The sequence below is a fragment of the Haliotis asinina genome, chromosome 8, assembly GCF_037392515.1.
Source record: "Haliotis asinina isolate JCU_RB_2024 chromosome 8, JCU_Hal_asi_v2, whole genome shotgun sequence".
Classification (NCBI taxonomy): domain Eukaryota; kingdom Metazoa; phylum Mollusca; class Gastropoda; order Lepetellida; family Haliotidae; genus Haliotis; species Haliotis asinina.
This window is the reverse complement of record NC_090287.1, coordinates 32,095,880-32,163,150: the sequence shown is the minus strand read 5'-3', so window position 1 is coordinate 32,163,150 and position 67,271 is coordinate 32,095,880. Positions and strand designations below refer to the sequence as shown.

The 67,271-nt window shown below is 41.4% G+C and overlaps 3 protein-coding genes across 3 annotated transcripts; 2 read left to right on the top strand and 1 right to left on the bottom strand.

The window, feature by feature from the left end:
- Window positions 1-19,581: 19,581 nt before the first annotated feature.
- Window positions 19,582-24,075, bottom strand: LOC137294189 (mu-type opioid receptor-like). The gene is made up of 2 exons (XM_067825187.1): window positions 23,746-24,075; window positions 19,582-23,412 (listed from the first exon to the last, which is right to left on the bottom strand). The coding sequence occupies exon 2, from the start codon at window positions 22,598-22,600 to the stop codon at window positions 21,515-21,517; it is 1,086 nt and encodes a 361-aa protein (XP_067681288.1). The 5' UTR covers window positions 22,601-23,412; window positions 23,746-24,075; the 3' UTR covers window positions 19,582-21,514.
- Window positions 24,076-26,524: 2,449 nt separating this feature from the next.
- On the top strand, window positions 26,525-27,772 carry LOC137295218 (loricrin-like; the record flags this gene model as incomplete). Its single annotated transcript, XM_067826538.1, has 1 exon — window positions 26,525-27,772. A coding segment is annotated over one exon (1,248 nt), but the record flags the coding sequence as incomplete, so codon positions are not given.
- Window positions 27,773-53,927: 26,155 nt separating this feature from the next.
- Window positions 53,928-63,628, top strand: LOC137294255 (cell division control protein 42 homolog). Its single transcript, XM_067825258.1, has 3 exons — window positions 53,928-54,161; window positions 59,089-59,147; window positions 60,785-63,628. The coding sequence occupies exons 1-3, from the start codon at window positions 54,023-54,025 to the stop codon at window positions 61,175-61,177; spliced, it is 591 nt and encodes a 196-aa protein (XP_067681359.1). The 5' UTR covers window positions 53,928-54,022; the 3' UTR covers window positions 61,178-63,628.
- Window positions 63,629-67,271: the final 3,643 nt, after the last annotated feature.

Genomic DNA, 67,271 nt, shown 5'->3' with positions numbered 1-67,271 from the left:
GTCTGATTTAACTATTCCAATTTCTTACATCTTTGTGATGATGATAGACTTTTACTTTTTAACGATACATTGTGTCATAATATATCATCGTCTCTCGTAACTCTTAACGGGTGACTGGCGCTTTATGATATATTTTATAAGTATCTGTAACCATGTGTAGCCTGTCTGCGTTAACGGGTACATACGAACGAGAACATTGTATGCTTGGGGAAACGTACGTTAACGCTACAGCCCAATGCTCAGCGCGTACAGTGACCTTCATAGGCTGTACTTGAATGAGGAAATCGCACTGGTTTCTACACTGCCTCCTCTTTAATCGTTATGTAAAGCAAGATTTCTGTTTGTCACGTAAACAATTACAGAAGAACCACCATGACCTTGCCGGTATTGTCTTACAATTCAGAGAGGCGATCAGCGAGGTGTCATAGTGACAAGAACGTTAAATTTCTATTACTCATTTATCCTTGGCAATACATCTCTCAAGGCTGACAATTAGGTCACAGAGAAAGGAGGGAATCCTTCACCGGCCGTTCAGGAGTGTTAAAACTACCGTTTTTATACGGAGAGAGAAAACGCATATTTGCAATGACCTACAAAAACTAGGTCACAAGCATCCACAGTACAATCAATTCCGGGTGTAGATGTTGAACAAAGAGTGCATGCTAATTAAGGTGCGTGATGAGCGAGTTCAGTAAGATAAAAGGATTTACCTTACTGTTTACCTTTCTAGTATTATCTGTCTTGAGTTTAGTTGATTAATCATGTGACACTGCATGATTATTGTCGATATCAACCAGATGATTAATTCTGGGAGATTACAGTTGGTAATTCCTGTCAGAATCAACCATTTGATTAATCCTGGGAGACTGCAGTTGATCATTCTGTCAGAATCAACCGGTTTATCAACCTTGTGAGACTGCAGCTGATGATTCCTATCAAAATCAACCAGCTGATTAATCCTGGGAGATTGCAGTTGATGACGTCAGATTCATACAGCTGATTCATGTCAGATTCATACAGTTGATTCATCCAGTGAGATCACGGTTGATTTATTTCTTGTGATTATGGTTGATAAAGCAAGTGAGAATAATATTCATCAAATAACTGTTGTTTAACCGGTTGATCAACTCTGTGTGCATACATTTTAAGATTTACTATGTGAAGCCCCATGCATGAGACAGGATCCTAGACTTGCAAACGTCTCTAAGTTATATTTGATAGTTTATATTAATAACCCTCAAACAGACTGGCGTCCTTATAGACTTGCCTCTTTAAAGGATAGATCGAATTACTATACATCCATGGACTTGGCATTAAGTACAGCTTTAGAGTATAGCTAGCACAACCCAGGGGTCCTGCATGGCTGCGATACAGACTCTGCATCGTTTCCTTGCAGTTGATGTTTGGAGACTTATCTTGACGGATCTTGGTCTGCAGCCAGCATAAGGAGGGGTTCCAGTTTCCGATAACGTTTTCTGACAGTGCTAATTGTCAGTGGAACTTTGTGTTTTTGATGCAAGGTTTGGAACTCCGATGCATCGTCCCTTCAATCATGCGTTGGTTGACGCACGTACCCTCCTTCCGTACTTTATATTCCGTACTCTGTTGTATATTAAGGTTGCGATGCCGCTTTAAAAAGATAAGGTAATCTTCCCTAATTATTCGCCTTATTAAACAATTAGCTATCTATAGCATCGCACTATGAGAAGGTCACTAGTTTGTGTCACCGAGTGGTCATGGGTGTGATTCGCTTCGCGGGTAGCTTGCCTTAGCCATGCCAGGACACTATGGTTGTTGGTTTGAATCTCAGAACTCATCAGAATCTTAACTGATTTATCAAGGTGTTTGTCACACCAAGCGGAGAAATGTTGCGGGTCTTAATCCCACAATAAACACGGATGCTGCTATATGAGATATGGCCGCTAAGACTGGTTTTCAAAGGGGTATCTGGACCCCACTGAGACACCCCCACCCCAACCCGTGTCCTAACACACGCAAGTACAAGCCTTGGGAAGATCCAGGTTAGAACTGGTTTTCAGCATCCCATTCAATTCGCAAGGGCCGGCGATCGGGATAGGGTGGCCATGCTCTCTGATTTCACAATTTCAGAATCTCGCAATTTCGTCGATTGATGATCATGAAGACTAAAATTCGATTTTTTGGAGACCACCTCCCGCTATGATGTAGATTTATACAACATATAAAACAACATTACTTCGATATTTCGATAGCCGTCAAAACGAATTTATGCTGGATATACCTTAACCAGCAGTTGAAACCAAACCGATCGAAACGTAGTCCTGTTCAACATGTTCAGCCATGCCACCACAATACATGAGTTCTATTTTCCGATATATACAGGTGTCGTTTAAGAACAGATCCTATTTTATTCCGTATTTTCCCTCGGGATAACCTCGTTTTCATTTAGACAGCTGTGCGGGGAACGGCCTCCCGGCATTCTTTACGGGTCACGTGACTGCCGGAATGAATTTGTTTCATGGATGTAGTTCCGGTTTCAGCGGTCGCACACCTAGAAAGTTCAAGTTTGTTTTGCAGGTTAGTTCTGAAAGGGCAAAGATATTTCAGTCAGGGAGGGGTCCCAGACCCTATTAAAGTCACGACAACTCAGACAGTGATGGGTGACCTATGTTTCCGGTCTAATTAATAGTCTGGCTTAGAGACTTTTTCCTTTCTTTGATATAAAATTAACATGTTACAGAATTATAATGCTAATAATAATTGGCTTGTATAGCAGTTTTTTCATCAGAGATGCTCAACGGGGCTGCATACACATCTGATCTCGTATTTCTCAGAGTCGAATTTCTAAACTAAAATCCTTGGTATGTTCTGTAATTTGCTGTCTACAATCCCTCACTTGTTGCACTTGTGATGATTTTATTCAGAATGACCTATTATTTTGCAGTTTTGTTACCCAAAAAAACCCCAACTAAACAATGATTGTCTAGTGGTTAAAACGGTCCGAGGCGCTCGTCGGCCATGTTCGATTGTCCACATGGATACAGTTTGTGAAGATCATGTTTGGAGTCCCCGCCGCGATATTGCTGGAATATTACTCAGAGCGGCGTAAAATATATTCATTCACACGTATGCGTATGTTCATTTCATTTGATTATAAGGCTATCATGATACTATATTTTATATCTGAAACATTTTTGACAATGTACACCCGTGAAGATCCGGCTTAAACGTGATCTTCAGTAACCCATGCATACTTGGCGTAAGAGGCGACTAACGAATCGGGTGGTCAGGCTCGCTGACTTCGCTGACACATGTCATTGGATCCCCATTGCGCAGATCGATTTTCATGCTGTTGATCACTGGATTGTCTTGTCCAGACTCGATTATTTACGAAAACTCACTCACTCTTATTACTGAGTGACAGTGATGATGATGATGATGATGATGATGAGTTGGCGATATTTTATTCAAAAATGCATTCAGTGAATACTTCTACATGAATTTACTTTTCTGGACATAATTCGATAAAAAAACTACAAAATGGCATAATGCACAATTGCTAATTAGTCTATTAGACGTATTGTCTATGCCAAACCTATACATTTAGGTGTTTTTACGCCACCACTATTCATTGCCACCATGAGATAGCTCGTTTTGCAAAATTAATTCATTCCTTGCGACAGTGTTCATTTTCCACAAAGTTTTCGCGCCACAGATACTTAACACGAACTGTTGCAGTAATGAGTGAACGTTGTACAAACATGATCAACTTCAAATTTCAATTACATAAACAACTAACACGGTATACTCCCATTCAATATATATGAACAGCATTAAACAAAATTAAAGAAGAGACTCATAGGAACTAAACTAGCGTCCAAAAGCAACGCCACCAAATATTTTTCTGGTCTGAAACAATAAAAAAAACCCAAACAATTTATGGCAACAGTAATATTTTACCGTAAAAAGCAATAATTTAAAAACAGTATTGAATGGATGACAAGAAGAAAAACAACGCAGTTCCTGATCTAATGGCTCATGAATGACATTGGGATGCATTACCCAGTATTCGATCACCAAAGCAGAATCGACTGGGAGCTTTTACAACTTTCTGGGCAGCACATTTTGTTCAATACCGGGTGTGGCTGACATTAGCAGTGATGCAGGCCTGAACCCGACGTAGGTGAGATTATGCATCCGACGCCATTCCTCTTACAGGGCAGCTGCCAAAGAGTTCCTCGACTGTGATTGATTTTGGCGTTTCCGAGTACGACGTCCGAGTTGGTCCCAAAGGTACTCAATTGGGGACAGAACTTGAAGAGCTGGAACCTACCTTAGACACTAAAGAGCACTCTTCGCCAGTTTTGCTGTTGCCAGTGAGGCGCAGTCCTGGCCCATCTCGATCTGGCACGTCGGTTTTGGCACGTCAACGTCACGTCCTCGAAAGGTCAGTCTGCTGACTGGGTGTCCAAGGCTGCTAGCGCTTGATGAAGTCACCGTGATGTATCGGTTTCGTAGGTGAAACACCCGTAAATACCGGCCATCTTGTTGGGTAGTGACCATTGGTCTACCACTCTTGGGCCTGTCTGTCGTACTGTCATACACGCGTGACGCCTCTGGCGATGATGGATTTGCAGCATCTTATGGTCCCAGCCACATGCGCTAGTGCTGCATACCGTCTGTAGCATACCGACGGCTCTTTCCCTCAGTTCTGCTGTTAAACAAGGTATGTTCCTGGTTGTCAATCGATTAATATGAGAATAAACCTGATCAGCTTTTATGCCCTAGTTATGCCCTACAGGAAAGTTTGTGACAATTTCCATTTTATGCATGTAAAGTCGTGGTTGAAAAAAATGTTCATTGAAAACAGACATGTTGTGTTCGAGTGATGTGTTTCTAGTAATTTTCGAACAGACTGACAATTATTTTGAAAATTTACAATAGTTTTGGTGGCGTTTCTTTTTGACGCTAGTTTCCCTTACCGGCCAACGCCGATCTAACGGGATCGGGTGGTCAGGCTGGCTGACTTGGTTGGCACATATTAGTGTCCATACGCATCATACTGATCAGTGGATTGTCTGGTCCAGATTCGATCACTTACAGGCCGCTTTCATACAGCTGGCATATAGGCGAATGCGTCGTTAAACAAGCCAATTAACCAACTAACTCCGGTACGATAAAAGGTAGTGTCGATACCTCGAGTATACAGAGTAAAAGTGAAAGCCACGTGTGTTCTCTGTCAATGAGGTATTGAAGTTTACTAGACATTTCAATTACCGAGACGTCAGAAGGGCGAGGCCCAGTCTCGTGTAACCAAGGTCAGTGTCATCTATCTCTGTATCTCAGGGAGGACATGATGGGAGCTGATGGATGTAAATAGATCTACTGACGGACGTGCAGAGTAGAAGCCGTCCAGACTCAGTATCTATCGTCTTGTCAAAAGCATGTATGTGTCTTGTACACCCGTTGTTGACATCATTTCTGTTAGTCAATAATAATGGTTGTTGTTGCTGCTGCTGCCGCCGCTCATGATAGTGATGTTGTTGACGAAGACGTTTAGGACGATGACGATGATGATGATCTTCAGTTAATTGAATTGGCTTGGCTCGGCGATTTTATTACCTTCTTCGTTACTCACTCACTCACTCACGCACTCTTTTTTTGATAGGTCCGTTTACACTCAGTCGTATTCAAGCCAACAAACCCGACCTTGTCGTTTATAATAAGCCACAGAATCTTTTCTTACGAAATATCTCACTTGCGTCCCAAGTATCAAGATGTCCGTCTATCCATTGTTGGTGGTTTACTACCTCCAAATCACGTGACTGACATTGGAAGAGATCGGGATTTGCAACACCGCCCTTCTGATACTGTGGGTTGTCCATACATCTACAGTGTAGGTGAGTCTTGAGGGTTTGACCGGACGGCGCTTATTGGAAGAAGTGCAACTGCGCATGTAAACAGGGGCAAGAGTACCTCAGATGGCGATCTTAACCAAATATAACTGAGCCATAATTATCCGAATCTTCTTTGCTGCCTTCATAATCCGTAAATACAGTAACTAAAATGATCAATTAATATTTATGTCCTGACCACCATCCATCCTTTCCTCCGCGTATAAGCGTTAACTTTGTACGAGTTCAAGACTGACTGATGCCCTTGGTTCTTTTGTTGACATCGATCGAGTGGTTGACATCATGACCACCAATCCTGCAAGAAACCCCCATCCCACTGTTCGCCTTTCACGACACGTTCTTGCTAAAGATCAATCCTCTGAGCGTCATGACGCTGTACACACTGTGCAGGATACAGTTTGTATCAGAACAACCAATACTGGATCATACGAGATAAAATGACCAGACCTTAATGAGCGTTGCAACAAATGACAGAAGAGAGAAAACAAATTACACTGAAATGAAATGAAACTGTATCTCCAGGATTTTACAACCGAAATAGATCGGAATCACACAAGCAAAACTGCCATAAACATATATTAGATATCGACGCACCGGTGCAACTTTTATGAGGTCTCGAAATTCGATAACCTAAATGAAAATATCAGCAGCCCGGCATTGCCCAAACAGTCGTGGGGTAATGATCCGGTGTCTGAACTGCGAGTCAAACACTATAAGTGTACGTCTTGTCTGAAACCGGAACTGGATTCACGAGAACGCATTCCGGCAGTCACGTGACCTCAAAAGAACGAAGACGAGGCAAATCATCCTACAGCTGTCAAAATGTGTTTGAGGGCATCATGAGACCAATATCCTGCTGAAAACAGAGAATAGAACAGGATCTGGGCTGAATGACGAGTAGAAATATCGGAAGATAATTTATTAAAAACTCACTGACTGTGGCGGAACGATACACGAGTTGCACATGACTCCATTAGGGTCAGAATGACCTTGGACATCCGGGACCATCCGCGGTGATCATCCGATATCTTTGACTGTAAACTATATGACATACAATGGAGAACTGTTTACCGTAATTTGGTAAGGGTTGCTTCAGACAGAGAACGTCAGTCACAACGATTTTTGAACAGTGATTGTCGTTTGCAGTATTCCATATATATGGCAGTGGTCTTGTAAATAATCGAGTATGAGCCAGACAATCCTGTGATCAACATCATGAGGACCAACCTACCTACGCAGTAGGGATACGATGGCATGTGTCATCCATCTCAGCCTGACCAAACTGACCACCCCATCCCATTAATCAACTTTTTACTCTAAGCATGGGTTGCTGAAACCGGGCCATTAAAGACTGTGCGGCCGACAATTACATGTAGGGTGAAAAAGCAATAAATCTACGCACAAGGTTAACCTTGACCTTGACCATTCATAGATAACGTAGGAGGGTTACCTTGACATTTTTATTCACAGACAACGTACGGGGGTAACGACTTTGTTTATTTACAGACAACGTACGGGGGTAACGACTTTGTTTATTGACAACGTACGAGGGTAACGACTTTGTTTATTGACAGGCAACGTACGAGGGTAACGACTTTGTTTACTGACAGACAACGTACGAGGGTAACGACTTTGTTTATTGACAGAAAACGTACGAGGGTAACGACTTTGTTTATTGACAGACAACGTACGAGGGTAACGACTTTGTTTATTGACAGAAAACGTACGAGGGTAACGACTTTGTTTACTGACAGACAACGTACGAGGGTAACGACTTTGTTTATTGACAGACAACGTACGAGGGTAACGACTTTGTTTATTGACAGACAACGTATTAGTATCCCAATACTGAGGATCGATAGTCATGATATCAATCCCTTGATTGTCCCCCGTGAATATTTACAGACTACAGTCATATTGCTGGACTATTGCTGCATATGCAAATGAAGAATTAAGCCTCGTCTCTATTGTTTGCTCGCCACGTCGTTTGCGGTGTCACCTCAATGCATCTGGGCCCACGCCTTTAAAAAAAGAGGAGTATTTTTGTCCTTAGCAAACGTTGAGTTTTATGTGCATGACGTATACCAAGAAAGAGTACTTCGTGAGGCCTGACGAGTACATGCTTGTTGTATTCACGAATCTGTTAGGGTTAAATTGGTGTATCTGACTGGTTTATCTGTTCGTCAACAACCGTGCTTGGCTATCTCGTGTAGGAAGTGATCCGCTGAACCACAGAGGACTTACTTTCCTGATTAAAGCGGACTTGGTTTGCGCAGTGCAAATGCATTTGTGGCACTACATGCTTGGACGATTGCATGTCATCGTGCCCCTGACTTCATGTACCGTTGCCGACATTAATCAAATGAATTAGGATGGCTGGGTGGCCTAATGGTCACAGCGTCCGCTTGTCATGCTGAAGATCCGGGTTCGGTTCCTCACGTGGGGAAAATGTGCGGAGCCCATTTCTGGTGTCATCCGCGGTGATATTGCTGGAATAGTGCTAAAAGCGGCGTAAACCCATATTCACTCACAAGGTCGCCGTCACGCGTGGCGATCCAGGTTAGAATTGATCTTTACAGCCTATGCTTGTCGTTTGATGCGACTGACGGGGTCGATGGTCAGATTTCAGACTTGGTTGACGCATGCCATCTTATCCCAACTATAAAGACTGATACTAATGTTGCTAATCACTGGATTGTCCGACCCAGACTCGACCATTTACAGGCCGCTGCCATATAGCTGTTAAGTAGAGTGCGGTTTCAAACAACGAACAACAATATGTGAGACAACGCACTCACTTGTGGTTGTTTTATCTGCAGGGGTACCGTGCTACACCTAAATATGGATACCCCTACCAAATAGAGTACACTGACTCTGAGCTATCAAGTCCTTGTTTTGTGCTGTTATATTTAATGCTTAACTTCAGATATTGAAATTAAGACCATCTTGTTAAGTCACTGTTCGTTGTACATTACTCATTTGTAACTTATCCTTTCACTCGGGGAAGGTGGGGTAGTACTGTTGTTTAAGTGTTCGCTCGTGGAGCCTAAGAAACGGGATCGAATTTCCATATGGTTACATTGCGTTGAGTTCATTTCTGGGGTCCTGCGCAGGGGCATTGATGGATTATTGCCGAAAACTAAACTCACTCACTCGGAATTGACGCCTATGCAGTGTTGAAGCATTTCGTCACATCGATGACGCGTCGATTTAACAAATAAGCATTCACTCATGACGCGGATCCAGAGTTTAGAGGGGATCGAATTTTGAAATCTTAATTTAAACTTTAAACATTGGATCCATCCCTGCACTTGATGAATATCTATTCGTTTAGTAAACCAAGGTGAACAAAGTTAATCGTCTTAAACAAAATTAGACTAAGCTTAACAATTCGATTCAACCTAAATACTCCTCCTGCGAACAATATTTGTTCTGTATTTTTCAATAAAGATCAACATCCCCCACATTGACCTGCCGGCTTTGTAGCCACCGGCATGATTTGCACTGAAGTGATAACCCAGCAATGGAACAATTGGGTTGAGATAATAAAAGAAAAAAGTCCGTGTTTGCTAAAGAAGCTATGTTGAGCATGTTGAGGGTCTCCACGGGGTCTCCTGTTACGTGTCATAAGGCGCGTCTCTCACCTTTGAGGCATGTTGATGTTACAACCCGATGTCAGTTTCACAGGTGCTATCGCTTCAACATGTACATTTCACGTGATAAACGTGCGTCCCGTGACTGAACCACTTGTCAGGTGTCAGAGATGTCTCGGCGTGCATATTTCATGGAATCTATCAGGAATGATATTCCAGGAGCATGCTATTAAACATACATCAGAAGCAGGCGCTATTCTTATAGATATTCGATCGTGAGTTATGTGCTGTTCCATGTTTGTAGGCGCTATGCGGCGGGGTAGCCTCGTAGTCAAAGCGTTCGTTCGTCACGCCGACTAACCAGGTTCGATTCCCCACACGGATACAATGTGCGAAGCTCATTTCTGGTTTCCCCCGCTGTGATATTGCAGGAATATGTCTGAAAATGGCGTAAAACTAAACTGTATTTCTTGTATTAGGCTACTAGAGGGAGTGGGGTAGCTTTGTGACTAAAGCTTTCGCAGGTCACGCCGAAAACCCGGGTTCGATTCCATTTTCAGGTGAACCTACCGCGATATTGCTGGGGTATTTCTCAAAAAGGCGGATTACCTTCCTCACTCATTCACACGCACATTCCTTCACAACTGTGTCAAATTTCTGTAGTATTGTTAATGTTACCACTCAGTTAGATGGAAAAGTGTATTTGTGAGCATATTAATTTTAACATGGGCCTGTGGCGTCATACCAGATAAACATACTGCATAAAATACACGTGAGTCCCATAAATAACCATCTGTCTCTGGCAAAGGTGACAGATGTTTCCAACATCATCATTTTTATCAGTGAGATAAAACGTAATTTTCTACTGTACGGAAACAATTTTTATTGACTAAAAGTGGGTCCCGTGAATATAAATGGATATTTCAGCTAACCTGCAGCTGTTTATACAATGATAAAATACCACTTGTTTATTTGAAGGAAATACACGTGTTTAAACGATTCTTCTCAATAGGTGACTTAATAAGGTGCAACGGAGTAGCCTAATTGACTAAAGCACCCGCTCGTCACACTGTAAAAATTGTAATATTCACTCACCCACTCACTCGTGATATTGCTAGAATATTCCTACATGCGGCGTAAAACCTTAATCAGTCTAAAAAGTGTTAACACTGACAGTAACGCAACTTACTATTTCGTGTTTTTCACCCTCCCTCTAGGGCTGGGCACATAGCACGAATTACACAAGAACAAAACATTTAAAGGAAAGACGTGGTTTGCCATCCACATCCTGCATAACTCAATCGTTAAAAAAATAATCTCAAGCGTCGAGTTGCAAACAGCGGTGGCGGAAACGAGAAACAAGTTTTCTCCTCAACCTTGAAATTACGTGGTTAGTGATAAATTAACACACTAACCCAAAAACGAAACCGTGCAAATCCCACAATACCTAAATAGAAACAGCACACACAGAACGCCCATATAAACAATTAGCGCTGGTTTACGCACTTATGTACCTGCCATGCTATTTCCAACTTTTTAATTGTCTCACATTTTGCAGTGACCTTCAGCATTCCTGCAACATCGGTTTGGACTTTTAATTTAAACTGACTTAATTCAGAATGACAACACACACACACACACACACACACACACACACACACACACACACAGACACAGACACACACACACACACACACACACACACACACAGTCACACACACACAGTCACACACATCACACACATATCACATCTCACACACATCACATCTTTCTCACACACACACATCTCTCTCTCTCTCACACACACACACTGATGCAAAGAAATAAGTGGAAGTGGTGTGAGAGGATGTGTTGGCATGGTTTGGGGGATAAGATTGGTGGGTGTTATGACTTGTTAGTATCGTGTGAGTGAATATTACTTTACGTCTTTTTCAACAATCTTCCCGTCATCTTACGATAGGATACAATCTGCCCTGATGATTGAGTGAATGAATATGGTTTTACACCTCTTTCAGCAATGTGCCAGCAATATTACGGTGGGGTACACTAGAAACGGGCTGCATACATCTTACCCACGTGGGAATCGAACCCTCGTCTTCGGTTAGACGAATAAACGCTTAAACCACGAGGCTACTCTCTGCCCTGGTGAAGAATCCACAGAAACTAGATGCTATACCCGACACCTCAGATGTTTAATGCGCTAATATCTGTGAGTGAGGTTTTAGAAATATTCTAGCGATATTACAACGAAATGGTCTTTCGAAAAAATATAGTGACGTTCGGAATCGGACTTGACCTTCGTCGTGATTAGCTACAGCCTTATACTCCAGGCTGCCCGTTTTTATCAAAACACGAAACGAAAGCAAAAAAGTTTATTTTGTTTTAAAAAATACAGATGCATGAATGAAAACATATTTTATTTTAAGATACATATAGTCGACAGATGATTGTTTTTCCAACGAACTGACAATGGGCGTGTCATCCAAGTGCCTTAGTAACAGACTTTAATTTTCATTTCCTTCCCGTAATGAGTCATTTTCGCAGAAATATTCAGAAATGGTTATCCCACACTCTTTGAGTTTCACTCATTCAGTCATACAGTGACGGCGGTGAGAACCAGGAAGTTTTTATGCATGATTGTTGCACATCCATTTCTGATATTTGTTCCTCGAGTGATCACGGAAACGCTGCACCCACTACCACCGATCTTTTTTCCCAGATGCAGCTTAAGTATTTACAATCACTTTGTTCCACAGAAATCTATGTTCTTCATTTTCAGAAGCTAAGGAAATCTAGACTTGCCGCATTTTCTAGACTTGCGTGGGCTTTCTTGGATATATTTGCTCCAGGATATGTACGACAGAGTAATACAGTCCCATATGAGGTACTGTCGTGATGTGCAGTCACCACATTGTACCGCTATTGAACGTTTAAAAATATTGTGGAAAATGGACCAAAGCGTGACATCGTGACAGTGATCCACTCATGATTTTGTTTGTTTAAAATATTCTGCTTTTCCTAAGCATTTATTAACGGGATCAGGTGGTCAGACTCGCTGACTTGGTTGACGCATGTCATCGTATAGCAACTGCGTAGATCGCGTGTTCATGTTGTTGATCACTGGATTCTCGGTTGACACAATGACAAGGTCACCCGAACGATCTGGTTAGAACATGTCTTCATCAACCGACACGTGTCTTAAAAGGATCGCTGACTTGGTGGACGCATCATTGTATCCAAGTTGTGTTGATAGATCTTCATAATATCGATCACTGGATTGTCTGGTCATATATGGCACTATGGCAAAGTCAATTGAAAGATCCGAGTAAGTCACATAGATACAAGCTCATGATGTCTATCAGTGGATTGTCTGGTCCAGACTCGAATATTTACACACTGCCGCCATGTGGCTGGCATATTGCTGAGTGTGGCGTTAAACAACAAACCAACCGACAACCATTTCATACTGATATCGTGGTCTGCATACAATAGTTCTCATAACAATGACACTTGCAGTTTCAACACCAGCATTCTGATATGTTGATATGTCGCCATGACTTCTAAATACAACACAACATTAGCCGATGAACGATAAGGGCTTATAAAGAGAACAATACGGTGCTGTACAAAGGTATCTAGTCTGATCTAGTCAACCTGTCCTGTTGTAGACATGCTATAGGGATCAGGGTCAGCTTATATACAGAATAACCCTTCCCTGAACAAAAGTATCCGATCTAGTCAATCTTTCCCAGATCCTGTTGTAGAGATGCTAAATGGTGTTGGAGTTAGTTTATGTATAGAACAGTACAGAACTGTACAAAGGTATCTAGTCTGATCTAGACAGCGTGTCTTGGCTCCTTTTGTAGAGATGTTTTAGGGGTTAGGGTCACCTCATGCAGCCTGATACTGGACCCCAGATACCCGTTTTCCTGAGCTGTACAGTTGGGCATGTTCAGCGAGTGAGTGGTTGAGTGAGTATTGGAATTTTACAGTTATTCGCGGCGAATTTATCTTATTTAGACTTGCCGTGATGTTTATGTTAATGTACACCTGGAAACATATAAAACCCGTGAAGACCCCGGGGTAGAATAGGCCTTCAGAAACCCATGTTTGTCATAAAAGGCGACTATGCTTGTCGGAAGAGGCGACTAACGGGATCGGGTGGTCAGGCTCGCTGACTTGGTTGACACACGTCATCGGTTGCCAGTTACGCAGATCGATGCTCATGTTGTTGATCACTGGATTGATTGGTCCAGACATGATTAGTTATTGCACTCACGCACTCACTGGAAACATATAAGCATGCTCCTTCATGATTGTACACGTGAAGATCCGAGTTATAATAGGTCTTCAGCATCCCATGCTTGTCGTAAGAGGCGACTAACGGGATCGTGTTGTCAGGCTCGCTGATTTGGTTATCCCAGTTGCGTAGGTCGATGCTCATGCTGTTGATCACTGGGTTGTCTGGTCCAGACACGATAATTTATTAAGTGAGTGAGTGTGTCTAATCGAATATGGTTTTACGCCGCATTTAGTAATATTCCAGCAATATCACGGCTCGGGACACCAGAAATTGGATTCACTCATAGTACTCATATAGGGAATAGAACCTTGGTATTAGGCGTGACGAGCCAGCCACTAGGCTACCCTACCGCCTCTGATTGATAGAGACGTGATGAGTGATACAGGAAAGGATCACCTTTAGAATAACTCACATAGAACAGTTGCGAGTGCCAGCTGATATAAATTACTAGTTTTATTTTTTCCCTTTGTGTTAATTTTTCTTTTGTTCAAAAACAATACGTATTGTAGGACTAATTATACAGAATAGATTTTGTTAGAAATGGAAATTTATGGTGACCGATCTGTAACGGTTTTTTTCAGATGTAAATTTTGATGTTTGATGTAAATGAAGCAGGTGTTCATGAAAATCGTATATTATCATCGTATATTTTTTAGTGAAATGCGAACATTTGATCAACATCCTCGTCGTCGTCTTTGTCGTCAACTTCGACATCATCATCCTCAGCATCGCCAACATCATGGCCATCGTTTTCAGCAATATGGTTAGCAAGTGAAAAACAATACCGCCCGTTCCATCAAAGAGATCAGACTTCGTATGTTTGTACTAGTGAGTGAGTGAGTTTAGCTTTACGCCGCACTCAGCAATATTCCAGCTATATGGCGGCGGTCTGTGAATAATCGAGTCTGAACCAAACAATCCAGTGATCAACACCATGAGCATTGATCTGCACAATTGGAAACCCATGACCTGTTCAACCAAGTCAACGAGTGACCACCCGATCCCGTTAGTTGCCTCTTGCGACAAGCATAGTCGCCTTTTATGGCAAGCATGGGCTGTTGAAGACGCCTGGCACTAGTAGTTTATTTTGCATTTGAATATATCTCATGGCTTCGCGTTGATCTGCTTGGCTTTGAAATCGAAAGCCATATTTTACGCCCGCTTCAACATACTGATCGACACTACTCTCAAAACGATGTACAATTCAACGCAGTACTAAAGAGAGAGTGCTTGGTTGATGGAGAGGGTGGGGTGCTTCGTAAATACAATTACTGAGCCCCTTGGGGTGGTACTCTGATTAAAACATCCTTTAGTCATGTCTGGGTGAAAATGAAAATAATGCGGTTCAGGGTAAACGAGACAGGTTATGGGTAGAGCCCCACCTCTGTAGGGCAAAACGTTCACTTATCCGTGCAATAATCTGGCGGAACATTTCGCAGCAGGAAACAGATACATTCTCAATCCTCTATTAAATCTAAACTGACGTACTGAAAAAAAAGTATTTAAAATCTTTTGATTGTGACCTTTATGACGCCTACCTGTTGCAATATATCAAAACAATATCATGATTTTGCTGAATCTCGTGTTGATGTTATGCGCAAACAGTATAAAACAAATCGATTGTGATTTTTGTGTAAACCTGCTGGCATTAAAAGACCAAGACTAGTAGGAGAGGAGCGAGAACGAGGCTTGATTTCATTTATTGAAAGAATCTTTGACAAAGCATGTCGATAGATATTTTTGTAGTAACCATTAATGGTATTTGTCTTCTGATATGCGTCAGCAAACTTCGATTGTTGATGTGAATAGTATAATATCAACAATGCAATTCTGATTACACTGACACACAAAAGAAAGCACCAACCTGGAATTTAGAATTACTTAAAAAAAACCCAGAAAATAACATGAACAATTAAAAAAAATATAAAGACGGTCGAAAATACTCTGAAACGTGTCTTGATTGACACTTACAAGTCATAAACACTGTGTACGATGTTTCTCGATCAATGAGCAAAGACGACATAGGTTGAGACAGGTTGAATCTACAGGTAGGTTCACACGGCGCGACTTATCGTAACAACTTGTAGCATGCGACACAGTTACAGCATAAAACATCCAAATCGCATTGATTTTAAATCGCATACAACTAGTTGCAGCAGACCCATAAGACATAGCACTTTTGATAATTCCTGCTACAAGGTACATGAGCTCAATCAGTCAAATCGCTTTGATCTATGTCCATCTTAGAGTAAAGTCCCTTTGTCTGATTTGACTCCGCGTTTTTTCCTCTTTTTAGTGACTGCGATATCTATACCGGCATTAGCGCTACTGTCTCTTCTTCAAGTGACGAACCAATCGTAATAGGCGAGAATATCGCGAGATTCGTGTTGTACCCGACTTAAAAACTGCCGCCAAACCTAATAGAAAATAATATAAGCCGTTACCTGAGGAAGTGTGACTGAGCGAGTATGGTTTTACGCCTCTTTTAGCAATATTCCAGCAATACCACTGCGGGGAACACGAGAAACTGGCTTCGTACATCGCACCCATGTTGGGACTCGAACCCGGATCTTCGAGATGACGCATTAACCTCAAAGCTATGTCATGACTCTGTGTTTTGTTACAGCATGTCTCACAGACAGCCAACCTAAACCGACCATGGTTGCTAGAAATATTTATGTATATTAATCAAACGCACGTTGTGTAATCGGAACACAAAGAACCATTACTGTAGTCGGAAGCACTTTGGAGTGATCCACTCGATGCTTGGTTTCCGTGATGCGCATTGATTTTTCATCATATCAAATACTTCATTATTGTTGCATTCTCAAAATACCTGTTTGTTTGCTCAAATCAGTCATTGAATGTCCCGTCACAAATTTCAACACTCCACGATTCTGTTGACCGATTTTATTGGTGTCTCATAGGCCGAAAACAACGAGGCAAACGGAAGAGTCATGTTCCGCTTCTTCAACACAGGAAGTGACGTATATTATTTAAACCATATTTCATTGGCTACCCGTATTCATCTTCTCAATGAAATCAATTCGTTATTACCGGAAGTAAAATGCCAGGTGTGAACTTCACGGAGACTGCACCCTTACGGTTGAGGATGTCGGATTTAGTGATCCAGGAAGAGGAGTGTCCACGTTATTGCCCTGTGTTTTGTTATCATAGGCCATTTCCTCTGGCCCTCTGTCAACGATATTTTCACTTGGAGTGAAATGTATATCACTGTCAGCTTTGAATATGTATTAATTAGTATACCAATTATTTGTGGATCAATGGCGCGATTTAAGCAAGAGTTGCGTCCCTTGCTGGTGCTTGGATCCATGGATTTGAATCTGTGATAGTACTGAATATATTGCTTAGTTTGTCAGCAAGATACTAAATGCAATACATTTTCAGTTTTAACGTTGTTTCTCGCGCATATTTTGCAAGTAATGTATGGCAAGCATGTCCTTTAACTGATATAGTATCACAGTCGTCATTCTGTATTAATAACTAAACAGCCAATACCATATGTATAGCAGTGATCTAGATTATGTTTACGATGGAGAACATACTTGACAGAAGATGGCACAAAATACGCGTACTCATGGAAACGAATAAGTGGATATGAAAGTACAAATGTCACCCACACGTGTACACAGGTGTTCCATTATTCGTTTCCATTAGTATATTGTACGTTGACGCAGGTTAAATTCATTAGCCTAGTTCATTAACGATTGTAACGAAGTTTCAGCCAGACATCCATGCATGTTATTTGCCAGTGTAGTGTGGATAAATGTTCATAATAGTAATCAGTGGTTTTCCAGGTTCAAATTCAATAATTCTTATTCACAGACCACAAATATAAAGCGGGGTTGATGGGGTGAAGAACAATAAAGATTACAATATTTTACGAGTGCTTTGAATGTTTTGTTTCTCAAGTGTGCCTGTGGACTTTCGCGATCACGTGAGTGAGTGAGTTAATTTTACGCCACACTCAGCAATATTCCAGCCATATAGCGGCGGTCTGTAAATAATTGAGTCTGGACCAGACATTCCTGTGATCAACAGCATGAGCGTCGATCTGCGCAGTTGGGACGTGTCAGCCAAGTCAGAGAGTCTGACCACCCAGTCCCTTTAGTCGCCTTTCAGGACAAGCATAGTCGCCTTTTAAAGCAGGCATGGGTTGCCGAAGGCCTGTTCTACCCCGGACCTTCACGATTAAGTGGTGTTCAATGCTGTATTTAGAGAATTTTAAATTACACGTGTTCTTGAAAGTGAGATAGGACGGAACTATTCTAATTCTTTTATTTCAAGTGAGAGTGTTTTTCCCTTGATCACTGACTGGATGTCAGTCTCAACGGCACGTCGTATTATCGATCTCAACTCCTTGAGAGCATACAACTCTTGCTGTCCAAGTCGCACAGAGGTAATGTGGCTTTCCCATCCATACGAGGTACTCATTCACAGCTGGGTGGACTGGGACACATAGTCACAGTCCAGATTTTACTGTACCTTGCTGAAGGTGTTTGCGCGTATTCATGTAGCCACCATTTGGTCATATACCAACATAATCGGAAGTGCTCGTAAGTGCTCGGTGTTGTGTACTGTACAGCTGAGGTTGTGACAACACGGAAAGAGTCTGCACACTAAGTTGACTCCAAGGTTTTTTAACCCGGTCACAGGTTGACTCGATCCCGTCACCTCGCTGGATCACTAGCCAGGCTCATCACGGCCCTAACAAAAGTGCATGAGTATGTTTTGCGTCGCTTTTAGCTTTTAGAAATATTCCAGCAACGTCAAGGCAGGTGACACTAGGAAAAGGCTTGACACATTTTATTCGTGGGGAATCGAACGTCCAAGTTGTAACCGGCTACGCCACCGCCCCATGTATTAAAGGAAGTTTTTAAATGTTTTGGTTGTGACTTTCTTGACACAAACATACAAAATCATAATTTTGTTGAATCGAGGGTGGATGTTATGCGCAAACAGCATAAAACAAGTCGACTGTGATTATTAGCGATAAACCTGCTAACATCAGGACCAAGATTATCTGCAGAGGAACGAGGACGAGCCACCTGGAGGTCGCCGAAGGGAAGGGTTTCGTACAGTCGTACGTACGGCTGTACGCGTCAGAAATTACTCGAACTAATGAGACGCCTCACCCAGTCACATTTTAAATGATTAACGGTGTTTAGGATTTTTTCTCCAAAAACAGCTTTACTCCAACGATGATACCTAGGTTTACTCTGCTCTGTTTAAAACGATAACCTCCAGATCTACTCTAAACTAAAACGATGATAATCTAACTCTACTTAGCACTGAAGATCCGGGTTAGAACTTACCTTCAGTAACTCATGCTAGGCGACTAACGGGATGGGGCGATCAGCACGCTCACATGGTTGACACATATCGTCGGTTCCCAATTGCGTAGATCGACGTTCATGCTGTTGATCACTGGATTGTGTGGTCGAGACAGATTATTTACACACCACAGCCGTATAGCCGGTATATTTCTGAGTGTGGCGTCAAACTAAACTACACTGAAACGATGACCACATGGTATACTCTGCAATACAGTGATGACATCTAGATGTAAGAAGATCAGATGGCCAGGCTCGCCGACTTCTCTGACACATGGCATCGTATCCCAGTTGTGGGGATCGATGCTAATGGGGTCGATCATTGGATTGTCTGATCGAGGCTTGATCACTTACAGACCGCCACTACAAAGCTGGAAAATTGCGCGCGGCGTAAAACAACTAAGACACAACACAAACAAAACACGTCTACAAGTGTATTCATGATACATAAATTGTTTATTACGGATATATTTGTCATCTCTACAAGCACAAAAGAAATATAAACATACAAATCGTCAAAAACATTGTATTATAAGACGCCTGCGTCCCATGAAGATATGATGACTTAACAAGTAGCCATATCGTGACTTAACCGGGGTATTAACCCACAGAGGTAATATTGACGTAAAGACATTTCGGCAATTACTGTGTCATATCTGATAGCCATCGCATCGATAGTGAGTTAAGCTTAACGCAGATTTTAGCAATATTCCAACAATATGATCGCAGGAAACACCAGAAATGGGCTTCACACATTGTACCCATATGGGGAATCGAACCCGAGTCATCGGTGTGACGAGGGGGCGCTTTACCACTAGGCTACCCTACCGATGATGCTGCAAGAATATGTTATCATTTAGCTGTCTGTTTAAGTCTATAACTGTCATTATTTACACCCCAACAAAGAAACTGTTATTGGCTGAATTTTCGGACTTATTCTAGTGAACATCGTTGAGCGTCATCTGTCCATCCCCGTGAGTCTGGGAATTTTAAGCATCCTGTAAAAACATGGTTTCTCTCTCGCTGAAACTGCACACAAACAACCCTGTGAACAGAATGTTTTCAACGGCATAGACATGAATCAAAATGCTGAACCTAGTTTTGAATTTGAGCAGAAAAGTTAATGTTCCACCGTAGAAAGGTCCCTTAAAAACTCTCTAATTTTCAGTAATTGCTCATACCAGTGGATGTGGTGCATGTCTCTGGCGCAATAATCACAACACTGAACTCTCAGCCCAAACATGATAAAACGTCGCTGTCACCAATTGTCTGATCAATCCAGCAGGACTTATATTTTTTCAGTGCCCACCGTATTACAGTCTCAATAAATCCTCTACTTGATTCCACACATTACCCACATGCTCTCTATATCCTGTGGGACGACAAAATAAAGGGATGCCATTTGGAGATGTCACACATTATGCAGGTGCGTACAGTTTCCTAATGCTCGACAGTAAGAACATATTAATTGGAGTTGTCACGAGTAATACAGATGTGTACTCCTAAAGGACGACATGCTTGCCTTGTCGGTTCCAAGACGGTGTTTACATGCCGTGACAGACATTGACTGACATTGATTGACAGGCGGGGTGTAGATACATAACTCCTATGGGACCGCTGTGCGAAACATTCAGTGTCGGAAATTGGAATCAATAAGTCACCATCAATAGTCATTTTAGACAGATCATACAGAAGGGTTCGCTAGCGACTCAAAAGTACCATACACGGTAAAGAAGAATTATTTGCTACAGCAAATGTACAGACAAATTTATTTAGGTATTAGTCATCCTTGTTTTTGTTTGCTGGTTTGTTTTTGCCACATTCAACAATACACCAACGATGTGGTGGTGGCCTGCAAATAATCGAGTCCGGACAGACAATCCAGTGATCAACAGCATGGACATCAATCTGAACATTTGAGGTTCGATGTCAGCCTTGTCAGCGAGCCTGACCATCCGATCCCGTTACCCAGACCGTCACGGTCACACTGTTTGGACTCTCAAAACACGAGATGACGTGACATATGCTCTCTAATTCTCTTCTGAGTTGTAAAACGCAAATTAGCATGTGCAACAATGAAAAATTTTATCTTCTGCAAGTGAAATCACGGAACACTTAAAATGTTTTTTTTTCAAATGCTGGATAAATTTCAGTTTACTACAAAATGTATAAAATCATTACAAAATCCAATTCCCCTTCTGATACTGAAGAGTAAAGTTTTAAAGTAGAAATATGATACAATTTACCTTCGTAAGCACATTTTGTTTATAAATCGGTTTCATATAATATAAAATGTCAGTGAACGTTGCCTTTGTTTAGATAAAGGTTGATTTTTAATGTAATCTTGAACATATGGGACCCAGGATGCAATTACAGGTTGGTACCTGTCGATGTGATAGTTGATCCGCGATACCGGGACCTAGATAAGCTGGATGAGGTCGAAGTGGTGAACACAGACCCTGACCTTAACATTTTACGTCTGAAGAGAGAAATCAGCTCTGCTCGGAACCTTTTGCCGCTGAGAGTGTAGGTGACGAAGTTCATAGAGTTGTTCAAATACATTGCAAGATTCACGCATACGTACGTCAGTCGGCGCTGTGCTTCCGCTTCCGGCGAAGTGTCGACCTCCCAGTATGTCGTGTAGATGAGATAGACAGAAATCGGCAGCGTGCAGACAAGATAGACCAGATTGAGGCTCAACAACATGGTGGTCATAGACGAGACTTGGCGCCGTCTTTCTGTCGCCTGCTCGGTCGTCGCTACGTTGAGTCGGGTAATGGTGCGCATGCCAGCCGTCAGGCGCGTAATGATGAGAGCGTTGCCGACTAAATGAAATGCGAAGGGCGCCAGGCAGAAGAAACAAAGGTCCATCCATGGGAAGATGTATTCCAGAAACCTGGAATAATCCCTGGACTGGTTGGCGCATTGGTACACTTTTCCTTCGTAAACGATTCGACCTCTTCCAAACAGGAAATGCCCATTGACTGACATGAGAATGATGACGAGCACGAGAATATTTACCATGAGAACCTTTTTCGTACATATGACCTTCACCTTGTGGGGCAGCCAAACCGAAACAGCGCGCTCCACCGTCACGGAAACAAGAATCCAAGCAGAAAGGTCAAGGCTGACGTACAGCATCCAGGTGTAGATCTTGCACACCAACGGATGAAGTTCCCGGAGGTCTATTTGGAAGGTATAGATGATCCACTGCCTCAAAAGACCTGAATATAAAGCCAGCAGGTCAGCCACCGCAAGACAGGTCAGATAGATGGACATACTGGACTTCCGCATCGCCTGTCTGGTCAACACAATCATAGATAGTATATTACCCACCGTGCCGAATATCAGTAGAATCGGCGATACTATTTGCCACATAAGATTCGCCGTGGCTTCCTGTGGCAGAACCCTGTTTGTGTCAGAATTATTTAGTGTTGTCGTGTGAGTAGAATTCATTCTTGATGCTTGGAGTATGTCTAAGAAACTATAAAATATTTATTCACTATGCCACGATGAGGTGTGTGTCTTGTTATGGGAACTGGGTCTGTGGGATGGAGCTCTGTAATTGTCGATTGATGATATCAGTGTCCAGATCGTATAATCGTCATGTTATAAATGACGAAACTGAGATAACAGATAAGTGTTCAGATGCCATCCAATGATGTCACTTTGAACTCGGGTGATATTATGCATCCAGAAGGAGCTCAATCGATATCATTCATCCAGAAGGACCTCGGGTTATGTCATTAATCCAGAAGGAACTCAGCTGATATCATTCTCCTTGAAGGATCTCAGTTGATATCATTCATCCAGAAGGATCTCAGATAATCTACATTTAACTGAAATGATAACACTTTTAAACATGGAACTCCTTCTGAGTAGATTATTTGGAGTTCACCTCGATCTTTAGATTTACTTTTCTGTGGAATCCAGCAGTTTGTTCATGTAGTTTGCACAATTCACTTGCAATGTACACTCGTCAAAGTCAAAACAAGGCAGCCTTTAGGTGTGGAACTGGTGACGTTTTCTTCAGGGCAGATTCAAATGTGTTTTACTTGCTGAAATACCTGTGATGACGAGACCGATGAGACTATACAGCAGACCACGATGAACAAGTTGTACAAATGCTTGTCTGAATCCGACACACCACCTGTCACTCGTATTGATTTTTATGAACTGATTGTGTCGTGATATCGACATGCTATCGAACGCCAAGACACGATTCATGTGATTACTGAATTCTTTATATTCGAGTTTTGTCTCCTTTTCTGAAATAAAATCATTCGCAAGTCTTTCAATACTGCTCAATAAAAATTTGAAATTCGATTTTACTTTATAGGAAAAAATATTTTCTGATTTCAAACACCATAAGCTTTTCTACTGACATTGAAAACATGGCGTCAAAGAAATGGTTTCAAATTTTCAGACGTCATAAAGGAGAACATTTAAAATTGAAACTAAATTTTAAATCTGCTTGGAAATAGTTTCAAATTCAGTTTACGTAACAAAGGGATGAAAACTAATCACGCCAAGATTGGAACTCGACCACTTTAAGTGTTTGCTTTAAGGTTTTCGTTGTAGATACTGTTGTCAACACTCACCTGTGAAAAAACAGTTGTTCTGAAATCCACACGCCTTGTTAATTTCATGCGATGATGATGACAATAAATCGTGTGTGTTAATGAAAACCTTGTAACGAACGTATCTGGAATTGTCACAAAAAGATATACATCCCAAACATTGCACCGATTGTTTTACATCACCACCAGGACCTGACCACAACTGATCTTCGTTTCACAATAAAGTCACCGTTATCTGTGCATTCTGTAAGCTGCTGGTAAATCTACACGTCTGTTGTAGTGAGGTGTGAAAGGTTTGTTAAGCTCTCAAAACAGTGGTAAGAGTGGCCACGTCAGCGACCAATCTTTGTACAAAGTGTTTTGTCTGCGGACTCTGATTATAAACTGGCACGTGTAGTCCGTGCTGCACGCGTTACACGCACCCAGCTTTGGTGTCGGTGCTTGCACTTCGTGGCGGCAGGTTGCCTTGCCTTACTTCCGTCAACACACGGAGCACAGATTGGCTGATATCTCACCACTTTTTTAGGCATTGTGCATTTCATGTTGTGATTTTGAAGAAATTGTTGATTGAACAGGCTTTGTGAACAATCCTTTACAGCAGAATAAATTCAAACGAAAACGCCTCTTCCGTTTACGTGTTACGGACAACTTTTCGTTGTTACTATGCCTGACTCTCAGGAATGAGTGAGGTGAGTGTACTTTTAGGCACCCACTGAAGTGTATTGGTGAAATCCATGTCGTATACTCCGCTGACACCTGTTATCTGTCAGTTGAGCACTGGACTGCCTGATTTAGACGCGATCATTTCAAGACACACACACACACACACACACACACACACACACACACACACACACACACACACAAAATCAATAACTATGCTGAAATATCGGCCCAAAGGTGACGCCAATTCCGACTCTATTATAAGCATGAATAATTACTGACTAACTATGGCACCAGATGTTCGCTTCAAAGCGTCATAGTGCTAGACTTGCCGCTGAGTGAGACCCCGCGTGTTTCCTACACGCCTGTATCGGACCGTGTTTGCACTAATAAACTATACGGGCCAGGAAAAGAAAGCGTAACTGTTTTTAATCTTATAAATATAGCAACGATGAAAAGTTTTTAAACTTTAATAGATGGATGTTTGTAAGTTGGCGAAACAGATTATTTTTGGATAACGTCGCAACGGTACTGAAATGTGATTCTGTGGCAATGGAAACGCACCGCCATTTGACGTTGAGACATTCCCCACGGAGTATCCCGATAGCGTCGTGACGTTCTGTAGTCGTGCTTTGATATGCGGTTCTTCAGCGGTCAAATGTTTTGAACGATAGTACCTTAAACAATTAACTTTCCCGATCGATAGCATTTTTTCATTTAAACTTCACCACGCAGTTTATGGATCTGCACCTGCACAAAACCTTTGCATGTGCACGTGCCGAAACCACTGACGTCACGAAACGTAGCAGGCATGTGTCCACTTAAAATAACTACTTATTGTGTTTACATCATGTGTATTTGTGCCCACTCGTAGTTTCAATGTATATTTCCTATGTGCACAGTTTATTTTTGCTGTTAATATTTTACGTTGCTTGTTTGGGGCTGTTCAAATAATTAGACAACGCCGTAGGAAAGACCTTCAAGCAATCCAACTCATCTCAGACCAAAATGAGGTCAAAACTTCAATGGTAGGCAAAACACCGTTTCTGCTGATCCTGTATAGGGTTTTAGCTTGTGCGTTATTCCGAATTTGGGTTTCCGTGTGTTCAAGGTCCACTGAACCATATTCTGTAAGGTAAAATGAATCCCTGTAGTTATGGATGTAGCAGTAGCCAAGAGGATGGTAATATTAGTAGTGGCAGTTTTGGCCATGGAAGCAGCAGTAACAGATGTAAGAGTAGCCAGGGTGATGGTAATATTAGTAGTGGCAGTTTTGGCCATGGAAGCAGCAGTAACAGATGTAAGAGTAGCCAGGGTGATGGTAATATTAGTAGTGGCAGTTTTGGCCATGGAAGCAGCAGTAACAGATGTAAGAGTAGCCAGGGTGATGGTAATATTAGTAGTGGCAGTTTTGGCCATGGAAGCAGCAGTAACAGATGTAAGAGTAGCCAGGGTCATGGTAATATTAGTAGTGGCAGTTTTGGCCATGGAAGCAGCAGTAACAGATGTAAGAGTAGCCAGGGTGATGGTAATATTAGTAGTGGCAGTTTTGGCCATGGAAGCAGCAGTAACAGATGTAAGAGTAGCCAGGGTGATGGTAATATTAGTAGTGGCAGTTTTGGCCATGGAAGCAGCAGTAACAGATGTAAGAGTAGCCAGGGTGATGGTAATATTAGTAGTGGCAGTTTTGGCCATGGAAGCAGCAGTAACAGATGTAAGAGTAGCCAGGGTGATAGTAATGCTAGCAGCGGTATTACTGGTCGTGAAACCATCAGTAGCGGCAGTATTAGTATCCGTGGTGTTAGTAATATTAGTAGTGATATATTTGGTAATGACTCAGCAGTAACGGATGTAACGAAGGAAAGAAGATTGTAATATTAGTAGTAATATCAGTAGTGGTAGGTTTGGTAATGAAGCATCAGTAACGAAAGTAACAGTAGTGGTGATGATGGTAATATTAGTAGAGTTTTTGTGTCGTGGACGCAGCAGTAACGAAAGTAATAGTAGCCGTGATGATGGTAGTATTAGTAGTGGTAGTTAATGAAGCATCAGCAGGGAAGGTAATTGTGACCGTGGTGATGTAATATTAGTACTGGTAGTCTTGGTAATGTATCAGCAGTAACAAATGTAACCGGGGAATGGTGATGGTAATATTAGTAGTGGTAGCTGTAGTCTTGGAAGCAGCAGTAACGGAAGTAATAGTGGCCGGGGTGATGGTAATATTAGTAGTGGTAGCTGTAGTCTTGGAAGCAGCAGTAACGGAAGTAATAGTGGCCGGGGTGATGGTAATATTAGTAGTGGTAGCTGTAGTCTTGGAAGCAGCAGTAACGGAAGTAATAGTGGCCGTGGTGATGGTAATATTGGTAGTGGTAGCTGTAGTCTTGGAAGCAGCAGTAACGGAAGTAATAGTGGCCGTGGTGATGGTAATATTGGTAGTGGCAGCTGTGGTCTTGGAAGCAGCAGTAACGGAAGTAAGAGTGGCCGTGGTGATGGTAAGATTGGTAGTGGTAGCTGTAGTCTTGGAAGCAGCAGTAACGGAAGTAAGAGTGGCCGTGGTGATGGTAATATTGGTAGTGGTAGCTGTGGCCTTGGAAGCAGCAGTAACGGAAGTAATAGTGGCCGGGGTGATGGTAAGATTGGTAGTGGTAGCTGTAGTCTTGGAAGCAGCAGTAACGGAAGTAATAGTGGCCGGGGTGATGGTAATATTGGTAGTGGTAGCTGTGGCCTTGGAAGCAGCAGTAACGGAAGTAATAGTGGCCGGGGTGATGGTAATATTGGTAGTGGTAGCTGTGGCCTTGGAAGCAGCAGTAACGGAAGTAATAGTGGCCGGGGTGATGGTAATATTGGTAGTGGTAGCTGTAGTCTTGGAAGCAGCAGTAACGGAAGTAATAGTGGCCGGGGTGATGGTAATATTGGTAGTGGCAGCTGTGGTCTTGGAAGCAGCAGTAACGGAAGTAATAGTGGTCGGGGTGATGGTAATATTAGTAGTGGTAGCTGTAGTCTTGGAAGCAGCAGTAACGGAAGTAATAGTGGCCGTGGTGATGGTAATATTGGTAGTGGTAGCTGTAGTCTTGGAAGCAGCAGTAACGGAAGTAATAGTGGCCGGGGTGATGGTAAGATTAGTAGTGGTAGCTGTAGTCTTGGAAGCAGCAGTAACGGAAGTAATAGTGGCCGGGGTGATGGTAATATTAGTAGTGGTAGCTGTAGTCTTGGAAGCAGCAGTAACAGAAGTAATAGTGGCCGGGGTGATGGTAATATTAGTAGTGGTAGCTGTGGCCTTGGAAGCAGCAGTAACGGAAGTAAGAGTGGCCGTGGTGATGGTAATATTGCCTTATCACTCGTGTTTTCCAGTTACTACCCTCATGTCACAATCTGTGTGTTGTGACTGATTTTTATTTATACATTTGTTCTTCTCCAATGCAGTCTAGTATCCAGTAATCTTTGTATCTTGGATCTAAATATTCATCCTCGTAATCTTTCCTTTTTCAAGTTTTTGATGACAAAAGCTCCACGTCCCACTGAGGTATTTTACAGTGAATATATCTTATGATATTTTTATATGTTCTGCGTATTATTCTTTAACAAAAGGGAAGCCATATATATGTTCTAGCCATTGTGCTACATGTACCTTGTTTATAGTACCACTTGTCAAACACAGCAGCAGTCAATTGCCAAACACGTTCATGCCAGCCTTAAACTAATTCATCAAAGGCAAAATAAGCGAGCTGTGTTGGCATCGACTTTTCTTCCCTTGTACATCGTATTGTACATTCGTATGGTCACCAGCGGATAGGTATTGCCTTCCCTGCAGGCACGTGTTTAACCATCGACCAAGGATTGATTAAAACCCAACAATCCCCTGCACAACATTGAGACTACCATCTTGTCACGCCTTCCACGAAAATGGATATTGGTGTAGTGGTAGTGAGGTGGTATTGGGAGGTGGGGGCCTGAAGGGCGCGGAGAGGTAACGGTGGTGTATGGAGGATTGGTATTGGTGTAGAAAAGGGGTAAGGGAGTGGCGGTGTGTGGTGGAGGTGACAGTGGTAGTTCGGTGGTTGTATGAGAGGGGAAAGTGGCGGTGTATGGAGGATTAGTATTGGTGTAGGAAAGGGGTAGAGGAGAGGCGGTGTGTGGTGGATGTGATAGTGGTAGTGAGGTGGTTGTATGACGGGGGAAAGTGGTGGTGTATGGAGAGATGGTAGTGGTGTAGAAAAGGGGTAGGGGAGAGGCGGTGTATGGTGGAGGTGATAGTGGTAGTGAGGTGGTTGTATGAGGGGGGAAAGTGGTGGTGTATGGAGAGATGGTAGTGGTGTAGAAAAGGGGTAGGGGAGTGGCGGTGTGTGGTGGAGGTGAGTGTGATAGTGAGGTGGTTGTTTGAGGGGGGGAAGTGATGGTGTATGTAGGGTTAGTATTGGTGCAGAAAAGGGGTAGGGGAGAGGCGGTGTGTGGTGGAGGTGATGGTGGTAGTGAGGTGGTTGTATGAGAGGGGAAAGTGGTGGTGTATGGAGAGATGGTAGTGGTGTAGAAAAGAGGTAGGGGAGGGGCGGTGTGTGGTGGAGGTGATAGTGGTAGTGAGGTGGTTGTACGAGGGGGAAAAGTGGTGGTGTATGGAGGGTTAGTATTGGTGCAGAAAAGGGGTAGAGGAGTGGCGGTGTGTGGTGGAGGTGAGTGTGATAGTGAGGTGGTTGTATGAGAGGGGAAAGTGGTGGTGTATGGAGGGATGGTAGTGGTGTAGAAAAGGGGTAGGGGAGAGGCGGTGTGTGGTGGAGGTGATAGTGGTAGTGAGGTGGTTGTATGAGAGGGGAAAGTGGTGGTGTATGGATAGATGGTAGTGGTGTAGAAAAGGGGTAGGGGAGAGGCGGCGTGTGGTGGAGGTGATAGTGGCAGTGAGGTGGTTGTATGAGGGGGGAAGTGGTGGTGTATGGAGGGTTAGTATTGGTGTAGAAAAGGGGTAGGGGAGAGGCGGTGTGTGGTGGAGGTGATAGTGGTAGTGAGTAGGGGTGTGGGGTAGGGGTAGTGGTGATAAGGAATGGATGGTGTAGTTGCTTTAGGAGCGGCTCTGATTATGGTAGAGGATCCTTTGAAGACGTCACAATGACAGTAGCCTAAACCTAATCATAGGATTTGAACCCACGTGCCAGGTTTAAACAGACCGGTAAAGACAACAGAGTTAACCACGTACTTGCATAACTGTCCAGGTGAGTAGGATGTGGAATACATCCGGCGGTCACAGCTGGCTGCCTGATTGGCTGATCGGTATCAGTTCCTGCACCGATCCCACTAAACCAATCAGCAGGTGTCAAGTTCGTGATAGAGATAGAATCTCCGTTTCACAAACCCAGCCATTCACGTAGTGCGGTGTTTACGAATCTCACCTTGTTCACTACACATGTGAAGTCGTGATGAGTTTTGGTGATGGCGCAGTGAGTGGTTCGTTAGCATAGTTAATGGATATAGGTGAACCTCGGTAATCAAACCATGTCAAACATGATGTAGACAGTTTACATGCGTGCAAATGCTCTATCGGCTGCTGAAGGGACAAAAAATGTCTTAAATCTTTAATTAACGAGTTATTTTGGATATTTTCTTCCTCTATGATACACGCATAATCTGTTGTATTTATAGGATATGAAACGTGCTTCCCATTTCATATCAAGTTTATGTCCCAAGTGAAATAATTTCACAGGGGACATAAACTTGATATGAAAGGGAAACGAGTTTTGTACTCTATTTATTACCCACGTTCTAAAAATTAAAATATCGTTAAAATAAAGCAATATTTTGCTTTCCTATATAGAACCGTACAACGCGGAATAACACAGCATTTTGGTGATTGGAATGTCAACCGCTTCACTCCAGGAATAGGTACGCTTCGTAGAGGCAATGTATTTCCTATAACTACTCAAGAAAAAAAGTAATTAAGACAGAAGCAAGTCGGAATCAAAATTTAATTCTTTTCAGTTGAGGATTTCGTTTCATATGCAATAATGCAATTCATCAAAACACTGTGACGTGTAAATATTTTCAACTTGACTACGCGACCTAAATCTGGCTTGAACGTCAGTCTGCCATCACAGTCGGGCTAGTCGTCATGTTGAGAAGTGTTCACAAAGAAGAAGATAATGTGGAGCATTTAAGTACGAACAGCAAAGATAAATGTGAATAGCAGGAAACTGTATTTCTCAAATAGCTGAGCATAATTTCTTCATCGAAGGACGAGTTACTGTAAATAATTCGGCTACGCTTTGCGCAGGATTGCGCAGAATATGTCAGTCTTACGGGTCACAACTTGACCAACCTTTCACTAGAGGGCGCTAAAGTCATGACTCAGCAGTTTGTTTTCTTTTCATCCCACTACCCCTCCACTGTTATTTTTTAAAATCTGAAATACAAAGAAAGGGTAACATATTTTATATCATATGAAAACCAACACACTTGGCTTTAATAAAATCACAGTATTAAGTACATCATTCTACTGACTACTGTGTCAATACACAGAAAAGGCGAAACGTACATAAAATATGGTATAACCCACACCCTTTGTTTTTCACTATATATACAAATAAACCATTGAAGAGTATTTTATTCTAAGTTTCAATTGACAAATATATGGCCAATCATTTGAAACTAGAAATAGAACTTTCTATCAATCATTAAGGGATCTGCAACATGTTTTGTGATGTAAGTGACAAATTTGATTTCAGGAAAGGGAGATAACTCCTGTCTCTTGAATTCCGAGACTCCCACTAGTTCTGTTTTTTTTGTCCTCAACACATAGCTAGGGCAAAGGTTTCATTTAACTGTACTTCTACTACATCTGCCACCAAACGTAATAGTTCACAAACAATACTTAACATTAATAAGAATATTAAACAAGCGATTGCAACCAATGAAAATGTTATTACATGGTTGTTTCATGTCAGCCATTCTTTAAGTGAGCACACATGTAAATGTTGTGTAGTCATGGGCATTTGAGCCATCAAAGCATTACCCACTAGTAAGAGGGTTCATCACAGCTCGAATCACTATCAGATCCAAATTCGGATAAGTCTGAATCATCATCTTCACCAGCAGTTGACGTAGTAATACAGGAATTCATTTGGAATGATGTAGGCATTTAATTCCTGGTGAACCATGACACCTGATATGTGCCATTCACCAACATCCAACCATGTTTCTCAGGGCTGGATGAAACAGGATTGGAGATGGGAGTATTTTTCCAAATTGTTGATATTTTTTATTTGACTCTGGAAAGTTTTCTCAAAAGGACATATTTGGAAGGAGGAAAAGCACTTGGACCACATCCTTTTATCTTGTCTAATGAGCAGTTTGCCTTGGGGGCATATCTGTCTTTGGAGATACGGTACCGAGCTTTGTTCACATCGTGGATAGCACTTTTCCCACACATTGTGCAGACAAAGTGTTCAATTCTAGAAACAGTCTCCTCTGTTGGCTTTTCTAACCCGCCAAGGCTTGCAAATGCCTCAGTAAAAGTTACAAAAGACTCCATTATCTGAAATATAATATAGTCTTTAACAGACAGGGCAGCCTTGACTCCAACTGTCAGCATCACTGAAACATCCATCTTTAGCCTGTTCATACCACTCCTGTCCATTCTCCCTGACAGAGATTGCGTCAGAGGCAATGTCTCTAGGAACAGGATTACCTGAACTGATGCAAAACAGTTGTGAATTGTCACAGCTGTCCCCAGATGGATTGAGACTACTTTCAATGGCCTGTTCAAGCTTTGCAACATCCTCCTGATCCCTATGGACACGTGATGGTCTTTGGTCATGAGTTATTTCATCTAAGCTTCTGATATCAGCCATCTCAAGGGGGTTTGAAACGACTGTGGTGTGCACTGATTGTGTCACCATCCAACAGCTAAGAGCAGATACAGAGTAGGGGGATGCTCCCATTCCCGTCTCGCGGGAGACAGCATCAGCAATAATTGTGTGATCAAGTGCCATGTCAACTGGTACCCTTGGAACGGATTTGGTAGATCTCGTGATTGCAAGTCCCCCATTCACAGCATTTGTCTTCTACCAGGATGTGTAGTGTCCATGTTCACAATTTCAGGTAATACAGTGTCATCTAGCGTGAATAGTTTGGCCTGTTCGTTGCAAAGAAGAATTGGACACATGTATCCAAGACAGTGCGCAAGGGAGATCCAGATCACATGTTCTGTATGCCCTGATGAACATGAGATAGAGATTTATCAGATCAATATAGATCATCCCAAATTGTCCAGTCTTTCCATGGTGCCCATTTCTTGTGTCACTTGAATATGCTGTATATGCTTGTATGATTCTCTTGAGATCCTTATTTTCAGATGCACACTGAACAGACTCGTGTGTTGGGTTTCCTCCAAGTTCCTATACGAGATTCTTCAACTCATCAGTGATGTATTCAGGATATTTGTCACAGAAGGATCCAAGGTGTATTTTCCAGAAGGCAAGTCATAGTATCAGATGTATTCTTTTGCACCTATTGTAATGTTTGCCAAACAGGAACCCATTCAGTGAACCACCAGCGAGTATACCAGTTTCAGCCAAGAGATATGGTCCGCCTGAAGCATCAAGGAGATATCCTAGACATGCCAGGCTTATGTGGAAGCTGCCAAAGCATATGAAAAGGTTGTCATAGGCCGGTGTTTCTTCAGCTTGGATTTCCAGTTTCGCAACAGCAAGGTCAGAGGTTACCAGACTGACCTTCACCGCATTCCCTTGCTGTATCTTGGGACACTTTCAGGGTTTGGGCAACAACATTCATTTGTGTAGGTGGTTGTGTCAGATTCTTCCGGTAACCTATCGTTTGTTACCAAATATATAATTATTGTAATTTTTTCATTAACTTGTGCTGTGCCGTTATTTTTTCATTAAACTGTGCTGTGCCGTTTCAGTCCTTTCTCGCACAATAGCTGGGACTTAAATCCTGATTCTATACCAATAAAGCTTAGATCCAAACAATGTATTTCAGTCATCTTCACTTCTACATGGTCCATGCACATGTTTGAAAAGACTGTACGATACCGATCACTGTAAGAAAAAATACGATCACTGCAAGCATGCACAGTGGGTGTACAGTCATTAGACATTCTTGATACCAGTCACTGGATTTTCTGGTCCAGACTGAATATTTTCTTTCACACACACAACCTGGAATATATCTGGCAATGTTATAATCAAACAGAACTGGTGAGGTGTTGACGTCATCTAATGCCAGCAAGTCATCTAGTGCTGTGCCAAAATTGCATCGCTCGAGTGATAGACATAATCATGAACAAACACCAACCTGGGGGAATGTAAATAACGACTGTTCGTAATCAATCGATTCCAGGATGAATAATGATTAGATCACGCCTAACCATTGCCGCGTTCATTAAGAGGTCGCTGTGACCTCAACAACACATTCATACTCTTTCTTGAAGTTGTTGTAATATCAAGTTAACATGATTGGAAATGTTTATGAATTCCAGCTTCTGTAATATGAGGGAGACGCAGTTTTGCACCCTGGTGAAGAAGTAAAAATATACTCCGGGAATCTGATGTCGTGTTTTTCATTTTACAGACGTTGGCATACGTGGCGTGGCTTGAAAAAGAAGTACGACAGTGACCTCGTGCGACGAAGTCTCGCCCGCGTTCACATATTGCGAGAAGCATACATATAATCACCATTCTGCTGCGGAATCTGACAAGGGACAGTTTTAAGTCCTGTACCCAAATCCTTCGACATGCATCAGAGAATTGTCTCCATTACATTAAACTGTACAGTTTCGTATAACATATTTTTCTCGAAAGCAAGGTTGCATTATGAAAGGTACGAATTCCGTCCTTCACCCTTGCCACTTGCAGGTGATAACTTGCAGAAGCATTGTTTCCAAACAAATAAACAAATGTCATCCAGAAACCTGATTCCGATTTTTGCACCACCTCTTGTGTAATTGTCGGTTAATGGTTTGTAGGTTGCAAGGGATGTGCGTCATGTGGCTTAGACGAGCGTTATTTTGAGACCGCACGACGGGAACTGTTGTTTGCAACCTTGACCTTGTGTGTGTCTTGGGCTTGTTTGTTGATTGTGGTATGGGTGTTTTCATGATGTGTTTTTTTCTTAGGTTAGGGTGTTTTCATGATTTTCGATTCTGAAAGTGTGGTAATAGTCTTACATAGACGTGAACAATTATCTGTATTTCTCGGTTATGATCAAATTTAACAGGCAAAAACTTCAGCATTAGAAATGCTGGTCCAAACTCACGATTTGGTTTACACGGGACATTCTATCCCAGTCAGATCGATAGAGGTGGACCGATGCTTGTGGTGTCACTCACTGGATTGTCTGGTCTAGGATCGATTGTTTATATACTGTTGCAATATTGCTGAGTGCGGCGTAAAACAACAACAAACAAACGAGTACACATTGAACCATCTAACAGTTGCAAAGGTGCTGATGCAGTGTTTAGCATTATTCACTCACCAGTCTTCCGAGGATGGGTTAAGCAGTTAGAGTGTTCACTCAACAATCCGAAGGTCCCGGCCCTATATGGGTAGAGTGTCTGAAGGACAACGCTCATGCTTATATCCCCAGCCATGATGCTACTGATTACAAGAGGCGGTGAAACGTGTCTTACGCCCACCATCACCCTCACAAAAGTTTCAAAGATACGACATGTTATCCGAGAATCGTTCCCCAGTAACCCATGCTTGTCGTAAGAAGCGACGAACTTGATTGGATGGTCAGGCTCCTGACACATGTCATCGGTTCCCAAATGCGTCGAACAATGTCCATGCTTTACAGGACGCCGCCATACAGCTGGAATATTGCTTAGTGTTGCGTAAACCTAAAACTCACTCACTCTCTCGTATACTTCCGTTATGTTGGTGGTTCCACCACAACATTCATCCTGATTATATTTTCTATTAGCTTAATATATGTATCACTTTGGAGTTTGCAGTCGTACAATTCGATATGATATTCCTTGTATATTGGAAAAGCGGCGTAAAAGCATACTCACTCACTGACACGGTAACACAACGGAGATAATTTTCAAAGCGGCGTTAAACACTATTCACTAACTCTACCTCAAAAGAGAACAGATAGGACTTTTGAGAATTGCCGTGGCAGACGCCTAGTCTTATCAATCCTTATGTACAGCTTTCGAAATAGCTACTGGCCCGCCAGCCAAATGCTAGCTGATTGTGAATCGGGCCAGTGACACATTGCCAAAGCTATGCTAATCATCTCTAGTAATGTCTTCGATGTTAATGCACTGTGAACCCATATCAGATGACCTACTTACTGATAGTCAATCCCACCCATGATATTCTGGGTAGGGTTTAACGTAACAATAAAGACGAGAGGCGGAATGTGAAGGTATGTCTGTGTCTCCTATGTCGGTGTTGATAGCGTGTATATTACACGTCTCATCTAAAAATATGTGTGACATACTTCAGGCTTATTGCTTTCTTTCTTTAGACATCGTGACTATTTTTCTGACGCTGTGCATGTGGCGGCTTTTAGCACTAAATCAGAAATATCACGGCGGGGACACCAGACATGTTCTCCACACTTTTTTTCCACGTGGGAGATCGAACCCACGTCTAACTCTCGGGAGAGAATGTCAAAATTAAAAAAATCAAGCTTTGTAAGAATACGACTCCCAAATGCTATCTGACGTTCCACTGACAGGTAGCCACGTTTTTATGCCATTCGGCGGTGTTCTGATGACGTCAGGATTGATTTGAAGAGCAATCGGGACCTTCTGACTGTATTCGGGCTGTATTTTAGGTACGTTCGAGCTGTATTCCAGTTCAATCGAAATATTCTGATACATTTGAAGAATATTCCAGCTGAAACCCAGCAGCAATCGAGAAACATTCCGACTCACTCGAGGCGGGTCCGAGAAGCAGTCGAGACATTCTGATAGGATTTGATGTGGCTTGTCTTTTTATTCTCTCTCGAATATGATCAGAATACATACAATACATTCAGGATGCAGTGAAATTATTTAGAACGCAATTAGAATTCAATAGGAATACAGAGAACACAATTAGAACACAGTAGGAATACACAGAATGTAGTTCGAACGCAGTAAGAAGTTTTAGAATTCATTTCTAATGTTCAGGAATCTCCAGAAATGTCCATTTAGACACCAGTGCGGTTCATTCCAGATCAAAGGTGAAGGATTGTGTATTTGTTGCAATTTTAGCGATTAATGTGAGCTTTTTGCGTTTTTCTGCACAGTGGGAAAACTTTCTTTGGTAGGAGACCCGTGGAGGTCCAGGTTAGAATAGGCCTTCAGCAACCCAAACATGCTTGCCAAAGGCGACCAACGGATCCGGTGGTCAAGCTCGCTGACTTGGTTGACACATGGCATCGGTTCCCAATCACGCATATCGATGCTCATGTTGTTGGTCACTGGATTGTCTGGTCCAGACTCGATTATTTACAGACCGCCGCCATATAGCTGGAATGTTACTGAGTGTGGCGTAAAACTCAACTCACTCACTATTCGGTAGGACACTGGAGCTCTGGAACAGCACCAGCGAAAACTGGGAAAGGACCCGCTGCATGTGATCACTGATGTAACTAGATGGACTTAGTCGTTCTTTCTCATGGAGCGTCTGTTGCTCCCTCGTGCCGACATATATGCAGTTCTTCACGAGAAGGAAGCCACCACTTGTATTGGCAGAAAAACCTAAATGTACTAACAGATACACTGTGGACCATCATGGAGCAGCTTGCTTCAGATCTGAAGCCATTGGTTCCAGCAACGGAGATTTTGTGTGCCGAAGAATACCCGACGTTATCTGAGATCTTCCCGCTACTATTTAGTTAAGTCCAAAACCACTATCAAGGTGTCGATCTCGACAGCAATGTCATCGTATCTGTAAGGGAGAAAATCACAAATTGCCTTCGTCAAAGGATCATGAACGAAGAGCACTACCTCAAACCCCTATGATTGAACTAAAATTCAAAAGGATGGGGTTCCTCAGTCAAGAGCAGAGATCGCAGGTGTACAGACAGATATGCACAGAACTGACAGAGAACACAGAAACTGAAACAGAGCTCCTGGATGATGACAGCCCCACCTTAAGAAGCGGGCAGACAGTGAGGTCTTTGCTTATCTAATGGGCGACCACATTGAAGTATCTAATGACGACCAACACAAAGACGAGTTGGAAACCTACTTGACAGATCACGTGAGGAGTGAAACCGCCTCATCATTCTGTAAAGAAACAGATATTCCAAACTGAAAAACTTCAAAGTACCTTGCCACACCAGTTACGAGTGCCGATTCAGAGAGGGTTATCGGTCACTGGACTTACAATCTTGTCCAAGCGTCCGGCTCTCGACTCAAGCAGAGCTGATCCGATTATCTTTCTCAACTAAAAGCCACAGACGTGTTCTAGCCACTGTCCTGAAAACATCCAGCACTATGACAATATCACCAGACGCCGTTCCCTCGGGGAACCATGAGCCAGCTTCCCCGCAACTGAAGCAGGATGGCGATGAATAATCGAGACTCGCAACATCTACAGTAGTCTCCCATGTTGTTCCAGTGTGTCAGTGTTTTACGATGAACAGTATCTACAGAACCAACGATGACTTGACTTTGGGTATTTGATTGATTGTTTTTTAAAATTATGGTTTGTATTCAAACCAGTTGCTTGTCATCAATGCATCAAAGTTTGGAATTGTGTTTTAACTTGTGTCAATAATTCATACAAGTAGATCGTGCAGTTACCAACCACTTTAAGAATAAATCACAGCATGTTACATGGTGTTGATTACGTAAGGACGGGTCCAATGGCTGCTTCTTATTCAGTGGGCTTCAAATATGACATACACATGGCATGACAACCCTTGGGTTGTTTTGAAAATAACACATCTCAATAGGTAAAAATTCGTACCTGAAACAAAGCTCAGCTACCATTCAAAACACCATGAAAACGCATTTTACCTTCTAATTTTCCGAACCCCCTTAGCAGACTCGATCGTTGCCTACATCGCAGTTTTAAAGACGAGTATTTCTGCGTTAGTACTTGAGTACTTTCAATCATTACGTTTCAAACTTAACGTCGATAACGTCGATAGCGTGTATATTGCATGTCTCATCTAAATATATCCGTGACATACGTCAGACATATTGCTTTTTTCTTTAGACATCGTGACTATTTTTCTGACGCTATCCACATAGCCGCTTTAAGCAACATACCGGTTATATCACGGCGGGGGACTCCAGATACGGGTTCACTGGTTTACTGAAACTAGTTTACACACTGAGTCGTATTCACACTTAAGTTAAATATAATTAACCATTTACATAGGCCAGTCCAGAGGTGGGGTACAAGGGTGCACAACCCCCTTTTTGTCCAGAAATTGTGTTATCCGACGACCATTGAAACTCGGGTGAAAATGGAGAGTGCACCCCACCTTTTCTTACTTGTGTGCACCTCACGTCTCTCAAAAAGCTGTATCCTCCCCTGATTTACATAGCAGTTTTAAGCATGTAAGTATATGTTTCACTGATTTTAAAAACCCAGTCGAGAGGCAGACATCATGTTGATTACAGGTCAAACAGTCAGTAGTGGTCTTATCGATCCTCAAAATAAAATAGAATGATATTTTGTACATTCAACACAGGGGTACGATAAATACGTTGTAAACTCCTCCTTGTATGTACACACCTATCTCCAAAGTACGCAACAGTAAACTACTTTTATAACGAACACGTTTATATCGAAATTACTGATATAACGAACGGGCTTCTGTTAATCGTTTAGTCGATTTGAGTAAAACGAACTATGGTTATGGCGAACTAAGGTCAAAGCGAATCCTTTGGATTCGTTATAACAGTAGTTTATTTGTTTGTTGTTCCTGATTTTTAAATAAAATGGAATGATAAAAATACAATAGAATGATATTTTGTAATTTAACACGGCGGTACGAAAAATACGTTGTAAACTCCTCCTTCGGGGAATACGGTCTGATGTACGCCTTTTCGTAGCAGTGTCGTTAAAATTAATAGACGTGACATTTTATAGCTAATATACATAAATCTTTTATGTTGCAGTATTTTGTAAATATATATTCCAGTTTATTTTAATACATTTGTCTGATCAGCCTACTTGTATGTTTAAGATGTCGCTGAGAGACTGGTCGTTGTATATTTTTATACTGAATATGTATATGAAGTTATCTATGTTTGATTCGTACTAGGAGAGTGACGTAAATAGACCAGTCTGCCTGTCTGTCCCTACTAAAAAGCGTACATCAGACGTTATTACTCTCGAAAGAATCATACAAATTATAATATCATTAATATACGTGTCACACTTCAGGTCAATAACCTGCTCATTTCATGACTTGTTCAAGCATCACGAAAAATATCTATATCTGATATTTTTCAGGTCGTTAACACGTATGTTGCACGGCTTGCCTAATAATAACCGTTGCTGGCGGGAGTCATGGCCTGACGTCGTGGGTGTCAGACGGTCAGCCGTCGCAACTCGGACACTGACCGAGATGACCGATAAATAACTGATACATCGACAGAACTTACTATACTACAACTACTTAAAAAAATCACTTGCTGATATCACGTAACATGTATATGAATGCGTCTATCTACATTAGTAGCGATCACATCCCCTCCGAAAGGTTCATCTTTCGAAACGCGGATTGAACGTTCTGTTTGACTGGGAAAATCCATAAATAACATTAAATAAGAAAAGATACTTGATTTATAGGTCTCAACATTGATTACATAGCAGTCTCGTTTAATGTTGACTGGGTTCCGTCCTATCATGCAGCTTAGTACAATAACCAGTCCAGAATTTTGAGACACATTCAACTGTATGTACAGATATAAATCAATATTATTTGATACATCTAATCACTTGAATATTGCAATACCACGCTCCCTCAAATACTTGCAAACATGTCGTGCTGAGTGCTCTGTTTTGCAGCGTGTTCTGACTACGGAGCTCTGGAAATCGTGGAAATCTCAAAAATATGCTCGGCCACTAGAAATGTTTGGTGGTCTTGAACTGACTTGATATTACACCAATCACATTGTTCGTTACAAAAACACACCGAATAAGCGCAAAGAACACATAACAAATGTAACCAGGTAGCCAGATGAATTGTGAATCATTGTACGACCTCTGCCAGCAGTGGCACTTTGTGACGTCATAGTTCACGACATGCTGCCTAAACCTCGACAGAAAATATGGAAATACGATTTTTGTAAAGCTTAAAATTAAAATTCATTTGTAAATGTCATTTTCTTATGATACATGGAATTGGAATTCAGTGTAACCAGAGTTTCTTGTACTGTATCTTTTCAATCTCACACGAAAATATTGGCTGAAAAAAGTAGGTCACTGTTAATGAGCTTCATGTGTAGTGTATGGACCACGGTATTGGAACCTACACAAAAACGGCGAAGTTGTCTTCCACAAAGTATTTTACCCTTTTTCTGTACTGATTCGTTAACACACTTTTGCAATTCAAAGGCTGGTAAGAATTCTTGTTTTCCTAACTTGAGCCTTCTGTTGCCCTTGTCGTAAGTAATAATTGTCGAGCAAAGGAAAAATAGCACATGTTATCATAAAGTTACAGGGCTGATCTGTTATGAGATGCTCTTGACACTATGTATGTAACATCACCTGCGAAACATACTACCTCTGAAGATCCGTTTTGGAATTGGTCTCAAGAACCAATGTTCAACTGTCGTAAGAGGCCACTGACGGGATCGGGCGGTCAGGCTCGTTGACTAGGTTGACACGGGTCATTGTGTCCCAGTTAGAACGATAGGGTATGCTCGTGGTGTCGCTCATTGGACTGTCTGGTCTAAAATCGATTAATTACAGGCCAACGTCAAGCAGCTTGAATATTGCCGTGTGCCTCTCTAAGCAACAAACATACTGTGATATCCGCATCGGACATACCACCATTGAACAACTAATTTATTTGTTTCAATATAATTTATCATGGAATATGGCTGTACATTATGACTTGATTATACATGGCAATCTGTATGTACACGCCTACTACTTGATGTCCTAGCTCCAAAGTACGCAACAGTAAACGTCGTTTATAACGAACACACTCATATCGAAATTGCTGATATAACGAGCTTTTTTAAGACCCACCACTGTCTGTTAATGGTTTAGTCGATATACTTAAAACGAACTATGGTTATGGCGAACTATGGTTATAGCGAATCCTTTGGATACGTTATAACAGCAGTTTATTTGTATGTTGTACCTGATTTCTTTAAAACGCACTCTAAGACAGATTTCGGTTTTTCCAAGTTATATTGTAAGAAATGGACAACAAAAATATTAATGCGATGTGTAAAATCCTTTTTCTATTCTTCAGTAGTCTTGATATTGGAATTAGTCATTCGACTTAAAGAACTTATTCACTGACGGGTCAAACCACTGACCGACAGTTCGAACCTTGCCCCTGTCCACACATTGTCCAGTTGATCTCCCATCAAAGGATTAGTAACAGTCGACGTGTGTGTGAGTGATGACCAGGTTTAGGTCAACTATAGAAAGTGTGTGGGATTTAGTGGATCTGTTTGGCTCCTCGGTTTGCCGGAGGTTTAAAATAGCCGAATATTACAAACGGACCGTTATGCTGTTAGACGATGGCCGTTGTGAGATGGCATGTAGCGCGGGTCAGGAGTCGGTCAGGTGAATGCTCTGGTACTTTGCTCAAAGACGAGGCGGAAGCTTCTTTCCGTCGTGGTTGGATACTGGACTTTGAACTGACCGCAGGCGCCGGGGGTCAGTGGATCGAGCACGTCGATGTGACAACAGGTGGAATCCTGTGGCAAAACTGACCTATAATACATATGTACCTGGTCATGTGTGAAATGGGCTTGTGAATGGTTACAGAGATGGTGTTACAGATTGTTAAACCTTGGTTTGGATGGAGAGGGACATGGGGTCGGAGATTATTTACTGGCATGAATAGTGAGTGAGTGAGTGAGTGAGTGAGTGAGAGGAGTGAGTGAGTGAGTGAGTGAGTAAGCGAGATCGACAGATTTTTGTAAGTTTGGTGAATGGTGTTTGACTTACTTGTGACTACTTCAGTTTCAATGACTATTTGAAGAGAAACAAATTAGTTCCACTCTCGTGAACCAAGACGGTATTTCTATTCTCGTTACAGGGGTGTATTTTAGCTACGGTCAGGAATTATTGTCAGTAAAATACCACAGTTTACTGAGAAGATATGTCATGAAGTAAACGTGAGTATGGTTTTGCACCACATTTATCAATATCACGTCAGAAACTGGCTTCACACAATGTACTGCTATATAAAATCTTCCTAATAATTCTGAATAGGTGAATGTATAGTTTGTTGTGAGGAACAAGCTACCGATTACACGTTGTAGAAGAGTGAGTGAGTTTAATTTTACGCCGCACTCAGCAATATTCCAGATATATGCCGGCGGTCTGTAAATAATCGAGTCTGAACCAAACAATCCAGTGATCAACACCATGAGCATCGATCTGCGCAACTGGGAACCGATGCCATGTACCAACCAAGTCAGCGAGCCAGACCACCCGATCCCGTTAGTCGCCTCTAACGACAAGCATAGTCGCCTTTTATGGCAAGCATGGATTGCTGAAGGCCTATTCTACCCCGTGACGTCCACTGGTCTATTGTGAAAGAGAAACCCCAGTTAGGGGCGAGGTATGAGAGAAATTTATTCGCTTACTGTTTGCACCAGTAGATATTCCCTGATAGGCATTTTAGAAGTTGTATAGGTGAAGGAAAACCAAATTCTATGGAGAATTAACTTTTTTGTTGCAATGAGTGCGACAGTTCGGCGTAGGTACTAGGTTTGATGTCGGTGTTAGTACCTACGCCGAAAGGTCACACGTAGACATCTAAATTCAATTACAATCGGTGCGGGATTTGTAAGTCGTCGATATGTTGTTTCGATTCCACCAAACTGTTGTTTGAGAAAGAAAGAAAATATGAAAATATGAAATTTGCTGAGTCGCACATCACAGCTAACTCCAGCTGTGACTGGCCCACCTCCTGCAGGTGAAGCCGCGTGACAGCGCCCCCGTAGTGCACGACGCGATGGCAACCGGAATTAGTACATTGATCCCAGATCATCCTACAAGTGAAATACATTTTTATGCAGTAATCGTTAGAAGATATGCAAAAAGATACATAATCGTCGCAGACGTAAGAAATGTATCTTCGAATTTCATAACGCCATTGTAGCTATGAAAACGGGCATGTAGGGATTAGTGACAGTCTCCTTCATTGATGACTCTCTCGTGTTATTCCGGTACAAGCCGAATACCGTCTTCTTGGAGTTTACGGAAAGGAGCGAGTGGTGACGAATGAGTCTGGCACTCTTGAGAGAATGCGTTTGCTCTACAGTGCGCGATAACCAGTATGGTATGGTAACCCTTGAAAACAAAAGCCAAGGCCAAGATTTTCGAATCTTTGTTAGAGCTAAGATAGCTGTATGTCAATACGTTAATGTATGGCACTCACGACAACCTCAACTCTTGGAGAGCTTCGAAAATCTAGGTCTAGGATACAAGGTAACAAGGTGCTTGTTGTGGTTGGTAGTACAATCACCTCATTTCTGATCACAAACGGGGTGGGGCAGCCTTGTCGTTAAATCGCTTACTTGTCACAACGAAGGCCCGGGTTCGAATCCCCACATGGGTACAATGTATGAAGCATATCTGGTGTCCCCTGTCGTGATATTGCTGTAATATTGCTAAAAGCGGCATAAAACTATAATCACTCACAACAAAAGTGGTCTGATTCAAACAACGTTTCTACAGTACGGATCTGTAACTCGCGAATTCGCTAGTCATCAAACATACACTTACCATGAACACGAAGAGATTAAATAGCGACAGACGAAAATTTTGCTAGTTACCAAAAAATGGTTGTACAATACACGTGTTGTGATGTGGAGGCATTACAACAGATGATGTTGATGTTTGGTCCAAACAGGACTGATAAAAAATCAGTTCTAAACATGCCAATTCAAAGCTCTTTCCAAGTTCATTACAAGCTTGCATTAAGACATTTGGGAAAAGAGGGAAATTGCACCAATGAATGAATGGCGACTGGTGCATATTTCGCTTATTTTCAAGAATGAATTGACAACAAACAGACAGTGATTTTGAGACATGACGACAAATGTCGCTGATGTTTGGTATATTTCCAAACTGCTTTGATAACAGCTAACACGAAACAGGATGAATCAAAGTTTGTTTCACTTTCGGTACAATTCTACGACAAGGCCCTGAAATCCACCTTTAGTGATTCGTTCTTTCCAACTTCCAGTCTGTATAATTTTGACCTATACGACTGCGCAAGACGTCATCGCGTTTTCCGAAACGTGTTATTTTCACTTCCGGAAACGCAAACAGTGCGATATAGCCGTATCTTGCACTCACAGCCGGTGTGAAATAGACATCGCCATGGGCGTGCTTGTCACTAGTCAAGTACTTCTGGGTGTTAATTACAGTGAAATGAATTAAGCCACACAGGAAAGTACGACCTGGGCGATATAGTATACACCGAAATTGTACATTTCTCACAGTGATTTAGCGGTTACAATAACAGGATATGTTGATAAATTGTTATGGAAGTCGGGAAATGGGTCTCAGTTTGACAGAATGAATGAAAGAAAGTTTGATGGAAGGATTTTGTTGCTTTAATTAAATTGGATAACTTTGGATCTGTGACAGCTGCGGATACACTACTGACCAAAAATAAAAGAACTGATGAAATGATAGGTGTAATGACGATAAAATATTTGTAAAATAAATTATTTGGAGAGTGTAGATAAATCTATAGACCAACGCATAGTCCCTGAATATACATAATTTTGATTGAAGCAAATAAACCCATTAAAATTGAAAAAGACATCCAGTTACTTAGGAAATCTATAGACTTTGTTCATTTAGGGCTTTTAGTCTTACATGGAGGCCTAGGCAGTAGGGAAAATAATGTGGTGCAGGGACTGTCGGACAGACAAATAAACCTGATGTGTGTTTCGTGCTGGACGAGACATAACGACACCTTAGTGGCTTTAATACTTTTGATATTCGACTTGCTATTATACAGAATATTCATGACAACTTTAGATTTGAATCTACTGCCATAAACGTAATGAGAGAAAGAAAGATGAAAACATGAAATCTCAAGTAAAAATATGCGGTTACGTTTATGTCGTGTATTTGAAAACTTGGCAAAAAAAGAGTTCATTTGCTGTTCAGTATATCATTTGCCATTTTCGGTTCATCTCTGCGGTTCAAAATCTAACATACACAAGTCCAGCCTATTTTACGTAACGTCGAAAAACAGACCCCACAACTCGCGGATAACAGCACTAAACAATTTAGTTCATTTCCCCGGGGGTAGTCGCCCTGGCTAGCACCCACCCTCGGGCATCAACGATGTCGGCTGGATTGATGTCAAATGTTGGTTTTATGTAAACAAGGGATTTCATAACGATAATGTTGGCACTGGATTACTGATTTTATGGAACATTTCATGGCGTGAATTTGGGAGCCATTGTCTTTAATCCCTGACTGCTTTGATGCGACAGTACGGCCTGTAATTAACCTTCATGTTAAGGTTGTCAGAGTTCCATATGTGTCAACGGCGTAATGAATTGTGTAGTTGATTACAGTCAACATCAAAGCGTTCTCACCGATATTAACGCACGTTTTGCAAATAATCATGTATGAATATGTTGTGTTCATAACGCGCAAGAAAAACATAGGATGGTGACGTTTTAAGGGCATGGTGGTGGTCGTGGTGGTGATGATGATGATGTTTGTAGATGAAGATGATGATGATTGGAGATGGTGATGATGATTTTAGATGATGATGATGATGATGATGATGATGATTGTAGATGGTGATGATGGTTGTAGATGATGATGATGATGATTGTAGATGATGATGATGATTGTATGGCGGCGGTCTGTAAATAGTGATCAACAGCATGAACATCGATCTGCGTAACTGGTAACCGATGAAATGTGTCAACCAAGTCAGCAAGCCTGACCACCGGATCCCGTTACTTGTCTCTTATGAAAAGCATAGTCGCCTTTTCTGGCAGGCATGGGTTGCCGAGCACCTACTCCGGATCTTCACGGGTCTGGTAAAACAGCTCAGTGATGTGCATCGTTAGTTCTTTCACTTTTCAAGTACATAATAATAAAATCGGCACACTTTCTCTTACCCTCATTAAAGATCCAGCTGGATAAAGCTATCGGATCTGAAAACCCGAATCCAGCTTTAGTACATTATAATCCCTACCTTACTCCTTAAGAGACAACATGCTGAAAGCTTACTATTTCAACCGTGTTCTGCCCGCTCCAGTTTCGTCAAGGACAAAGGTATATTTGCATGGCAGTGTCGTGTGTATCGCCATTTGTTTTTCCCACGAGGCACAACAAACAAACCTGGGATTTACAAGACTAATCACCCTGTGATTGTTATCAAGCACCTTGACTCGTTGTTTTCTTTGCTTAAATGTAGCGATTGTTTGGCCAATATAAGACGTTTTGATCCCCCGCTCCGGCGAGTGATTAACAGTTGTATGTAAGTAGTATTTGATGGATCTGATTAAAATCAGACTGGGTTGTTTATGGTTCAGTGGTCGACCGTGTGTAGCCATATGGTTCGAGGGAATTTTCACTGCACAGCTTGGACCTGTTGCCGTATTAAGATAAACAGACTGTATATCACATAAAACCAAAACGATTATTCTCGCGATCCGAACAGTGTGTTTTCGAAAAAAATCCGAAATAAACGAGTAAATGATTCCAATTTTACCAATGTTTAAGATGCCATCTTTGACTAACTCCAAATAACCCCAAACTTTAAATATTTCAACACCCATCTCCACTAATACCTCTTAAGGAATATAACACGTCCGAATTGTACTTTCACTTTTCAGTTATTCATTTATGAGCCATTTATGAGCATATATCAAAGTATATGTATGTTCTCGATACCTTTATGTATAATGTATGAGGATAACAATAATGTAGGTACGATGCAGGAATTTCAGTGCATAAATCAAACGCCACGTCATGATCATGCTTTCGGGGGAAAAACCTGCTTTCACCAACGCAGACAAATACAAATACCGGCATTACTTCCTTCCATTCCACGACATGTTTCTGTCGTATTTCCCACACGACTGTCAGGAAGTGGGCATTGCGTGGCAGACCATATCACGCGATCTGCGTTGTCTCTCTCACTTGGATACGATCAGCACATGCCATACAGTATCCCAGTTACGTACAATGACTTTCATGATGTCAGTCGTTGGATTGTCTGGTCCAGACTCGATTATTTACAGACCTCTGGGTGCGACTGCAGAAAAAGATACAAAACAAAACTAGGTAGTAAGTACGAGGCTCAATATAATGATGTAGTTATCTGTAATTGTTCCTATCGGTCAGGGTGTTTGTGCTTGTTTCATTTTTAAACACCAGGGGCGCATACTTTCTCTCGCATTACAGTTTGTAAGGCCATGAAACATACTTTGTTTCTATTTTGGAGTGAGTGAGTTTAGTTTAACGCCGCATTTAGCAATATTCCAGCAATGTTGAGGTAGGGGACGCCAGAAATTGACTTCACGCATTACAGGTACATCCATATGAGGATGGGCGAACACTTTAACCACTAGGCTACCCTACCGCCCCTCTATTTCGGATCACACATACAAAAAATGTTGTATCGACCTTGCAACTGTCTAAGTTAAAGCGGTTGTGTAATCACCGGGTAACTCGAAGTAGTTAAGTAGGTAGTGTCGACACAATGTTGTTTGACTGTATGTGCACATGCATGCAATTGCATCATACGGACCACATACGCTGTATCTCAGTTACGCCTGATAACCGATATCCGTATCATTTACGGTGACCGATTGCCGGCGTGACATCGGAAACGCGTAAACACACGATTATCCCTTGGAATTCACATAACCGGGAGATGACCTGGAATCAGAGCCAGAATCAGAGGCACTGTCATCATGCTTCATAATCATATTAACACACGTGATAGTTTGCGCTGGCGTCTGATGTGGGCCGCGGGCGGACACTAGGCAGTATAATCGTACTGTCAATACACCGCGAGACGTGATTGACGTGCAACTGACAACACTCGCTGCCAGGGAAATCACACGTCGTGATGTATGATGACAGGTGATTGGTGTTCTTATTTATGTCTTAGAGATTTCAGGGTGGAAGTACTCTGTCTTGGACGTTTGTTGCGAAATAAACCAGGGCTACAGTCAAACAAATGGATTGTAAAACGGTGTATTTATTCGTAATAGGGTTATTGGCCTGTAGACAAAATGACAAGCTGACGAGGGTATGATGAAGGGATTAATCAAACGACAACCACCCATTCCATAAACATTAAAAGAAGGTTCTTTGTAGAATTGACCTTCAGCAACCCATGCTAGTCTTAAGAGGTGACTTACGTTATCGGGTTGTCACTCTTGCTGACTTGCTTGATACGCGATAGCGTGAACCAATTACATAGAGGTGACTAACGTTATCGGGTTGTCACTCTTGCTGACTTTCTTGATACGTGACAGCGTGTACCAATCACATAGATGCATGTTCATGCTGTTGATCACCGTCTGTTGTTTAACGCCGCACTCAGCAATCTTCTAGCTATCGGGCGGCGGCCTGTATATAATCGAATTTGGAAGAGACAATCCAGTGATCAACTCATTTACTTGGTGAAACATGATAGATTTTCACGACATAAGATACAGGAACATTGCCCAAGTGGGGAATCGAACCAGCACCATGAGCCAAAGCTCCAAGCACTAGGCCATGCCGCCGCCCCAGCGATTGACAAAAGATACATCTATGTATATATACATCTATGTATCTATGTATATATCGTTCATAAATTTACAAAATATCTTTCTCAATAAATGATGTGATAAACTTGCAGGCAAAATAAACAATACCAAGTCGAACTCACTGATATTACCAAAACGGCATACCACCACTGCCAAAAAGAAAGTGACGTTGGTGTATGACCAACATGTAACTGCCAAAGACATATTTCAATAGATTTCTTGTAAATATTCAAATTTTTATCTAGCTGAGAATTAAACAATGCTCACTGGAGACAGAGAGTCTCTTTAAATGTCAATGTAAAGATTTACAGATACACGCCAGACGCCCGACCAACAAAACAGACAACCGTTAGACTGAAACTAATTACAACAGACCCAGATCTTCCGTCGGTTAAACGACCTTCGATATGACAGTTTTCTGTAATAAAACATGTTTATTTACATGCTATTAACAAGCGGAGTCGTCAGTCCTGACAGGTTCACCACTTGCCGTGAAATTGACAAGATATGTTCAGCTTAGGGTAAAACAAACAGGCGTACATCTGTCAGGCGGTATTTAATGATTAGATGTGTATCGACATGTTTTGTTTCTGTTAATTAGCTGGTATTGTCTCCCGATTCATGAGTTTGTGTAAAGATAATCGCTTAGCAGTCCTCAACATACGAAGATGATAATATTTTTTTCAGAGTAATATTCTTTTTAGATTTTCGGAATTTTGAACAAAGGTCGATACGGATATGGTCTTGGGACAAATTACTCTTATGACCTTCGCTACAGTACAACATTTCAATTAACAACTTTACAATACCCCCCACCCCCAAACCCCGACCCCAATCCTTATAACCATGGAACAGAAGCATATTATATCCTAACACAAGCAACAAGCAACACTACACACAGACAAGGATGTGATATTATCGAGCTAAGTTTGGGTCTAAAAGGAAATGGGACCATGAAACTAAATGTACATAGACGCATATGTTGTGACACAGTACATGCATGTACATAGTTTATAACACACGGTCATAGTCGTGTAAAAGAAGACAGTGATGAATATGAGAACACGGTGTACTCCACAGATGAAGCACTTATACTTCTACACACTGGTCAAAGTCAACAGTCAACAATGCAGGTAGCATGAGCATGTTGTTCATACACCAGTTTCCAATTCTTCACGAAGTCGTCGGTAGGGATATGGTCCTGTACACAACAAATCATAATCAGGAATCGAACATCCTATTTCTTGTGTTGCAAAGGGGAGCTACGCTTCAAAGTGAATTTAGGTATATTAAACCATCAGACCACTTGTTTCTATTTCGCAAATTAGCGACTTTAGGCATTTTTCATTCCCTCGCCTGTTCCTGTGAATTTAATAAAACGACAAAGACCCCGGTTCGACCCCACTCTTCTTGGTGGCCCCCCCCGTGATGTTACTGGAATGTTGCCAAATGCGACGTAAAATTAATTTCACTGGTGGTCTAGTGGCTATAGCATCGGCCTGGAGGGCTGAATGTCCGTGGTCAGATTCCAGTGTCGCGTCTTTCAAGACATTAAAATGCTTCTTATTTATAATATTGTTGCCCTGCCTGGGAATAAATCCTTTAGACTCGAACACAATGTGTGTCTGAGCAGGGCGTCCGTGTTAACCAGGAACATTGTGTCTCTGTAGGCAAGCACGATAAACCAACGTGCACCATTATGTTGTCATTTCGGGAAATCAATATGAGGAATATCCATACACTGACAATTTCAGACAGGCAGTGCAATATGTATTTAATACAGGAGATGATATCGGCATAAAGCTGCACTAATATTGGTAGTTAATCTTAATCCAGAGTATATTAATCCGTTTGAGGTTATGGTCTACACCTCATTTACCATTATACATCTAACTGAATCACAATTTAAAAATAGTAATGATTCATCTTACCATATTATTTTGTTTTTCTTTTAATATGCTCCACCTCGACCATCGTAATGTAGATCTACCCAGTTCGGGTGGACTTATATGTCTTGCGCTATAAAAGCTTCCCTTCTATGGCGCGTGACCTAGATATACCTATCAAAGGGCACTGATTCACTCCTCATAACAGTAACGCTTATTCATTTCACCATTGACAACGCTGACATGCGTCCTAAATGTCAGTTGCATTGAGTGACAAGGTGCATGTAGATATTTGTGATTCAGATATTTCCAAAATTAAACTAACTGCCACGAAAAGAGACTACTGAAAATAAATATAAGTTTAAAAAAGTATTTTCTGAAATTGCAATAAACAACTGTTTTAGGCTATTATTCTGTTTCCCTCTAACGTACACAACTGCAAATAGCATATGTCGAACTAACTCACTCTCACCTAACTGGGCATTCAGTGGGATGCGTAAGAGGATTTCCAGAAAAGCAAGTTTACTGTTAAATCGGTCAAAACTAGAAAAAATACGACTAGCTGCTGAAAACAACAGATCAGACTATAGATGGCAATTAGGTCGCTCATCCTGTCGACGGACAATATCACTGAGGGGGAAACCAGAAATTGACGTCTCACATTGAACGCATGTGGGGAATCGAACCCGGGTCTTTGGCGTGACGAGCGAACGCTTTGACCCCTAGGCTACCCCACCGCCCCAGTAGAAGAAGTAGTGGTGATGGTAGCTGTAAATTAGTATCAAAATTAGCACTGATAGTTACATGTTTAAAACCTGTGGTATTTTCTTCAATGAATATAATCTAGCCTGGACCAAACAGTCTAGTGATCGGCATTATGAACATCGATATAAACTGGTAGGACACAATGACAACCAAACCAGCGAGTCTGACCACTCGATCACATTAGTCGCCTCTTATGACCAAGATGGGTTCCTGAAGATCAATTCTAACCCGGGATCTTCACGGGTCGTGCAAGTACAAGATGACAATACCCGATCTTCATCTCACCACTGTCACTAGTACGCGTAAATTAACATGTTGTGCAATGCAACCATTGTCAATACATTTCACTGTAATCTCCTTCGAATGTGACACATCTTATCATGTTGTCAAGGAATCTGTTAATTATGTATATGTTAATTACTCCTGTCACCAGCCGCGTGAATCATTCAACACGTTGTTAATTACCATAATCATTTAGCGTTATTTTGTCAGACTGAGACGCGTTCGTCACTGACAGCTAATACACAAATCCTAAATTCCTGAGTTCACATCACAGTGCATGACAGCTGATTGTCAATCATCAATTTTAACGAGGACATTTACTCTTGTTCTTGTGCTGATGCGATGTATATATTTTTTAAACGCTGTTGATAAACATGTTTGTTTGTAGATCACAGCTCGGTGTATACAAAAGGAACAACTGGACAATTACCCGTAGACATTATTTGTACTGTGTGCTGTTTTTCCTCTCAGACATGACATGTAAATATACAGACAAACATCAGACATCTGACTTACAACACCTACAGCCAACACACTGACTTACTAATCACTTACACAATCTTTTATCTAGACTGGCGCCACAACTAAAGATATTTCATATGAAAATCTGGTTCACTTAGGTAGATTCTGTTAAAACAAGTCAATTGTCTTCTTTCAACCACGTACAATCAACTGGGATTTCAGCTTGGGTTTTGGCCTGTGGAGTTTATCAGACCTCTTCCTATATTTATCTTTGTTTCCTGTCACAACGAATCAAGTCCGCTTCTAAACATACCGAATAGCAAAAAAAATACAATATTTGAAAAAAATAAATCTAATAAAAGTAAGCATTCGTGTTTGTGTCTTCTATTAAAAACTTGACAAAAAAAAACAGTATTGCGTTTCTTTTGCTGTTCAGAACATATCGGCTATTTAATGATTTTCGTTATTGTCTATTTGTTATACATTTTCTTATACTTCTGTTAGAATTACTTTGGAAGACAAGCTAAACTAAAGAAAACAGTATACATTTGATGTAACAAAACGAATTACAAACGGTCCAACAATCAAAAGGAAACAGTGCCCTTGAAAAGCTACCAGCTACCTAAATCACATGCATTATCACCGAATATCTATTATAGTTTAAAACATCCCCATCACATTTTAGTCCCCATAACACATTAGTAAAGATTCTTCATACCTCATACTTACTTAAAATTGTTTTAGTGTAATGGTTCATTCATAAAACATTAGGAATCTGTTTACCGATTATTTTTTTGTACATCCAAGTATACTTATAACTTATATGGCTTTCTAGAAGTTGGTGAGTGAAAAATGAAACATACAGCTTTATGGATTACAACTTCTTGTTTATTACGTTGAGTGATGTTTCGATGCAGATTCTTACATAATAGCTTGGTAACGATGAAAGAATCCACATCGAAACGTCGCTCAACGTAATAAACAAGAAGTTGTCATCTATAAAGCTGTTTGTTTCATTTTTATTCCTATAACACTTAGTGTGGATCGTGCCCCCTCAGTAAGAAAGTTAATTACGTCCCCGTTGACGCTCTATCTGATTGGCGCAAAATATAACTGCTACCAAAACACGTGAGTAATACCCTTTGAAATGAAGTGCGACGGACAAGTCACTACTGTAGTGCTAAATATAGAAACGGAAATCCCTGGACCCTCTCCATCACGTGACTACGACGTCACACGGGCTTGTCAAAACGGCTGCAGGCGGCCGAATGATTCAGTAGATACAAGCTCGGCAGAAGAGAGACGAGGCGCTGTCTGAGGCTTTACTTACATCATGGTAGCAAACATCGGCCGAGAAATTAAATGTGTCGTTGTCGGCGATGGAGGAGTCGGGAAAACTAGCATGCTTCTCCGATATATTGATGGGCGGTTTCTGGAAGAATACGTACCTACATGTTTTGACAGTTACGTTGGTGAGTTTTTAATCAATGTTTGTTCTTTTAAAATATGTTCCATTGCGATGTCTTTATATAAGCGCACATGACTACAAGATATTTGTCATGTAGATTATCACTCGTAAGACACGACATAATAAGTATTTACGATTTGAAAAATAAATATTTATTCACATTTAATATGAAAGAGAACCACATGAAATTAATAAAGAAAAATAACTTATTTATTACTATTATTTTATATGTATTTTTTTAATTACAATTCTGAAAGTTTAAACTTACAACACGACATCGGTTAGTGGCAGACTGTCAGACAGTACGTCTCGCCGCTCGTTTAGAAAATAATTAACAAGAATTTCTCCCGCACAATAAGTCTGTCAACCTAGTCCTGTCAAGGTGACTGACAAACAAGCTGACGCGTAAACTGGCTATTAATTCGTTCAAATAGCAACACACGGTTGTGACTGTTGATTGACAGAAAAGTATGAAGCAATATTCAAACGATCAATGTATTGTTTTTACAGTGCACGTGTTATTTTAGCTACTTCGTGTGGTGATTCAGTCTTGATCAGGGGACACGTTCATCGACTAGACGTAAACATGTTACAGTCAATGACTGGAGTCAGGTGTCGCTGTTTTCTGAATTCATCTACCGTTAATGTATGAATTGTACATTGTATAATACAGTGTTACAGAACTAGAGCCGTTGTGACGTTTTGATTATAACTCACTCAGTCTGGAAAATAACTAACAACTTCAGTCAGTCAATACAATACTACATTTAGGTTTGAAAATAATAAATTCAGTCATCAGATAGATACCTATATATATTCGACATCACGAGGAATAAGAAAGAGGCTGTAACTAGCATAGTTATAGTTACATACGATCTACGACATGAGGTATGCATAGGATTAAAACCTTCGCAAAGGAACGGGTTTTTTTAATTATCGTCAGCTAGCGATAAATAGGAGTGGCGATAAATGTTCTTTTGAACATATGCCCTGGGGTTTGTAGTATAGACTAAACATGTGCGCGAAGGAATAAATACTCTTAGAAAGGCAAAATATATATGTATGATAATGCCCAGCCCTAGCACAATGCATTGTATCATGGTTTTCTAAGCCAGTGTTGACCGCTCATGGTGATAGTAGTTAAGAAGATTAATATCCCCATGAATCGCAATCCGCTTATTTCTCCTCTGTGGTCTGTAAGACTCTTTTTGTCCCCTGGTGTTTAATGCAAGAGACCTAATACATTAGGTGAGCAGTGAAAGGTCGCTGCTGGAATCTTTCCGGTTGTGGGCATTGTGATAAATAATGGACGAGGAATGGAAGAATGTTCTCGTTAGTTATGAAAACACCAAGTTCAGCAAGTGTTATAGCTCTGTTTCCTCTAGTGTTGCTTTTAAAAGGAAATGTGTGTGATATTGTGTGCGAGGTATTATCTCCAAATGCTGATATTTTCTGAATCTAAATTAAAAAGATCGTCATACAGGATTTTTGCAAAACCTAGAACTTGAGACAGAGCCGCGTCAGTGGCATGACGTCAAATGTATACTTGTGTTATAATCCAGTTGTTACTTAACATAATGCTATAAATATTATGGCGTGATTATTTGACATGCAGCATGTTGTGTGACGAATGTTACTGTAGCTTCGGATGTGTAATTCAACCTTTTACATATTAAGAGTTTTGAATGTCAGGTACACATATTGCAACCTTTGTGCAAGGATCATATGAGTCATCAGTTGACACAGAAATACACATGCTCTTTTTCATATTAGGGTTACAGCAAGGTTGTGTTCTATCTCCGACCCTGTTTATGCTTAGTGTGTACATAGACGATTGAGTCATTTCTCACGGTGTTAATCCAGCACAGTCACCTTGACCACCCCTCCCCTCCTGAAACCACACAGACACACATCCCAAATCAAGACACTGTGTTAGGTACAGGCAGCGCTCCCGTCGACTTCCACACCGGAGCACGTTGCATGACGCAATTGTTCCTCATACGCTTTGTTTTACATTCAGCTTTTCTCCCAGCTATTCGCGAGACGTGAGAGTCCGCCCTAGGTTCAAAACCACGTAATTGTTTTGATATGTCAAGTGTCTGGGCAGTGACATTGCTTACCGATTGTCCCTCTGTGGTTAGCGAATGGCCACGAGAGAATACCTAACAGTCGGGGCGTTCCTGAAAAATGAAGTGCAGGCCCTTGACCTCGGGGCGTTGTGTGTGACTTGTCTAGGCGTTGCATGAGGATTCGGAAGATTTACAGTCATATGTCCTTGAAGTTAAATATACCAAATCATTCAAACAAATATACATATATTATTGTGAGAAATGAAATGCTGGCCATTGACCTTGGGGCGTTGTGTCTGACCTGCTTAGGCGTTGCATGATGATTCGAAAGAGTTACAGTTACACCCTTGCAGTATAGCATGCCCCGTTAATTAAACAAATATAATCATTGTATTGAGAACATGGACTGCTGAACAATCGGTAAGAAGGGAGTTACATTGAAATGGTGTCATAAATATGAAGGCGATTAACGTACTTATAACGGCCAGTTGTCATAGTGATATTGATGGCACAAGGTTCAAACTGCCAACCAATGTATTCGTCCCTTCTGAACACATTCAGGAAGCCTCAACAAAACCCACTGACGCACGCTTTCGTATCATAATTCAAATAATCTGTTATCATTTAACATACACCCAGCGTGTACACAATTAAGAATCATTCAACACGAATAAGCTCTACTGCCACTATGAAACAGTCAGTTAAATACTGAATATTTCAAATTAAGTGATACTGTATGTAGCTTCATGCGCCATATGCAGCAGAAATTCCGTTGCGTCCTAAATCTTCAAACTCCGCTGTATCTCCGAACAGAATAAAAGTGACACCCTGTCCACCAGCGGATCATTAGCGCGTGTGTGTCAACAGCCTGTCCGAGGAGGCACTTACAACCTGTGTTGAATAACGAACACAAAATCCACATTCTTATTTGATGGAACCGACAAAGTTTCACAATTCTCGTGTACATGCGAATAGCCTTGGGGATTCCTTTAATCCCTGAGCAGAGACATACAATGTACTCGAAATTGGATATGCAACTTCCCAGTCTGTTATAAAGCTGCACTCAGACCTTGACGCGTGTAAGTAATATATATCCTATTAAACGATTTTTTTATTTTAAAAACCCAGACAAGGTCAATACAAAACTGGCATTCCTAAAGCGAAACGAAGCGGCGAGACAAACTGAAGTTTCAGAATGAAAATTACGGAGGGGATTAGAATGAGCTTTAAGGAACACTGGCTTCACTGTAAGGCTATTAAAATATCTCAAAAGAAAATATGATTATGAATAATAACCATTTCGTGATCCCCGGACTATAATGTACCACACGCAGAGAATACGCTTGTTAGTAAGCAAGCGTAATTGTTGTGCGTTATGCAAGTAAAAATCTTTCAAATAGGTAATACCCCCACCATCGGTTTTATTCGTAACCCGGTCATGTATTCAAATTCAAATCGGGTGTAAGTTGTCACGTGTTTACAAGGAATTTTGTGTCACGTGGGTTAAGTATGTCCACTCCTAAGGATGAAAAGATACACCACGTTTTGCCCATAAAAAGAGGATGCAGTTTCGTTTAACGCTGGGGTTCCCCGCTGGCAAGTTTGGGGTTAAATTATATCTTAATAGCTGTGTCTTGGTGGGGTTTAGTTTAGGTGTTTATGTCTGAGAGCATTCTTTCTATGCGTTTCGCTTAATGACTAATATTATTGTCATTATTGTCGTCAGTCGTTTAGGCATATTGCTTCTAGAGATGACCATTTTAGGAAAATACTGGAATGAGTTTGTTACAGAAAGGTAGTTTGTAGGTAACTAACAGGTGTAGATGAATGACGCCCTGGTGCCTGATGGAGAAACAGCAACAAACAAACAAACAAAAAGGAACCAGCTTATTAACAGAGTTGGCCAGTGTAATGTGGCTAAAGCATTGAAAAACAACATTCACCTCATGGATGACTTACATACTTTTGTATCTACGATAAATGATGATGATTATCTAGTGCCCAGTGTTTTGACAAACACCTGTCACGCGCCTCTTACCTGTAATCAATGGTTAGGATGGCAACGGAATGTGTAAACAGGTAGTCTGTTACCTGTAATTACCAGTTGAAGTACATAAATCATCTGTGTATGACATTTCTACTTCTTGAATGGCTACATTGAGGTATGCAAACACATAAGCGTGTAAGTCGGGCGTGTATGCTATCGGGTTGCAGTATGTATGTAAGGCGTGGTATTCGAGAAGTATACGACATGCAAGCAGCCGTGCGTCATCTATTGTGAAATAAACATGTCCGTCTTTTGCAAACAGGGACGGTGTCATAGCCTTGTGGTTAAAGCGTTGGCTCGTCACGCCGAACACATGGGTTTCGATTCCCCACATGGGTACAATGTGTGATGCCTATTTCTGGTGTCCCCCGCCGTGATATTGCTGGAATATTGCTAAAAGCGGCGTAGAAGTACACTTCCTCATTTCTAAAGACAATACTAAATGCCACCACCACCACCATCATCATCATCATCATCATCGTCATCATCATCGTCATCATCATCATCATCATCATCATCATCATCATCATCGGGGTTCTGGGGTAATTGTCCATTGACGTGGATCGTTACTCACCCATACTGCTCCAATCGAAACATTGGCAATGGCTTTCCATATAGATATTGAATGATATCAGTGTGTTTGGTCTTACTGAATTTATATCAAAGTGTTTGCTTTAACGTTTGTGATGTGAAAATATGTAACTTAATAACTCTGGACGTGATTGCTCCGCACAGAATGACTCTGGCGATGTCACCTATGTAGATAATACATGTATATTTCCTGTCAAACCATTAATGTATTTTGTTTGTTTCAGTGTCCCTTGACCACGGTGACCGCTGCTATCACCTCTGTCTTATGGACACAGCCGGACAGGTCAGTATTTTTAACAATCACGTCCAGTTTTGTAACATAAATATCACAAGACACCGCAGTTTCCGGTAATTCGTTTCATTAGGGAGTACGGAGTCAAACCAAAACGAACGTGGGGGTTTTCAAGAACACGTGAATATCTTTAGAGCGTATTCGAAACTTTTCGTAGCCAATCTGCCGAAAATCTGTTTTTCAAAACCATAAATGTGTCAAAATAAAATATTCAAGGATGTAAAACACAGTCGGTAGCGCTCCCACGCGGATAAATAATCGCTGAACCATCTGGGCACGCATCTAATTAGTGTTACGTCATGCCGCGAAAAGGAAATAAAATGCTTAAAAGATATATTAGTGTCCCAAGGCAACGGAGGCACGTTTTGAAATGTGATAATGATTGTTATAGCACGGTGTAGTTACGAACAGGTGAATTGTTAAGGTCAGTGAGCCTCGTTCTGACAAAACGCGTGCTATTGTCTTAAACACGGTTGGCAGGTAATGCTTATTTTTTATAGTTTGTGACGTAATACTCAAGTCTGTGAAATATTCATCTTATCCGCCTTGGGCAAAGTTTGCATCGTACGTTTTGTCTATGTGAAATACTAAAATGAATTTACGACTCCTTCATAAACAAAATATGTGTATTTCGGTAAACATTCATCGTTCTTTATAATTATTATGATGTTCAATTTCGGGATACCACTGACCTAATGTAGTTTCGGGAATATGTGTAGGTTTAATCACTTAAATGAAACATCATATAATTTCGCCTCGCCCACGAGAAATAAATGACAAGGAGAACATACACTTTAAAACACGTTGAACCCCAAACGTACCAGGGTGAAAACAAAATTACAAACTAAATTTATGGTCCAAAAACATCTATGGCACCCTAATGAAAAACATGTACACCGCAATAACCGTTGTTTAACCACCTAAAATACGATTGTATATTTTTATTTTTCTTTATTTCCAGTGCAACGTCTCTAAGCGAAATGTATGTATGAATATGTATGCATGCATGCATGTATGTATGTATGTATGTATGTATGTATGTATGTATGTATGTATGTATACTGAACAGCAAAAGAAACACAACTCTGGCTTTTTGTTAAGGTTTTAAACACAAGACAAATATGAACGCTTACTTTTGAGATTTATTTTTTTTCGACAAATTCTTTTGCTGTTAAGTACATGTCTGTGTATGTCTGTCTATGTGCCTGCCTGAATGTTTGTGTGTCTGAATATCTGTCTGTGTCTGTCTGAATGTTTGTCTGTGTATGTCTGTCTTAATGTCTGTGTCTTTTATCTCTGAATGTCTATCTGTGCATGTCTGTCTGTGTCTGTCTGCCTGTCTACGTCTGCCTGAATGTCTGTCTGTCTGTTTATGTATGTCTGTCTCAATGTCTGCCTGAATGTATGTCTGTGTCTGTCTGTATGTCTGACTGACTGAATGTTTGTGTATCTGTCTGAATGTAGTAATGTGTGTCTGTCTGAATGTCTCTCTGTCTGTCTGTGCCTCTGTCTGAATGTCAGTCAATGTGTCTGTCTGTCTGTATGTAGGGTAAGGTAGGTAGGTATCGGATATAACTGCAAATACGTGTTAGCTTGGAAGATTAATCAAATTTTCTTCAATGCTTCAGGAAACGTATGATCGTCTGCGGACCTTGTCCTACTTCAACACTGACGTGTTTGTCGTCTGCTTCTCCGTGGCAAGTCAAGATTCATTCATTAACGTGAGGACACGATGGATCCCGGAACTGAAGGAATTCAAACCCGGAACCCGCTTTATCCTTGTCGGAACTCAGGCGGATCTCAGGGACGATGCTGAATATCCTGGAAAATGTGTGTCTCAGAGTCAGGCAAAGAAACTGGCCAGGAAGGTCGGTGCGGAAACCTATGTAGAGTGCTCGTCTCTTACAGGGGAAGGTTTGAAGAACGTGTTCCAGGGGGCGCTAACAACAGCAGTGTGTCCGAAGAAGAAGAAGAAGTTTTGGAGAAACTTCAAGCAACTATTCACGAAGAACGAGAAGTGAGCGAGACGATGGAATCTGTGTCACACACACATAACAAAGACATGGCGTCGCCCACGAGATCAGAACTCTTAGTCCACTTTGCGCAGGCGCATATGGACAGGCAGCTCAACCTGAAGTGACCTCCAGCTTTTGAATATCTGTTCTGTGACATTTCTTGTTGCACATTGTTGTTGCACATTGTTGTTTCTGTTCAAAGTTTGTTGAAATGAATTGATTGGACTTTGGTCCATGAACATAGGAGTGCTCCCTCAATACATGACGTATGGCTGAAGCGAGGAGAGGAAGTTGGTGCTTGTAATTGTGTGATAATGTGACCACTCTTGACTCATCTGTGTGATACTCAGTGTTAACAATGGCTTCAAAAGTCACGTGACAGAAATAAAAGTGCAGGACACTCCATAACTTTCCGTGACATCAACGACCCACCACGGCTCCCTACAGAGAATAGAAGTTCAACACTCCGAGCACCGCTGGAGTAAACTGCTGCTACACACTCGCGAAAAAGCTCTATTCAAACTAGCTTGTCACGTCAAGAGAGGAACGATTCAACTAGTTTCAGAAATGGCAGCCCAAGAACAGTCATCTATGGAAAAGGAGGATAAGACTCTTGAAATCGAAATAGAGCCTATTGAAACAACCTGTTTGTTTCTTAACATTCGTTATGTGCTTGAGAAGATGTGATTTAAGTCGCACCATCCTTGTTTGTTTTTGAGGTTGACCAATTGTTTCGTATCTCCATGTTTATAGTGCTCGTGTTTCACGCTGAACCACGCCCAAAATATTTACACTCAACGCCATGACATGTTTTCAAGCATTCAGTACATTCCAAAACTCTTTAAAACATATTCGACCAAATTTTGATTTCGTTATTGCTCAACATCTATGGTATTTAGGTTATGTCGAGTCTTAGCAATTTACATGAACTTGGATTGTAAACATGTACTTGCTTTACGCCGATTTTAGCAATGCCACTGCTATATCACGGCGAGGGACACCAGAAATGTTCTTTACACCTTTTACACATATGGGGAATGGAACCCGAGTCTGCGAGGTGACGACCCGTGAAGGTCCCGGGGTAGCATATGCCTTCAGCAACCCATGCTTGCCATAAAAGGCGACTAAGCTTGTCGTAAGAGGCGACTATCGGGATCGGGTGGTCAGGCTCGCTGACTTGGTTGCCACATGTCATCGTTTCCCAATTGCGCAGATCGATGCTCATGTTATTGATCACTGGATTGTCTGGTCCAGACTCGATTATTTACAGACCGCCGGCATATATCTGGAATATTGCTGAGTGCGGCGTAAAACTAAACTCTCTCACTCACCTCGAGGTGACGCTTTAAGCACTCGTCTACCCCACCGATCCATACATTTAATGAATGGCATTGTGTTGACAAACCATTTATCACGCGTAGGTGGTAGGCTCGTTTATCCAGAATGTACTGTTCGAAAATGTGTGGATTAACCATAAATGGTTAGTGATGATCCTTTGTGAACATGTTCATGCTTACATATCATTCGTAACTACTTGTGTCATTCCGGCTATCTGGATGGCGTCTCGTACCCCTCTTGTTGCCATGTTTACGACTTGGTCCTATCTAAGCGCAAACGGACACGGGGATGTAATATTCTAGTACTATTATCAAGGAAAGATAACTCTGAATTCCCAAACATGTCTCTAAGAATATCGTACATCACTTGGGAAAAACAGCGACTCGGTCATTCCCTTTGCAAATATGTTTCCGTGTTGAAAGTTGTTCATCCTGTAACTCAAAGTTTATGTTTAAATTGTGCATGGTGTAACTTAGCCAAGTTTCAAAGTTCAACGGTTCCACCATTTTCATGTTTTGAAAAGCCTTTTAATACGCGCGATTTGATTGGTTTGGCAATAATGACGTACGAGAGGGGTACGGGTCTTCTTGTAGGTCACGGAAAAAGACGAGTAGTTACGAACTGCTAACATATGTCTTCGTCCATAACTCAGGATTTCCAGACGAAAGATACACTGCTCCAGTGACTGTACACTACACGTCATCATACAGTGCTGGTGCCATACAATGCAGCATTGTCGTTCCACATATTCCAGAGAGCCAATGTAATTGATTATATGTTGTGACCGAAATGATCCGTTAGTGTAAACATGTTTACGACATGTGGTCTCTCGTTGTTGTGTCTCGTCAGGGTACCCAGTGTCTTTCATAATAAGCCGTTAATCAGGAACACAGTTTCTATGGAAACACCATGGTCCAGGATATAAACATCACTTTGAAGTAAACCCTTATACAGAAACGTTCTGGAGGGCGACTGGAACATGGTCCAGATTAATGGGGTGTGGTTTTAAGGGGTTTTGTGTTATTGGTTCCAACTGAGTGCTGTAGAAATGTATGTGATGTAGACACGCATATGTCCTTGTGCTGTAATGGAATGTACAATAAACTGTTATCAAATTTCTGTGGTGGAATTAGTCTTATATGAGTGGCATTTAGAAGTTGCTGTGTAGAATTACGGGGCATATACAACCTCTGTAGTATTAATCAGGGGCGGATAAAGATTTTTTAGAAAGGGGGAGTGGACATTATTGAGTAAAGTAAAGGGGGATGGGGTGCACACTTCAATTTCACACCAGTTTCAATGGTCATTTAACAATTTCAGGACAAAAGGGGAGTGTGTGTGTGTGTCTGTCTGTCTGTCTGTCTGCACGCCCCTTAACAGTGTTGGGACGGTTCAGTGTTGGGACTAACACTATAATCATTAGATAACGGTGTTAGCAGCTATAGGATAAATCACTTACAATAATAATAAACTTGTATATCTATAGTACTTTCCCCGTTCTTGATTTTCGAAATGCTAACTGAAGGGAAACGCCGCACGGGCAAATTGTGACAACAGCACAGCTTGAGAGTATAGGTACGGAAGCGCTGAAGGGACATGAGTATGAGAATTTTTGTTAATATATATCGTGCGCACGAGATACTATAGCGTGCGCATGATATAATATAGCGTGCACACGATTTACGAAAGTGTGCGCACGTTACACGAAAACGTGCGCACGATATAATATAGCGTGCGCACGATATACGAAAGCGTGCGCACGTTATAATATAGCGTGCGCACGATATGACGGGAGAAGATTTTTTAAATCATATATCGTGCGCACGAGATACTATAGCGTGCGCACGATATATGATTTAAAAAATCTTCTCCCGTCATATCGTGCGCACGCTATAGTATCTCGTGCGCACGATATATGATTTAAAAAATCTTCTCCCGTCATATCGTGCGCACGCTATATTATAACGTGCGCACGCTTTCGTATATCGTGCGCACGCTATATTATATCGTGCGCACATTTTAGTATCTCGTGCGCACGAAATATATATTAAAAAAATTCTCATACTCATGTCCCTTCAGCGCTTCCGTATATAGGTATATCAGACAGTCTGGAAACATTCAGTGACACTCTGACGAAACTAATATGCAACCCTATATAGTGAACACAGGTGTAACAACAATAAAATTTCCAAGTCCCGTACTGGGATTCTAACCACGGACAATCTGATCCGATTTCGGAAGCTTTGTCCACATCAACAAAAGTTTACCCCGCAAAACGAGATTAGGACGCTATCTATGAGGTGGCACCACGCCCTGTTACACAAACAGAAGGGCTTATGAAGATGTTTGGAAATGTTCGTTTTCGAAGTCAAGACTGAACGTCTGTTTTCATAATGTATTCCCGAATATATACATGTTGCTTAACTTATATTGTCATCATTACCACAACTTTCTAGCCATATTATAATTATTCAAGAAAAATGGAAAATGGGAATGACGAATTTCCTGTTGACATAATGCACATTTAAATGTACGCAGATAAACTCGATTCTCCTACTCGTCACGCGGTTGTCAGTTAGCTTGTCGTTTGGCTTCATGACGAACAGTTACATCTCATATATGTCAGTGGAAAAACAACGGAAAAACAAACTAATTGTCCCTTAACACCACGTGTGGTAGTGGCGAGGTGACAGCTGCAAGGTTGAGTGAATAACTATACTATCCAAAAAAGAAACGCATAGACGATTTTGATTTTTAAGAATCTATTACTCTCCCATTGTGTTTCAAACAAACGTCAAAATATGTAACAAAAGTGTTGATAACATGATTTTAACAACTGCAAATGTTAAAAAAAAATCGATTTTACCTGAAAACGTTGAATTTGATGAGATTTCTGAAGGTAACAGAAATCACTTTCCATTTGAAATTCTGCAGCAAAAACAATCACTGTCTGACGATAGAATGTCAGATCACTTTCAGAAAATGGCATTCGTTTTGAAGGAGTTACAAGACCAAATCATTATGTCACGTCTTGACTCTGTGACACGGAACATCGCTATTGAAAGAATGCATGCTGGAGATTACCAATCTTCTGTTGCCAAGCGTCTGAATGTTAGTCTGAACAAGATATGATGGCTTGCAGCTGGTTACAACCAAACAGGAATAACAAATGACATTTCTTTATGTTCTCTGAGGCCGAAGTTGCCGATGTTTTGCGAATGCAAATCGATAGAAGGGAGATAACTCCAAATCTGTTTTTCTTGTGTCGACTGCAAAATCTAGCGATGACTACGAAAAGAATTGCCTCGCTTTCCAATGTATAAATTTTAACGAAACGTCCAAGTGTAGTCCCTGTGAATATTAAGAGGGGGAATTACATCGCGGCGACTTAGACAATAGCTTCGGGAAAAGGGCAAGGGCAAGGGCAAGGGCAAGGGCAAGGGCAAGGGCAAGGGCAAGGGCAAGGGCAAGGGCAAGGGCAAGAGCACACAGGTTGACTGAAGTGTACGATCCGATACCCATGCTTCAAAAAGTTTAAAATTAACATTGAGGTGTCCGGTTCACTGGTCACTCGGGACCCATGGATTGATGTACTATTGACTTTTGTTTATGTACATAAACCCCCTCCCTCGTGACTAGTGAACAACGTATATAACAGACGGGCTATCAGCCAGCCAGAAAGCGACATTTACGAGTGAGGTAAGATGACGTAGGTTATCCCTCTCCTGCATGTTATGTAGAAAATCAGTGACACCCCCTACAGCATGTGTACCCTCTACCTCCCCAGAAACCTCATGTTCTCCCCACACTTAGAAGAACTCTTAATCTGATTTTTATTTAGAAGCATTCAGATCGACGGCTCTATTTTGAAAGACTTAACATATGCATACATGACACAAAATATCCCAAAATATACCAACTCACCTTCAACACTAAATACACCATGAACATCGTCGCTATTCTACTGTACAGGTTGTTAATTTTCCCAAGATATTCTTTCTATTTCAGGAATGACATTCTATCTCAGACTGCTATTGATTTACACACACAGAGAAAGAATCACAATATAAACGACAAACATATTGGTACATGAATACGCGCTGAGTCAAGAGGAGTGAGAAAAAGGATTGAAACGGGCGATAATTGAAAATAATACAGTGAGTATTCGAGTAGTCGTCTTCGAGACTTCGAAGCAGGTGGGCCTAGATCGCATGGCCATCAAGTCTGCTAGGTGGGGCCGGGAACATGCGTCCCCTGAAAACTTGGAAAATTAGAAACTAAAATGCGTTTCCATGGTGTTTTGAACATTACCTGCGCCTTTGTATCAGGTACGAATGTCCAGCTATTGAGATGGGTAATTTCGAATCTAATCGTCACATCTGACAACCCAAATGTACGTTATTTTTTAAGCACATTGACTACGAAACAGCCACTGGAACCGCCCATAAGTAATCAACAGTAATATGTTGTGTTTTATTCTCAAACTGGTTAGTAATTATATGATCTACTGGCATGAATTATTGACCAGTTTAAATGCAATTCCAAACCTGTATGTATGGGTGGTAAGCAGCGAACTTGAATGTAAACCATAATTTTAAAGAAAATTCAACCAAATACCCAAAGTCAAGTCATCGTTGGTTCTGTAGATACTGTTCATCGTAAAACCATGACACACTGGAACAACATGGGAGACTACTGTAGATGTTGCGAGTCTCGATTATTCATCGCCATCCTGCTTCAGTTGCGGGGAAGCTGACTCAAG

Excerpts from the sequence above, each read along its gene's own strand:
- LOC137294189 (XM_067825187.1), bottom strand. The coding sequence starts at position 22,600 with ATGAATTCTACTCACACGACAACACTAAATAATTCTGACACAAACAGG.
- LOC137294255 (XM_067825258.1), top strand. The coding sequence starts at position 54,023 with ATGGTAGCAAACATCGGCCGAGAAATTAAATGTGTCGTTGTCGGCGAT. Across the intron at positions 54,162-59,088 it reads ATGTTTTGACAGTTACGTTG|TGTCCCTTGACCACGGTGAC; the intron begins GTGAGTTTTTAA and ends TGTTTGTTTCAG. Across the intron at positions 59,148-60,784 it reads TTATGGACACAGCCGGACAG|GAAACGTATGATCGTCTGCG; the intron begins GTCAGTATTTTT and ends TCAATGCTTCAG.